The sequence below is a fragment of the Phasianus colchicus genome, chromosome 4 (genome assembly GCF_987193195.1).
Source record: "Phasianus colchicus chromosome 4, bPhaCol1.hap1.1, whole genome shotgun sequence".
NCBI classification, from domain to species: Eukaryota; Metazoa; Chordata; class Aves; order Galliformes; family Phasianidae; genus Phasianus; species Phasianus colchicus.
The window spans coordinates 12,867,599-12,939,687 of NC_143439.1; the positions used below are offsets into that span (position 1 = coordinate 12,867,599).

At 34.2% G+C, this 72,089-nt stretch overlaps 1 protein-coding gene and 1 long non-coding RNA gene across 5 annotated transcripts; both read left to right on the forward strand.

Moving 5' to 3' along the window:
• The first annotated feature begins 9,265 nt into the window (after positions 1 to 9,265).
• Positions 9,266 to 35,593, forward strand: LOC116226162 (uncharacterized). 4 transcript variants are annotated; one of them, XR_016466344.1, is made up of 8 exons: positions 9,266 to 9,365; positions 26,347 to 26,440; positions 27,248 to 27,306; positions 28,501 to 28,624; positions 30,847 to 30,917; positions 32,156 to 32,285; positions 35,022 to 35,110; positions 35,237 to 35,593. XR_016466344.1 is itself a non-coding variant. In XM_090140062.1 (7 exons), the coding sequence occupies exons 4-7, from the start codon at positions 28,589 to 28,591 to the stop codon at positions 35,383 to 35,385; spliced, it is 345 nt and encodes a 114-aa protein (XP_089996188.1). In that variant the 5' UTR covers positions 9,267 to 9,365; positions 26,347 to 26,440; positions 27,248 to 27,306; positions 28,501 to 28,588; the 3' UTR covers positions 35,386 to 35,593. The 4 variants fall into 4 exon arrangements, 2 of the variants coding, with proteins under 2 accessions (XP_089996188.1, XP_089996189.1); XM_090140062.1 differs by lacking the exon at positions 32,156 to 32,285 and having other exon boundaries at positions 9,267 to 9,365; XR_016466345.1 differs by lacking the exons at positions 32,156 to 32,285; positions 35,022 to 35,110; positions 35,237 to 35,593 and adding an exon at positions 32,475 to 32,562 and having other exon boundaries at positions 9,267 to 9,365.
• An 8,613-nt stretch (positions 35,594 to 44,206) lies between these two features.
• On the forward strand, positions 44,207 to 48,964 carry LOC149918063 (uncharacterized). Its single transcript, XR_016466346.1, has 4 exons — positions 44,207 to 44,317; positions 46,223 to 46,310; positions 47,768 to 47,887; positions 48,805 to 48,964. It is a non-coding gene; the product is annotated as an uncharacterized LOC149918063 (long non-coding RNA).
• The last annotated feature ends 23,125 nt before the right edge of the window (positions 48,965 to 72,089 follow it).

A 72,089-nucleotide genomic window follows, 5' to 3' on the forward strand; every position in this document is an offset into this window, starting at 1 on the left:
TGATTTGTTTTTTTTACTTGAATAATCTAAACTCAATTTCTCTACAAATCAAAGTTTAGCCTTTTTTATTTTCCGCAAATATTCACATCCAATTACTCAGAGTATATCTGGCCTACTGGAGAACATTTTACTGCTGATAGTAAAAACTGAAACAGAAAGATGAATATTATTTTTTATGTGCTTAATTCAAATATGTCATTTGTTCAATAATTTAGAATAAAGGTTTATGTAGGGAAAAATGAATATTATTTATCTTTCTCTAACAGTTTTTTACAGCCATCAACCTTATAGTAAGTGGCTGAGCTCCAGAAATCAATATTTATTCACAGCATATTTAAGCTTCTTATATAACTGGAACATTAAGTTTATAGAGCTTTGTAAAATATCTGATTTTAAGACTGTGACAAGTGTTTAGTGTGGTATAAATAAATTCATGGTGTTTATGTTATCCAGTGAGGAATCTATTACATGGGAACAGTTGTGAGGGATTAATCTAACAGTTTCAAGAAAAAAAGAAAAGAAAAGGAAAAAAAAAACCTTGCTTTTCCCTAATTCTCTAATACCCTATCATAGAAAATATCAATGAAAAAAAAACTTCATGAAAATTTCAAAATCTTCTGCACATATTCGTTGGAATCTCAGTTTTACTGTCTAATTTTTGAACTCTAGTTCTAGTAGTTTTTCATTAAGAACTAGAACCTGGATAATAGTTTTGATATAGTTGATATAGTTTTGATAGTTTTGATAGGTTTGATTACTTGGAAGAGCAATTTTAAATCTAACTTCCTCTGGACAAATTATGCTCTTATTTATACTAAGGAATGAATTAGTTCACAGGAAGTTGTTTTCTTAGTCGGCTGAAAACTGAGACACTAAGTCAACAGATTTTACAGGTTTGTGTACAGCCTTCTGTAAGAGTTGAAGATGCAGATGTAGTTTAAACATTAAAGCTGTATTTTCTGAACATTGTCTCACTTTCAGATAATTCCACTTGAAGTAGAAACTGATAGTCAAGCTCTCATTATAACTTCTTTCTCCTGTTATTGATGTCCTCTTTTTTAATTGTGTTCAGAACTGCCATCTCTCCTTCAGTTCTCAGTAGGTTACCATGAAATGTATATTTTATGGATATGATGTGAATGTATAAGACAAGCATGTCATTAGAACTTGACTTTATCTTGTTCAGTACATTCCTTTTGTTCTTACGTTTCCTGACTATATCAAAGCTACATCACATTTCGTTAATGTGTCAAAATGTTGTTCAGGCTCTTGATCCTCATTTCTTTTTCCCTAAAGCTCACAATTTCCAATCTTTCCGGTCTAACTTCTGCCTTTTATCTTGCCTTTTCCCCCATTAAAAAATAACCAAGAAAAACCAGAAATATAGAAGATATAAAAAATATATTACATATTCTTTACACATAATAACTATATTGATTTTAATAATATGGCTAAATCCATTTCAATGTAACTTCTCATCGAGTGAGGTTCTTAGATTTTTTTCTATCCTTTTGATCCTTTTAGAAGTCTCCCACTGTTAGGTACTCTTCCACAGCTTCCTGATTCTACATGTTAAAATATACATCTATTTCTCATAGAACTTATCTTCCAGAATTTATTTTGAAATTAAATATTTCTGTGAATATCCTTTCTCACTATTAATTCAAAACATAAAACAGTTGAAGAACTGTTTGTTTTCTATTTGCTATCCTCACAAATTTTAGTGGATAGGAAGGAAAAAAAAAAAAAAAAAAAAAAAGTAGATTTACTCCCCTCAACTATTTAACTACTCACAACTACTCACTTATTCACACTTATTCAGGTATTCCCAGGAGGATTTAAGTGGAAAAAGGGGAGGGGGGAGAAGGGGGCTAGTGCTTTGTGTGCAGGACTCATCTTTTGTTTTTCCCTGACAATATGAAAAATTCACTTGCCATATTACCAACATACTGATTTTTCTCCAAATGTAGACATATCTAAACTAGTATTTTCTAAACAAGTTATTTTCCTTTTATTTATTTGAATTGGATCTTGTATCAGTTCAAGTCTAAAGACCTTTTAATATCAGTTAAAGGAAGCATGAAAAAAAAAAAAATAAGAAAAGAAAGCAGTTTTTTAGATGTACACATCCCTGAATGAGTGAAATAGAAGGACAGATCTCTCCTAATAAACATTATAGCATAGAGTTATAAGATTAAAAAAATTGTTTAAAAATTAAGAATTCCTGATTGTTCTAAATGTGATTATCACAGATTCTCACATTAGTCTGAATCATGCTGTCAAAGGTGTTCTCTTTCTTCTTCAATATCTCTGAAAAAAAAAAAAAAAAGAAAGAAAAAAAAAAAAGTAGGACTGATGATCCAATTTAATGGGCATCAGCTCTGAGTTAAAGCAGTCGTTGACATGGACTTTACTTTTGAATTACAAAGTGATTTGATAGGAATCTCATTTTTGAAAATAAGTCCTTCAAAGAGGATTCTCAAGCCACCTAAAATCTCCAGGTTTTGCAGAGAAATAATCTATGTGGGTTAAGAAATTACATGTAGATTATGTGTCAATCCCTGCAAAATGGTAAAATTTATAATGATTTTCCCAATATCTTCCTCTAATAGCAATCATTTTTAATAGATTTCCCTTAAAGAAATACTGTGAAAGTAGGGAAGCAATGGTCTTTACAATGAGAAATACTGCCTCAGAGTATTAATAATACTAATAATTTTTGTAGTATTCAAGGTTTATTGTGTGTAAGAGAGATATCAAGAGTATATCATTTAGAGCTGTCTTTCAGGTTTTATACTCTCTTTTTCATTGGTATTAATTAATGCCATAATTAAAGGTAATGTGATTATCATGGGAGCAAAGGATGATATGGTAGTACAAGGATAACTGGAAATTAAATGAAAGCAGCAGGAAAAAATTAAGGTCAATGAAAATAAAACTAAATATTTGATTACCAACAGACAAAATGATTTTGTTCATGCTTTATTTATCAAACATTAACCAGGAATCAACTTAAGCAGCTTAACAACCAGTAACCAATTAATTCTTATAATTCTAGGGGAAAAAAAATGGGAATAGGTGAGACTTCTGTGAGGGTATACAGAATAAAGAGTTGTCTGCTAGTTCTCAAAGTATTTTTAGCTTTAAAAGAGTTTTGAAAAAGAGAGACTCAGATATTATAATAGTGAACGAATAAAGGTATATTATTTTATATGAATTCTTAATTTGAATTAAGAATTAAAAGAAGCAACCAACCACTTAGTTTAACCAAAAAGTCACTGCATAACAGTGGTTGTCAGACACCCATTGATCCCCTGGAATATCTCATTCTAGCAAGCAAATTCCTGGAAGTGTTCTCATTACTGAGAGAAAAATAAGAGCTTTCTTGTGAGCTCATAGGTGTGAAGAGTCCTTGACAGAAGAAGTGGGAGTAATTTAGCTAGTGGTCAAGGGCTTCAAAGATCTTTAAAGAAAGGATTTATACTAGTACCAGCCTAAGGTTGCATTCATCATGAATTGCTTCAAGTAATTGCTTGCGTCTTTTCCTTATTCATGCTTTATTTTTGTTGAAATGTGCTCCCTTGCCCTTTCAACTCATCTTAACAGTAAAAAGAACAGGCAGATTGAAGAAGCAGCCACCTTGCTAAATTTCCTGTTTGCCTCTTGCTAGCTTTATTCTGAGTTAAAATAGTGCCCTACAGTAGATTTTTGGTTTGACACAATTATGAAGGACTGTGTTGGAGGCATCTGCTTTTTTAACAAAGAAATATAATTTTATTTTTTTTCAGTTGGATTTTATTTTTTGAAATTCACATTACAAATGAAGGATGTGAACAAGATTATCAGAAACATAGCTGGTATAACTCTCATTAAAATAATGGGTTACCAGTGGGAACTGACACAAGACCTGCTTTAGTATTTGTAAATGAAGCATTGGATATTACTGAAGCACAGACTCTATGAAAACCATTTCTATGTTTATAGTTATCTTCTATTTAAAATAGATTTTGAGAATTGACTATCATGATGGTACTATATAGAAGCATGTATCTTTCTGATATTAATGAGTGTGCTTACATTGCCATGTATCATGCTGCATAGTACTAGTTTATGCTTCTAAAATACATGTGTTTCATGGTAAAAAACTTCTTTTTAGAGGAATTTCACTCTTTCAGATCACTGCATAAGTGGGGATTGTTCTGAAAAATATTTCTTACATGTATGTTTATTTCTTATTGAGGCGAACTTGGAAGTAATTCAATATTGCTGATTAATTTACAAACTTAATTCTCATATAAATTCTTTGGTCTCAAAGATAACTATAGGAGTTCTTTGGAACCATGAATAATTTGCTAAACTGAAGAAGTTAATGCCGCTTTCATGTGGTAAATAGAAGGGAAAGCAGAGATATATCTGTGACAGTCTTTAAAGACAGTAACTTTCAGGTTGAGATAGACTGGTCTATTAAGATAAATGTTTAAAAGTGAACAGTCAAAATGAAATGTAGTTTCCTGATTCAGATACATGATGCAATGAAATAGAAGGAATGTAGAATAACTACATTCTAGCTATACAACTAAGAATGGTGATCTCCAACAGACAGTTGTTCATCATATATGTTTAAACCCACATTGTCATTCATAATTAAGAATTTATTTCTCTTTAATTCAGCTTTTCAGTTGCATAGAAACATATCACATTGGGTTTAGTTTTATTAATTATTTTGAGATTATTTTATTGCTCAAGTAGAAAAGCAGTCAATCAATGTCCTTTTGAGGATGAAAATAAAAATGACAATGAAAAAAATCTCTCTGCATGCAGAAATTGTAATAGAAATACTGAAATTTAATTAATTGATAGTTAACTTTCAAAATACTTGATAATGTCACTCAGCATATAAAAATATATTGCTTTCTATAAGCAAGTTTTGTAATACAAATGTCATGTGGAGTTAAAAGTAAGATGAAAGGAAAAATATTCTAACTTTTTTTCCTCTTTTCTCTTAGGCATACTCAGTTATAATTGCTGAATTAGTTTCTTCTAGTTTAAGTTTATAACTGTTCTCATTTTGTCTTCCTCCTTTATCCAAGGTTCACCTTTTAAAAAACATTTAGTTTCTTAGTAGGTCTAAAGTAGCTGATCTTAAGTATGCTTACATACCTTCTTAAATAACAATCAGGATATCTATGTTTCCTATAACTTTCTCATTACCCCAACCACTTATTATTTAATAACTTCTCATTTTATTGAGCTTTCCTTTTTTTTTTGTTTATTAATTTTGGAAAAATGTCACTGCAATTAGAAAAGCTCTCTTAGGACACAAAGCAAAGCCTTGCCAATACAGAATTCTAACCCAGAAGATAGTCCCTTGTGCTTTACTCATTTCATTTAAATTGTTTTGAGGAAGGTCTAGCACATTGTGAAATAATCTCAGGAGAAAAATTGGAAATACCCTTTCTGGCATACAGTAAATCATTCTTCAAATTCAGACTACATTGTTCTTTTCTCAATTTGATCTCATTATTTTTAGATATATCCCATTTGTACTCTTAAATAATTACTCTTGCCCCTTGGTGTTTACCTTCTTATTGCTTTTGACAGATATATCTCCTCCCTTTCCACCCACTTAATTGTTGGTTAGTCAAGCTGTAGATATTTAATCTTTTTAAGCTTTTCTTATGTGTCATTCCTTCCAACCCATTAATCCTTTTTTTCCCCCCATTTGCTCTGAGTACCTTTCAGTAAGTCAGTGCACAAAAGCTGGAGCTGATTGTACTTGACAAGTGCTTTCCAGTTCAAATTTGAAATGACAGTCTGATCTTCATTTATCTGAAAAGAAACCACAGATCTATCTCTTGTTCATGTTAAGGTCCAGTTTCTTCACACTGGTAATGCAAAAATGTTCTGTAAACTAGTCTCAGAAATTAAAGTCCTGTTGAGGCTTTATCAACGTAGTTTAAAAACAGTCCAAATTTCTAATATTCACATTTTTGCGAATTTCTTGTGGTGGTGTAGAAATAAGTTGGGAAGAGGAGGGTCATTACCATTAAAGGATCAGCAGAAGTAAATAAATGCATGTTGAAACATGAGAACTGTAACATTTTGCCCCACTTTAAAGGACATTTTGAGACTAAATGCATGGAAATTTATGAAGATAAAGTGTAATGTTTTGTCCAAGAAAGCACTGTTACTCTCTGATCATGCTACACAGATTATGAACAAAATGAAACAAGTGCACCCTTTGACAGAAAAGTTTGAAAATAGTAGAAATATGAAATTGCTTATATTTGCTAACACAATATCCATGACTATTTTGCCTGATACTTTTACAATCAAATTGCCTTTTTAAAAGTGTAAATTAAATTGGTAATGTGATATATACCAACTGAGAAACAAGTGAGTAGCTCTCATTTCTTCTCTGATACATAGTTTTTTTATGAAATATAACTAATTTGCTGAAAATGGCTCTCTGAATGTAAGAAATATATTAACCATTCTTGAAGAAAAACCTGGAAAGAGATGGGGGAGGAACTTTATCACCAAATCAAACAAATAAAACAACAAAAACACACAGAAAGGTAAATGTATTTCAAACTCATATTGCATAAACTAACCACTAAGTTTATCACAATATCATTTTTTTTCCTACATTTATTGGTATGTTTCATTTTCTGAAGAAAAATTATCATAGGCTTACTGGAATGTTTTGATTTCTAAAAGAAAAAAATATACACAAAATTGTACTTTCATATAGATATCTGTGTGTATACATATAAATATTGTTTTAAATTAATATCAGTGAAAATATTTTGAAAATATTTATATCAATACATTGTAAATATATGTATATTTTATATGTTTCCACCTGAATGTCTTGATGAAACATCTACCCAAATATCTGTAAACTCTGCTGCTCCAACACCATAACACTTGAACATATTAAAAAGTCATTGAAAATATTGTATTCACATTTCAACCAACCCTAAATAAATAATCCGTTTAAGTCCAAAATATTTAAGTAATCTGAAGCAATAAAAAATGATAGGGGAAAAAACTAAGAAGAATATTCTATTCAAGATGTTTATGAAATTTTGTTAAAGTGCTCCTTTAAGAAGGAACATGACTGCTGAGTCCTGAACATATGTTCAAATAGTCACATCAGTATTTCAGCTTCTTAGATGTGTTAAATCTGAATTTTTCTTTATTTCTCTTTAAAATTTTACCAGATCTCTAATTTCCATTTGACTCATTGTTCAGTAACTGCTTAAACTTACTACTTCTGACAGATTACAAAGGTATCATTAAATAATGCAAGTTTTCATGTCTTATTAGTAGACAATACTGTTGATCTTCGTCTCCTCATGCTCCATCTTGCACTGAATTTTAATGTTCCCAGACCAATTGTATTTTATGTAGCCTTTTAGATTTTCACTTGTAAAAACAAGGTCAGAAAAATACGAAAGTCTTGATCTCACCTTGGACTTTTGGCTTTCCAAGGCAAGCTAAATGACCATCATTGTTTTTATTCCTATGTTATTTATATTTACATGCTATTATTTTAATGCAAATTAATCATCTTTTTTTAAAAAACTGTGAAGTGTAAAGGTAGCTTGTGGTGTCACGGTCTTTAGCTTATGGTCATGGTTAGTCAGACAGGAGATTTATTTTTAAGTCCCACTATTTTTCTATCTCAGCCTTGCCCTTCTGTGAAAATAATATAGTTGTGTGTATATTAGCCTTTCATATTAATGTTTGATGCTGACATTTCTCTTGTGGGTTTCTTCTCCTATGTAAGACCCACTTTGACCTGCCTTTGATACTCATGATTTGTTTGAACTCCAACGAATAACATGTAAAGCCCTGAAACAAGCAACGCCTATCAATAATACTAAGCATCCTATAGAACAAGTTTGTGTGAAAAACAGGAAGTAAAGTTAGTATCAGTGTGTTTTTTTTCACTAGCTTTGGTGATATTAAGCAAACTTTCCCAAAACACATGTTGTACTACCTTGTAATTTCAAGCCAATTAAAGAAACAAATAATCATCTGTCATGGAAATGAAATACTGCCAGCTATCTCAAAATCTTATCTTTAACCTTCAGTGGGGAAAACTGAAATTAATACTGCTAATATGAAGGAAGGTATGAAACTGTAAAAGCCTAAGCTGTGGGTCTTGATATCACTTAAAAATATAATAGAGGAGAATAGAACTCTTCAGCTCAGTATTTATGTATGTATGAGAAGCTATATATTACAAAGCATGAAGAAAAATGATATTGATATCTCCCTTTTCAATAGAATAATTACTTCCATCCTATCAGTGGAGTTGCCTCTTTTACTCATGTTGGGCCCTTCTGTTACACAGGCAATATAAACTAAATAAAGTGTTTGAATTTCTCAGTTGAAGAAAATTTCCTGTAGTATTTCTTATAATCAGTGAATAGCTGTGAGCTACTAGCAACTCTTTAGTCAATACCAAAAATATTTTCCACTTTTATAGTAGATAGCTTTTGTATTCAAAGATTTTTACAGACATATACCTTCTCTTTGTAGATATCTTTTAAAATCTCATGCTATTTCACAGTATTTCACAATGATCTTATATTATTTTTAAAATGCTTTATGATTTTGCTTTAAGCTTTTAAAATAACATTAAGATAAATTTTCTATACCTGAACTCTTGGGAAAATTGGCTTTGAATCTAACCTAATCTCATTCCTGTAAAGGAAAATTTTCCTTGAAGTGTTCCCTATTTGTTCTAGTTATTTGGAAACAGACATGGAGCTGCTATCTGAGCATGGGCTTATACAGTCTGTAAATATCATCCCTAGGGTTGCTGACAACTATCTGGGGACAGAGGTCCAAATACACAGCAATGGCCTTCTCCCATCAGACTCAAATTGTTTTCTGCGCTACAGAACAAGAAAAGCTCATTTTGCTTTTGTGTGGTATGTATTTTAATAGTATCATCTGTATGACACAGTCAGGTTTTTCTCATAATATTTCAACACATTAAATGTGTAACAAAGATGTCATGCTGAAAATTGTGTTGTAGCTTGGTCAGTACTTTCAAATGAAGAGAAAAGTTTTACAGTGAGGAATGGTTTGAGATGATTTTAATACATTCAGCCTCTCATTCAGAGAGGAGCTGTATGGCAACTGCTGAATCATGGCCTGAACCTCTGATTGACCACCTGAGGCAAGCAATGAGTGAGCCCTGGGAGCACAGGTGGAGGTAATTGCTGCCGGAAGTAGAACCTTGCTCCACCTCTCCCAGACCCCATTTAAGATCTGACTACGATTGGGGAAGGGTCTCTTTTGGAGATCGTTCCTCTTGGAGTCTTCTCAGTAAGCCCAGAATGGGGGTAAGCTTTCCATCTGTCCATTCTTTTTTAGTGTGATAACTTGTTTAGCATAACTTGCTTATATATTTCTTAATTATAACATTCATATATTCATTGATTATGCAAAAGCTGTTTTCTGTTATGTTAATTTTTGACTTAACAAATGAATTCTGTTATGAGGCAGACAAATTCATTGTAAGTATGTTTATCTGAGGTCTGACCTTCTTGGGGTAATTAGATATTGATAGTAGTGGGATACTGATGTTACAGAATAGGTTAATAATGATGTGACACAGGCTTGGATAGCCTTGTTTACTACGGATAACAATAAGAAAAATCACATATTTTTGTTCTATTTCTAGATATATCTTTCGTTAAGAAAAAAAAATCAAGCAATCCAGGTTATTTGAAGTCATCCAAAAACAAACAAAAACAAAGCAAAATATCTGTACCTGATACTAAAGGAATCTATAGCTTTAAAGAGTTTATATTTTTTTTTCTCCAGGTACGAAACTATTTGAACTATTTATTTATTATTATTATTTTGTTGGTTTATTTAATCAAATGACAGTATTAAATGAACTATTGATTTTTGTTGTCTTCAATTTTGTAATTCAACATTGAATTTAACTTAAACCATTTTGACTCATAAATGAAAAATAACCTTTTTTCCTGTTCACAGAAGTGATATATTTTTACTAGGACTTCATGCAGATGATTTTCTCCCAACCATTCTCCTTTAATTGTGCTTTATTTTGTCCATTTTGATATTAATTTTTAAAATTCTTTTTTTTCTGTGCCAGTGAATGTCTGCAGTTAGGTATTGAAGGCATGAGTCCATCCTTGAGACTGTGGAGCATTTATAGATAGAGACCCTATAATAAAGATAACAGGAAGTCAAGTAGGTTCTTTCTTCCCTTTTGGATTATGTGCATCTGCAGCAGGCTCTCTAAACATTTGGCTCTGAACATACAGAATTACTGACGTGAGATGCTGTTTAACTAGCATTAGAAATGATTGAACTCTCTGACAATCTTGTGTAGTTGACTTGTATGGATAATTTTTTTTCTTAACCTCTGGGACACTGAGATTTATAGCTTGGTCCCTATGCAGCTTTGTAGAAAATAAAAATGCAAGAAACTGAAAAATTCTCTTAGCCAACACACCAGCAGTCTCAGTAAATGGAGTGCGATTAAGGATTAGCAGTAAGCTTTCTTTTTTTCTTTTTTTTTAATGCTTTCTTTAGGAAAAAAAAAAAAGGGGGTTGGGGGAGAAACAAGGAATATGTGGTTCTTTGTTATCTCTGGTGGTGAGACCATGGTAATTTATGTCCCTAACATGATAGAAGTATGAGAGTAATGACATTAATTTATTTAACTTTAATGATGAAGAGTGAGAAAAAATAGGACAATGATATTATCAGTAAATTTGATCAGACTGCACTCACATAGTGCTCCCTCACGTTGAATGTCAGGATGAGAAGATGAACCCTAAAAGGAGGTGTTCTCCCTAACTCTCATGTCCATTTTGTCGTGGTGCACAATACAGATTACCTCCTGAGCAGGGTATAATACTGACAGCAATTGTGTTTTCTGCAATATCTCATTGTCTGTAAAGTGGTGATAAGGATAGTTCACATTCATATAACTCTTCAGGTGTATTTGGCACATGGAACAAGGGAGGTCCAGAGGAAAGGAATGATCTCTGGATACTGGGAAATAGACACAAATATAGATGCTTTCAGCATGAGGTGAAAGAGATTTTTCCAAGGGATAAATGAGATTTAATGGAGCTCCTTATTTGTTAAACATATTTATTTGTAAGGAGAAAATAGATGTTGACAGTAACTGTATGTTAATAGGTTACAAAAGTGGTGAATAGTAGAGGAGAAATACCAGGAACCCATGGAGCAGTGAGTAGGCATGCACTGTAGGTTATTTTTCAATCCCCTCACTTCTCCTAAAATATCGGAACGGTTATTGAGATTGCAATTGCTCTATGCCCCAGTAGTTATTCAGAAGGATCAGGATCAACCTAGAAATGACCTGAGGACTTACAAATACAATTCTGAATTGCTAGATGAAAATACGTCAAAATAAATATGTTGTGAATCCTGCACTTCTGTTTTGTTTCATTTTGAGAAGCCTGATTGCTGAATGTTTCTTTCTGAATGATTTTTCTTGTGTTTGTGGCAAGAAAAAAATCAAACAAAATAATTAAAATTTGATCCAGCCCTTATCTATTTTTTTCTGACCGAGCATAGATGACTTCGGTAAGTAAATAATCCTTTCTACCCTTGTAGCTGTTGTAAGTCGTTTTAGATTAATCTTTTTTTAATGTGAAATTGCTGCTTGATTGACAAACTAACACATTTACATCTTCTTTTTTCTTAAAGACATTAATGTGTCTTTCACTTATGAAATGTAATTACATGATCACGTTGGAAACTCCAGGAAAAGTGTCAGCTCAAGAGTTAAGATTGACTGTCAAACAAAATACTAACTTTCAATATCATAACCTCTGAGCAAAAAATAGCATGCTAGTTCCCTGGGCAATCAAAGTATGCACAAAGCACAAAGGATCAGGTTTTCATTGTGACAGATGTGTTATTGTGCAAATGGCTGCTTTTGGCTTCGTGATTATTTGTTCAGATGTTTAATCTTCACACGATAGCCAGCCTTGCAGAAATTAGTTGCAAAGCTGTTTGTACATGCCTGAGCTGATAGCATCATGAGCCTTGTGCTCACTGATCTAAGCACTGAAACAATGGGCAGTTGAATCAATCGCTCTGACAATGAGGCAGAGATATAAGAGGGTCAGGCTATTGAACTTCCTATGCCAAATGGGACAGACCTAATCACAGAGACTGAGGGCATGTTTGCACTACCCAGTGGACCACAGCACAGCAGCTTTACAGTAACTAACTCCGGCTCTGAGCCATGCTCATGCAGCTGTACTGCTTCTAGTCTGGGCACTAGATTAACCACAGCTAGGTCAATGCAGGATGAAAATGCTCCCTGGAAAACTTTGGCTTCAGAATAAGCAGAAGCTCTGAGATGTGCTTCTGAAACCAAATACACCCTCTAACTGCCCTCTGAAAATCAAATATTAGAAAGAATTAAAAACTGCCTGAAAATGTGGAAATGATGGTTTGTGCCTACCAACTTAGTCAGCTGAAGACAATGCCAGTACAAAGAGGACTTGCTAAATCAAATGCTTCATGTGGATTGGAAATAGCTCTATGTTTTCCCAATAGCTGGCAATTTTTGTTGAGTACTGTTAGGTGTTGATTTGATTTGTTGTTGTTTTTTGTTTGTTTGTTTTATTAACCATTTCATCAAATTAGCTCAAATTGTTTCAAGACAAGGAACTTATTTTCATTCATTCTTTGATGTAGCTATGCCTTTAGGTGTAGGTTTTCCCTTTTCAGCTTCTTATTTTACCTAGGGATCACAGTAGAGTAAGTTACCAACTTATTTCCTATGAATAGAGAGATCTTTGGTTTTGGGTCAGGATATTTGAATTGGTTAATTAATCTATTTATTTAATTAATCTATTTATTCATTCTTCTATTTACTCATATATTCTGATAGCTGGGATGTAAATGCCAGGATGGACTTGTCAGCAGAACTAAATTACTGTAGCCCCATCTCAGCATATGCAGGTACGGTGCACTCAGAAAGCAGTTACCAAGTTGCACAGCCTCAGCATCCACAGAGGCAACATTGAGTGCTGTGCTATACTTTTAGCAAAGAAATAAAAAATAGAACTAAAAATGCTTGCTTCAAAATAATATCCACCATTTGCACCATAGGGTTTTATATTTAGACAACTATTTTTTTTCTTGACTATTAATTTAATCCCCTCAATTGTCTAAGGAGATTTAGCAGGTAAACGTGCAAGGATGTAAGGAAATAGTCAAAAGAATCTGTGTGGTCCTACATATCCAAATAAAATATCATTTGCATAAATACAACATGAAATGGGTCAGTCACTTAATGTCTCTAGTACACAGAGGTATCAATACAACATGCGTTGCATAGTATGTAAATTACTTTCTGTTCCTATAGTTCAAATTTAATTCACATCATGCTGTCTTAGTCATTAAATGATAATATTCATAAGCATCAAATAAATTGAAGGAATTGTATGGCTAATCTACAACTTTTAAATTATGTATTTTAAGATTGCCTCCAGTAACTGTATATTCAAAAAATACTGTGGAGTAAAATATGCATCTCAGAGATATGCAATACTTCCACAAATTCCAACAAAGTACTTTCAGATCAGGATTCAAGCTGTGCAAATCACAGCAGTGAGATATGTTTGTGGTAAACACATGAGGTGATGTATGTAATAAATATGTAGACCATTTATATTTTATGTATGTAATTTATTTCCAAGTGATTAAACAACATTGCAAATGTTTCTCAAAATAAATAGCTCCTAAATATTTTATCCTCTATTTATCTTTCAATATGTCTCTGTAACTTTGTACAACATTGGGCTTGATTCTTTACTATGTTTGTGTCCTCTTATCATTTACTTTGCTGTTGTTGCATCTGATCTACTCCAAAATTGGTATCTTGGAGTTGTGGTATGTCTTAAAGACATACTTCAGGTTTCAGAAATACTGTTTCTGGAAGTTATCCACCCTAGATGTAGTAACATACAGTAAGTTGTGACTGCATGTGCTGCTGTGGTTTGGTATCCAAGTTGTTTTATAAAAATTCATGGAGAATTTCTCAGTAGTAAATCTCAGTTTGTAATCTACATTATAAATTTGAACTCAGGACTATTGTAAGTAAGCTGCTTTTTTATGTCGTTGTTTTATTAATTCACATTTCCAAATTGCTAAAACCCATTCTTAAAAATTGTCTGGGTGCCTCAGAGATAGAGGTAATCATTTCTGATGTTTATGGTGCATTAATGTAAAGGCTGTAAAGGACTAAGAATATCTAGATATAAAAGATTAATATCTAATCCCATGAAGGACTGACACTTCGAATTTTTTTTAACTTTTTTCGGGAGAAATGTCTATCAGAAAGCTTTTACATTGATACACAGAAATTGTTTGGATCTCAGAATATTGCTAAACCAGGAAATTACATAGTGGAAACCCACCTGCCTAACAGAAAATAACTGTCCTTTTGTATGAGGGCACATGCCAACAAGCTGGGATTCCAGCCAAGATGACAGATCAGAAAAATGAGGTACCAGATTTGCAGCACCCATAAGGCATCATGGCAGAATACCACAATGCCAAGAAATCCCAAGCTTGGTCTGCATAATTTGTTTCATAGAATGTCATTCTCTTTCCAAGTTAATTGAAAACATGTATTCGAATATAAAGATTATCCATAGACAAATCTCTATTTTTAATGAGACTACAAGCTGGAATATTTCTAGCACTCTCAGTGTTTATTACTTACACTATTGAATGAATATAAATCTATTTTAAATCCAATCACCTGCTAATTTTATGCCAAATTCTATTTTAATAAAATAAGTGCAGGTAATTTAATTAATCACATTTTAAGAAGAAAGGTACTTCTATTTTGCAGACCAACTGTGAATTTTAGGAGGTAACTTATTGTAAAAAATTCTTTATTAAATCACTGAATTGCTCTTTCTGCCTACAGTCTTTTTTTTTTTTCATCCATATCATCAAACAGATGATAGATTTAGGAACTTCTTCAGATCAATATGAACTCTAATGATAGTTGCAAATATAGCAAATAAAGCTATGGAAACAATACAATAAAAGTATGTCTCTTAATTAGATTAATTGTTATTCTGTTTTAGTAATTATCTTTTTCCTCAGTTTAAAACTTTTCACTGCTAATTAATGGCTTTCATCTAATTTCTGTATTTTCCATTCCATATATTGATAATTAATTTCAGTGAACACTGAAGGAATACCTATATCTCAAAAATAAAATTAAAAAATCCTGCCTTGGAAAAAGCTGCTACATATGGATCTAAGAATCACAGTCACGCTGTTTTTCTGTATTTGGATGATTTAAAATAATGTAAGGTTAAAACCTATATGAATCAAAATAAAAACCTGTGAGACTTGTGCTTTCCTTTATTGGTTTGAGAAGCAATAGACTTTTTTTTTCCCCATCTGGTTACTCCATTAGTTGAAGGATTATGGTTTCAAAGGTATAGCCTTCAGAATGTGTATATGTTTTTATTTTTATTTGGGATGTTTTATACTCAAGATACTCAAGACATGTTCATTCCTCATTCCACCGTGTATCCTAGAAGTATGAACAACAATGAGGAAACATCATTAGTTGATTAGATATCTATCCAAGTTGTTTCTAAGTGATAAGTTGGAAGAGCTCTTCTCTGTAAGATCTTGAAGAGTTTCTCCTGCACATTTTTACAATTTCCTTGGAGATGCATTTAAATTAATCTTTGCCATAGCAGCAGTGTTCTGGTCATGACCTGCTATTGTTAAAGTTGCATAACAGCTTTCCTTAGTTGCTCTTTAGTTTCAGAAATCTTTACCATGCAGACTGAAAACTGTTTGGTCTCTACTCAGAGCTGAATTTTAATGGAAAGTTTGAGGAAAATCAGTTGTGCCATTTGTCAGTAAGAGGATAATGAATAAATGTGCAGCTCTCTTTACTGCAAAATTATTGCATTTCACTTAATCTTTTGTTAGAACAGAAATGCAGCAACTTAGACTTCCTTTTGCTACTAATGTGCAGTTATAGTTGAATTTTAAGGTATTGAATTCCATTTGTGAGGGTCATTTCTTGGTTTTCTTCACTTCAGTCCTTTTATAGTGCAAACACGCATTTAGCTGTGAGGAAAAGCACTGGGAGGGTGATAGTCTTGTCAGAAAAGCAATGAAGCAAAACTCAGGATACTTGGATTTAGTTTTTAATGAGGTTATGCATGCCTTGAATGGACAAACTGCTTAAGGACAGCTTTTTCAAAGGCACCTGAAGACTTTCCAAGTGCAACTTGCTTTTTGGAAAACAAAAATAATCATGATATTCTGTCTGCATACTTACAAGGCATTTTGATGCCTTTTGAGCAAGATGGGCATGAAATAAACATTTACGTAAATTCCACTGAAATTTTCTTGCAAAAATTGAGATAATTATTTCTTTTTTTCCTCTATCTTGCTCCATTATGAAAGAAGTTGTCTTTTACTGTATTTCATTAGAACAATGAAGCTGGAATCTGAGCACTGATCTGCTCAGTAGTTACAATACTGTGGGAAAACTTGTACTTCCTACACTACCTATTTTAGAGCTCGAAGGAACTGAACCACAAATGGCAAGTAAGTTGCCCAAAGGCACCAAATGTGAGTAAACTAATAAGTGTCCTAAGATAGCTAAGTATTTCCACAGACCTCTGTAAGAACAGTGATGAAATAAATATAAGGGATTGCATTCATTATGGACTTTAAAACTTCTTCATGAGTTTAAAGGTTCAATTAGAGAAACATTTAAAAATGTACTGAAGTCCCATCACAGGCAGAGCTGCATTGAAGTTCAAATCTTTACTGGGACTGCATCTTGTATTTAACATTAAATATGAATTAAAGGCTGCTTTTTGTATAAAATGTTCAACCTCCAAAAATAAAACTTAGCTAATTTAAGGGTGGCTGAAAGCAATTTGATGTGTGTGTAATTTTATGTGGTTTTAACTTAGTAGTCCTTATCGCTTCTGCACGTGTGAAAATACTATCAATAGTACTGTACTGCAGATACCAAAAACAAAATCCAGGTGAGTTTCTCCACAGTTATTTAGAGCAGAGTATCTGTTATTTTTATTGAAAGTGAAAAATGATTAACAGTTGATTTATTTATTTTCCACGTACCGGGAATGTGAAATTAATTCTGATTAGTTCTGACTTTGCCTGATAATGTTAGGTCTGTAGGTCTTGGATCTTGTTCTGTATCCTTATCTTTTGCAATCTGTTTCCCTTTCATATATGCTTTATTTCATACTTTGTTCAGGAATTTTCAGAGACATTTTCAAACATATACATGAGCAAAAGCTATCCAGTGTTAGCTGAGTATCATCTGGCTTTGAACTTCTTCAGTGAAACAAATACCTCTGATATCTTTGCATCTACTGTCAGTGGATTCAGATGGAAGTGGTTATATTGCTGACAGGAAGGTATCAGAAATTTCCTAAATTTATCTTGCAATACTGTTCCAAACAGATGATTAAAACAACTGTAGCGATTTGTGCATGTAGACCACAGTCATTTTTCTCAGGCAATTTAAGCAAGTAGGTATTATATGTCTCATGCTGTTACTTTCATTTTTGCATTTGCTGTGAACAGTCTTAACATTATTTAGGTTTAAGAAAACAGTTGATTAGTATATAGAAAACACTAATTTAAAATTTGTGACATGCTGCTTCTCCTTCTGGTTCAACCTTTCAGATTCAGAGGGGGGAAAGAATATCTTTGGAAAAATTATTGCCAGAGCATTATTGCTTGTATGCTGAAATGTCTGCTTGAAATGCTGTAACAAAATTCTATGCAAAGCACTGCTAGCCCTCCATTTCTTCAGGCCTCTGGTAAATCTGTGATGGGACTTGAAGAGGTCCTGTTCTGCAAGAGGCGAGTATAGAGCTGGAGGCGTTTGGATTCCTGGTCTTGACCAGGGATGGTGTTCTTAGTAACACTATGTGAAGACCATCACATCACAGGATGCCAAGCTCTTTGAACTGTATCTTATAACAGCTGTTTCAGAAACAAACCGAAGAGGTATCTAGGACTGACTTCTTCAGCCAGCTGACTTTTTAAGAAATCACATTTTATTCAGAGAGATCACTGTAAGATTTATTTAATCATAGGCTAGAGAAATCAAACTTTATAAAAATCAGACTTTTGGCACATCCATGATTGGAACTGGAGCCGCCCAGATGGATTTATATAACAGAATTTTAACAACTATCGTTCTTGTCCCTCGTCAATTCACAAGGTAAACTATAATCTTTGTGAAGTGACTGTTCTAGAGCAGTTGCTAGTATTTCCTAACTTCAGGAAAGTTCTATGTGTCCCTGTGACTACTGCCTCTCCTTGTAAAAGGTAGTTAGTGAGATAAATTTTTAAGCTCTCTTAGTCATTCAAATGTCTTATTTCTCCTTCTGAGCAGAATAATAGGAGATTTTACGAAACCAGTTTCTGGTGTGTGCAAGAATCCTTGCTGTCATTTGATCACCCTGATTTATAACAATGAAGCGAATAAGGTTCAAACTAATGTTTTAAAGCATATATATCCTCTGCTATGTTTCATTTGCATATGTTGAAATTATATATCCTTTATAATAGTTCCAAGTGATGCTTACAACGTAGAATTAAGATAAAATAGATACTTTTTAATACGATTTCTCTGCTTGGGTATAAACAAACCTATTATTTTTGTCCTGTAAATGATTCCTAAGTATATATAAAAAACAAAAAAAAAAAAAACAAAACAACTGGATTCTTAAAAAAACCATAGTTCTTGTTTGCTTTCAGAGTAGTTTTGTTTTTGCTTGTCTGTGTGGTTTGTTTTATTTTTGAATAATTTTCTGCACCTCTAAGTCATTCTTTATTGTAATGGAGTATTTCCTCACTGTCATTGTAAGTTATAATGCAAATCCAGCTGAGTCCTCAGGAATGAGTGTAAATTTAGTATTAAAGTTTCTTGGGACTGTAGAACTTAATGAATAGGAAATTTATAAATGATTGTATTCTACTAAGCAGTATGCTTGTAAGCTCTTTGTTCTAAATACCATCCCTTGAGCACAACCTCAAGAAATCTTCTGGGGCTGATGAGTAAAACACCAGAGTGAACAGAAGCTAGATCTGGAGAGAAGTCAATGTATCTGATCACTTTGGAAAGAGACAAAGTCATTATACTAAGTGAATGCCAAAGAAATCTATGAGGTGGAAATTGCAAGATAAAACTGAGGGTTTTGCTTTAAATCCTTCATCCACATACTTTAGCTCCTTTAGGAAGATGGAGCTAGTTTTACAGAATATTGTATTTTAAATAAATAAATTAATAGAAGATATTAAAAAATCACTCTGGCTTTAGGTGATGTTTTTAATGTTCAGCTCTATTTGACACATCTGTCTGGAGCCATGGGAAAATTGCAAATTAAAAAGATCCATAAGATACGCACACCCCAGTGTCTGGGAGAGACAAGTCATTTGGGTAGAGTTTTACTTTTTTTTTTTCTCCTAACATGCTTTGACCCAAATAGCTTATTTTTCCCCTTTGGTTTAGAAGACAGTAGAAGTTATTTGCTATTTGCAAATCAGGTTATATGGGTCAAAGCATCAGGGTAGGCTTAAAGTATCTACATGACCTAAGTCAGGATTTTTTTTTGTTTTTTGAGTGGTGGGAAAAGGGGAGGAGATGGACTGGAATTGTTTCTGTTATACTTCATTTCTATTCCACATGACAGCATCAGCAATATGGCCCAGATGCGTGATCCCAGCACGGCCAACCCCCATCACATTCTTAATACAGGTGGAATGTGTTCGTGTGTGTGTGTGTGTTCATGTCAGGCACTTCACTTTTCAAACAATTAAAAATTAGTTGCTTAAGAATACATGTGGTCTTTAATATGCTATTTGATTCAGCATTTCCAAAGTGAAAACATTATTCAAAAATTATCTTGTATGAGGTCTCTGCCAGTAGGCAATCACAAGTAAGGGTTAATGATCAAAAAATCTTCACCTAGCTGCAGGACTCATTGCTTAGTCCAGGTATCCTTAACATCTGCAGAAGAGCAAGAACAGCGTATTACTATATTGAAGGGGTTAGTTGGTGGGGAATTATTGAAAACACCATAAAATAGAGAATTTTAATGGGAAAAGATATTACCTATTAGTTAGAGAATTATGAAGCAAGGGTAATGTGGGTAAAATGTTAGTGACAGACTTCAGAGGAGAAACAATATATAGATAAGTTGGGCCTCTGCATATCAGTGATGTAGATAAAAGTTATTTGGGCTTCATATATATAGACATCATAAAGTAGGAAAGAAAGAAATTATAGTGAGAGAGCAAATACAATGCATATGTACTATCCAAGTTTACTCTGGATCAGGAATATGATGACTTTTCTTGTAACTCAACAAGGAATTACTGAAGAAGACATCTCTTGGAAAGGACCTCTGCATTGGATTTGGTCACTGAAGTAGGTGCAATTTTTCACTCTAGCAAAACATAGTTATATATGCCTCAGCAAGTGTCTTGTAGCTCCCTTACTGCTTTCCTTTTCTTTACTGTTTTCATTGCTGTCCCACTAGTAACATCCAAATAGATGATTTAGACCTGCTGCTCATCCTTTACAATTACGTTCCTCATAGGCTAAGTAAATCTGGGAATTTACTTGGAAATGCTGTTTATCTGCTATTTAAAAATATGAAGAGTAGCTGTGAAGTGACACCACTGCTGCATCTCTGGTAACTTTAGGGTTTCTGAATTTACACTGAAGTCAATTTCCTTGTCTATTCACTTCTTATTAAGGTTATGAGTAAACACAGCAATTGTGTATATGATTTTTCATAGCACCTGCACTCCGCAGAATATACAGGCTGTGTTAGCTTTGCTTTTGAAGTAAAAAAGGAAGAGGACTTTTGTAGTAAGATGCAGCATTTCCATTAATTAAATTGTCATGGTTTTATGATTTTTAATTATCAGTATTCCACATCATAACATCATGTAGTGCACTGGGATTTAAAGTGTTAATGCTCAAGTTCTGGGCACCTGTCTGGAAGAGAAGAAAAACTACATTCCCCAGGGGCCTTTGTGGTCAGAGAGGTGATATAACCCCTGGCAAGGTCATTTGACATGTTCATCTCTCTCCCTGCTGCTGAACCAGACTGCGCATCTCGCCTCAGTGTTATGGTGAGGCCTATCCATCTTTCGGATGCTCTCTCATTATATTTGATTTATTATCTTCAATTCTAATTATATTTTATTATAGTGTGTTATCTTGCATTCCGATACTATATTTAGTAAATTAGTGGCAACAATTTGAGGATCAAGAGTTTTTAATTATTTTGGGGTCCCCTGTTTCCCTTTTCTGGAGGCACAGATTTTGCAGAATCCCTCTGCCCTGCTAGTCATGGAACTGGGCCAAACCAGCCCATGAAACGTTGACAGTAAGTGAAGGCTTTTATCATCTCCTCTTAGGTACTCCCCTTCCTTCCTAGCCCAGAAATTCCCAATGGCATATAGGAATGTTCTTCTCTCTTATCCACTGTGTTTGGATATTGGCAAAATGAGTAGCTGTTTTGCCAGCCTTTGTCCCATAGATCTCAATGTGTTCTTTTGGATTCCTTTGCTCTTTTTCATATCTTTAAATACCTGAATTAGGGCCTTGTTAATTTACCAGTAGAGCAGCATGTATAATAGAGAATACACTGGTTTCAATTGCAGTGTTTTGGTATCAGGCACAGAGCAATGAGCAGGAAAGGGCTGCACCTAAAATGAACAATGTCAGATAATGCTTTCAAAGAATTCTTAGATGCATTTAAGCTTTAGAGAGCAATTGTTGAACAGCATGCATACTGCTGCATAACCATTAGAAACATCATGGATTTAGAGGAAAAATAAGCTTTTGTCAGAAACCAAGGCAGTTTTGCTTGTATAAAAGCCCAATGGTGTCATTTGGCATTCACTTTTCAGGAGATATAGATGTTTAAAAATTTAGTTTTATAACTAAACATGCAAAATATGTGCATTTAAACTACAACTCATCCATGTAATATTGTTAATTTTGCTCAGTTTTGACAATATAGGGTGTCAAAATCAAAGATAAATATTGCAAGAAAGAAAGAAGAGTAAGAAAATGCACAACAAATCCCTATTGCTATCAGTAGATTGAAATATGATTAAGGAAATGGCCCCATAAAATCAAAGGATTTTTTACACAGACTGTTGCATTGTTGCTTTAACATCCCAAATGAATCCTCCTTGCCATATAAAGGTTTACTCTGTGATTCAGTAAGTGATTATATTAGCTTCAGTGATATTTTTCAGAGCCAGCTGTTTCACATGCATTTCCGTTAGAAAGAACAAAGTGTTCAGGATTAAGATAAGAGTGCTCTTTAGTGGCCTCAATAGCTGGCTCAATCAACTCTTCAAACTGTCAGTATGACAGATATTTCTATGTAGTGTTCCCATTAAATATTTTAATCAAGAGAACTACTGTAATAGCACCAAATTGGGCATATAATTAAAACAGGAAAATTTCATATTTCTCTTTCATGTAACTGTACTAATTCTCTAATAAATTTCATAAAGTTGACTCATAATTCTTCTTTGGCATTCTGACAAAAGAACAGAATTGTTTGCAAGTGTTTGCCTAATTTCCATTATTCAAACCTAATTTCAATTTTTATTGCATAATTTTGAATATACTGATTAAAGTAATGCTAAGTCTTGCAAAGCTTTGCCAAAGAAAATGAAAGAAATTATGTATATTTAATTGGTTACAGTTCTTATTTAGGAACAACTTGTTCTTTTTTCTTTTAAGGTTGATTTTTTAAAAAATCAACTCTACATCATTCATTAGCTAACTCTGTGAAAAATAGGGGGTATGGGATTGTAAAAATATATATATACACATATATTTTTGAATTTAAATCTTAATAAATTAATATCTATAATTTAAAGAAAAAAACATTTTTTTAAAAAAAGCTCTCTGTGCACCTCAAATCTCCACATGATCTATATTTAGATCTTGTACTAGTTAAGTATTAGCTTCAATATTGCTAATTATAGGTGACAGACTTCTAGAGAAATGAAGAATGAAACGTGACAGCATAAGAAATATGTTAATAAAAACAATTAGTAGAATTTAACTTCTGAAATTTCTGATCATTAAGTTCAGCTTAAATTATATTTTTCAACACACTTTCTATTAACCTGTTTTTAGCTTTTTTTGTTGACATGTTTTCTGTCTTTATAGATCCTTTGATACGCTTAATGTTAGGTACATAACTTGTTTTCTTCCTTATTTAAGTATTTTTATTTTCATGGTTAAATGTTTTGTTGAAGTGAGAGGTGTCCAGCATTTTCACAAGTAAGTCTTAGATGACCAAATTGCATTAAACTGAATGTTGTGAGTCATATTACATCATTAATGGTGAACAATAATTTGATTAATTAAAAAAAATGATGAAAACAATATTCAGTTGAAAACTAAAAGAAGTTTCTGCTACTGTAATCAGAGAGGAAAAGATGTAAAACTTACACATCCTCACAGATCTAAGGGCATAAATTTGTTAAACAATTGTCTATAGAAACTACTTAAGATTGAAAGAGGTAATTCCTAAACAATGAAATTGTAAGGTTCTTTTTTATATCTTTCTCTTAACTCTATGAAGAAGAATACAAAATTGAAAGTACTCTATTTCCCCCAGATCTGATAAACTTTTTCTGCATTTGAGCAGAGATATCTCAATTTGCACAATATGGAACACTGGCTAAGGATTCCACTTGTATGTCTTAATATTTTATTCTTAGAGGACACTGAATAATTGGGTTTTATGGAAAGCATGGACAGTGGTGGCACGTGGCACTACTATATAGTTATTTCATCTACTTTCCAGAATACTATTCTCAATTCTTCATTTTTTTTTATTGAAAATATTCAATGCTTCTCATGCATATGTATATAACTACTGTACTAGCTAGGAAAGTAGGATGCATCCTTTTCTGTTTTCTTTGTGTATGTACGCTTTTGAGATCAAATACTACAGTTCTTGTTTCCCTGATTATTGTGTCAAAGTTTGTAGGAGAGCAAGAACTGGAATCATGACTCTTTATTTAACGGGGGTACCCATAGCCCTTGGCTAAGAAATAGCTCTCAAGTTTAGTCTTTTTTTGGTGCACTGAATATTTAATTAGTTATTGCAAAATGGAACAGCTCTCAGGCTGAAGTGGGAGAAGGAAAATATTTTTCTCTCTCATGAATATCTTATGGGATATTCTCCTGGAAGGTAAGAATTCTGGTCTTCTCAAACAGAGAAGAGTGAACCCAGGTCTCTTACATTTCAGCTCAGGGCACAGACTTGAAACTAAATTAACTGGAAAGATGCCTAGGTCTAAATGGGTCAGCCCCATACAGTGAGTAAAAATATTCCAAGCAAGTTAAGTTACCTTACTTTTGCTGAAATGGTCAATAGAAGGACCTGGGTGTTCTAGTGGACAACAGGTTGCCGTGAACCGGTAGCATGCCTTGTGGCCAAGAAGACCAATGATATCCTGAGGTGCATCAAAAAAATCATGGCCAGCAAGTCAAGGGAGGTGTTCCTCCCCTTCTACTCTACCTTGGTGAGGCCACATCTCATCTGGAGTACTGTATCCAGTTCTGGATTCTGCAATTCAATATAGATATGGAACTTCTAGAGAGAGAGGAGTGTCACAGAGCTATCTGGAGCATCTCCCTTACAAGGAAATGTTGAGAAACCTGAGGCTGTTCAGCCTGCAAAAGAGAAGACAGAGGAGATTTCACCACTGTTTATAAATCTAAAGGGCAGCAGCGAAGTCAGCGGAGACGGACTCTTTTTGGTGGTGTGTGGCAACAGAAAAAGGAGCAATGGACGGAAAGTTAAACACAGGAAGTTCTATACATACAAAAGGACAAATTTCTTTATAGTGAGAGAGGCAGAGCACTGGAACAAGCTGCCCAGAGAGATTGTGGAGTCTCCTTATCTGAAGATATTCAAAACTTGTCTGAATGCTTTTCCTGTGCAAACTACTCTAGGGTACCTGCATTAGTAGGGGGTTGGACTAGCTGATCTCTAGAGGTCCTTTTCAACCTCTTAAGATGCCTGATGGAAAGGGACCTCAGTGTACTGATGGACAGTCGACTGAATATGAGCCAGCGGTGTGCCCTGGTGGCCAAGAAGGCCAATGGCGTCCTGGCTCGTTTCAGGAAAGGTATGGTGAGCAAGACTAGGGAAGTGATCCTGCCCCTGTACTCGGCCCTGGTGAGGCCTCACCTTGAGTATTGTGTTCAGTTTTGGGCACCTCAGTACAGAAAGGACATTGAGGAGTTGGAGCAGGTCCAAAGAAGGGCAACAAGGCTTATGAAGGGCTTGGAAAATATGCCCTACAAAAAGCAATAAAGGAACTGGGGCTGTTTATTCTGGGGGAAGAGGAGGCTGAGGGGAGATGTTATGGCTCTCTTCAAATACCTGAAAGGATAATTAGAGCAAGAATGGGGCTGGTCTCTTCTCAGTGGTGACAGGATGAGGGGAAATGGCCTCAAGTTGTGACAGGGTAAGTTTAGGTTGGATATCAGGAAAGACTTCTTTACAGAAAGGGTTGTTAAGCACTGGAATAGGCTCCTCGGGGAGGTGGTTGAGTCACTATCCCTGAATGTGTTTAAAAACGGTTTGAATTTGGTGGTCAGGGACATGATTTAGTGGAGGGTTGTTAGAGTTAGGGTAGTATGGTTAGGTCATGGTTGGACTTGATGATCTTTAAGGTCTTTTCCAACACAAGCAATTCCATGATTCTGCGATTTTTCCTTGTGAACCCTATCTAGAGGAAGGACTCCCTGACAGAGTTATCTGAGGCAATTTTGCACCATCAGGATTTCTAATTGTTTCCATCAGCATGAATGCTGAATTTTTATCCTACTGTTAGAGATGTAGCACTTCCCCTATAATGTATAATAAACCTCTTAACCAAAGGAAAGGTGTAGACTCCACTAGGTTGCTACATCCCAGAATACTGGCTAAATTTGGTCTCATTTCTGCAAGTATACACAAAACCTGACAAGTTTTATTTTGGATGTACAAAACATACAAAAAGTGGTAGTAAATTTTCAGAAAGGAAAGCCAAGTCAATATCTCAATGTGAGTAAATCAGTCTGAGATTTTATGGCTCACTATACATTTTAAGAGCAACATAAATGATGCTATCACCAATGTGATGAGCAAAGGTTCATCTTAAGAGAAAAATTTGTTAATGAATGTTGAGTTCGTAATGCACTTTCTTCCCCAAAAGGTCAGAAATATGCAAAGCCACATACTGATGCTACACTTATAGGATAAAAGCCACGAAAGAAGAATTTGGAGTTAACCATTTGGAATACAACTTGGTAAGTCATCTATTCTATTCTCCTACCAAAAAATAGGATCAGCAAGCATGTCTGTATGGACAGATGTTTGTTTAATCTGTTTTAAAATGGCTCAAGATAGAAAGACATTCTGTGGCCTCCTTCATTACAATCCTTGGCTGTTTTAATAGTATGAAAGATTTACCTATCCTAATTTCTTTCACACTGTAGGAAGATATAAACACCAGTTTTATACCTTCAAAACTTTAAAGCACAGGATGCAGACAGCAACATCCTATATGGCATTTATTTACAGTAATGTGCACTACAGTAACTCACTCCAGAACATGAAAGTAAAGCTTGGGTCTGAATATGTAATATGACTCTATATTTCTGAGAAAGTCCTCAAGTTAGTTTTCAAAGAATATCTGGAGTTGCGATAAGTGTTGTCTTTTATCTATTACTAACTGTTAAATAGTGACTAAATGAAGAGAAAGCTAAAAAAAAAAAAAAAAAAAACCTCATCCATTTTATGAGGTATAAGAACTATGGCAGGAGATCATATAAAAATGCTTAAATTTTACACTAAGAATATTTCATTACTCTCAGGCTTTTGTTAGAGTAAGAAAGGTTCAAGTAAACCAACTGATGCACCTGAAGTCAATAAATCAAGTTCATAGTACAAAATAAATTAAAAAAAAAAAAAAAATTGGGCCGAGTGATCTGTTTCAAGATTTTTTTCAAGGTAGTTTAAGGCAAAACTCACTTTTTCAGTCATATCAAATTCTACAGAATGAAGATAAGCTATCTTTCTAAGCCATTTGTGTAATCAATCTGTGTTGTTAATAGCTCATCTGGGAGATGATATGTCTGCATCATCAAGCCCTTTGATGGACAGCTTTTTATCAGTAAGTTGCAGAAGAGTATAGCAATGAATTCTAAACTTTATATATATATATATATATATATATATATATATATATATATATATATATATATATATATATATATATATATAACAAAAACGTGTTTATGCAGTTATGCACCAGAAATTTTAAGAAGTATTTATATTTCCTTCATATAAACCCCACTTAAACACATTTGTCAAGCTCTCACTGTTACTATAGTTCCTAGTGACCGTAATTATTATATTCTAATGAGTTTTCTCTCTTCACTCCACCTCTCTCTTTCTCCTTTACTCTCTTCATCACCACCTTCTAAGTAAGCTCAGCAATCTGGTTCAGAACTTTGAGGGTCATTGAATACAATAGAATGCATCTTCTCAGAAGTGTAATAATTGTATTACATCTTAGAATTGTCTTGGAGAAACAGGACAACCTAAACAAAAAATCTAGATTCTTTTTCTAGAATCTAGGAAAAAAAAAATCCTTTTGTCTCATTTATTTTACTAAAAAAATTTTGGAATAGATCAGCAGCTAGTGGCATTGGCTATATCTGTAGTGCCTTGAAAATTCCATGCTTTTCTAACAAAATTTATTCTCCAGCTGGATACAAAAGCAGTTTTAAGCCTTAACTTCTGGTTATGGCTAAATTTTCTACTACAAGAACTCATCAGAAATTCTATCCTGAGCAAGCCACGTTTCTGTTAGATACTTAGTGGATGAAACAGTAGCTTCACTCATCTATGGAAAAAAAAAAAATACGTTTAGAAAACTTACAAATTTTGCTGTCAAGAAGGAAAGCATGGGGAAATTAAACTAGACATATTTTTGCTGATTTTATGTATCATATTTTTATCTGAAAGAAAATTGGTAACAGAAAGAAGTTGCGGAGAATCAAAAATCATTCTTGCTATGAGATTGTGAACGGGGGAAATGGGATAGCAGGTAAGAAATTTCAGAAGATTTTTCTCAGTCTTATGAGCAAAGGAGAGATGCAGGGACTAACAGCTCCCTTTTAAAAGTAACAGATTGTAATCTTAAAATAGTTCAGTTTGGATTTGCATAAGTCATAGTTTGTGCATTTTTCATCTTAATTACCCCTGTTTTTGCAAATTTTCATCAAGTAGCTTGCGGCATCTGTATCACCCTCCTAACTGCTGCCTATGTGCCTGAGACTTTTCCATTTCTTCCCTACCTCAGGGTGCTTCAAATGGTGCATCAAAGTCTGACAGTAACAAGGTCTCCTGAAGAGCTGTGGGGATAAAATTTCAGAGGTCCTGTTGCTTCTATGGCTGCTGCAGCTGGCAAGGAGTGGAGTAGCTTGGTAAGTGGAGGAAAGAAATGGAGCAGCAAAGTGATATTACCTAACACTGAAGTGATGGAATCTGTATTAACATCCTGTGGTCAGAGGGGGAACTGGAAAGCTCAGCCCAGTGCCCCACATAGCACAGATCTGTCCTGCATACCTGAATATCAGCATGAGGGAGCAATCTGTCCTGCTGCTTTTGCTCCAAACTTGACATCCAAATACTACCACAATCTCAGTAAGATATCTCAAGAAAGCATTTAATAAGAGATGAGCCACATTAACTTGCATTATTATATACTCACATGTATAAGTTCAGGCAAGAAAATCAGGAACAATGTAATCATTTTCTATGATTACTCTATGAATGCTAAAAATATTTTGAAATATAAGCTATCTTTTTTTTTAGCTAGTAGGTAGTAATTGCTTACCAGCCAATTACAGTTATAGTTTTGTTATTTACCAGAAGTACAATTAGAGTTGGAGCTGCATCCAGTAATTTAGTGAGAGATCTGGTAGACTTTGGTTCACTGTGAACTTAATTATTTTATCTGACAGTTCAAGTAAACACTGGATCATACTGACTTTTTTTATTGCTCATCTTGAAGATGATAAATACAGTATTATGCCACAACAAACACCTGATAAACTGTATATGAAATTTCAAATTTGCTGACTTTTTGTGACCTATCCAACCTCCAAGTGGTCTGATACGGTGAAAATATTTAAAAAACTTTTAGCATGACATTTTCTTTTGTAACAGAGGTTAAAATCTAGTTCCAAATTCAGAGATACAATTCAACTGTGATACTCACTTCTTATGACTATGTGTTCATTTGTCATAAGGGTGTTATTACACTGGAGTCTGAAGACACAAAGAAATTTTTTCATTGCCAGTTACCAGATGCGTGTTGAAAGAGTTCTTTTAATGTGTTATAAAGTTTTCCGTATCATAGTTTTTTAGGTACTTCAAGTATTCCAATTAAACTAAATATTATAGTATAAGTATTATTTGATCTTTGCAATGTCGCTTTAAAAAATTATTTGGTCACACATATTGTAGAATTTTCAAAGGAGTTCATAAAGAGGAAAAAACATTGATTTTCTGCTATTTATTTTTTAATTGATTAAATAATTTTTAAAAGGATAAATGATAAAGACATAACGAAGGTATTGAAATTGAATTGAGCTAGAGGGTGAGAAGCAGTAGTAGTAATATGAAATTTACTTTAGTTATAAAAAAGAGCTGACTTCTTAATGGCTGGTGACAACTCAACTCTTTCAAGGCAGAAGGAGGAAAGTGAAAATAACTTTTTTGTTGTCTGTAGTAACTGTATACACCTAAGAAAATGTATATTGTGTAGAGCGTGACTGAGTACTGAAATTTAGAAATCTTTATTTGTTCTATTTACTCTCTCCTTAATGCTAAATAAGAAACAACTTTATATTTATTATTGAGAATTATACAACCAAAGTTTTCTGTAGAAATGTCTATTTAGTGACAATATAATGAAAAAATACATCTCTGGGGTTTACTGAAATTGTTATTGTTATGCATTCTGTAACTGATTCTGTTATATATTATGTCAAAAAGTGTACTGTAGAAATGTCTCATACTAAGTGTTATTTTTAGTAGCCATTTCCAAATAGCTTTTGTCTGTTTGTGTGTATATACCATCTTCAATAACAAGTTTTGTTTGAGTTTGCTAAAATTTGTTTTCAGAGAGACTTTCAAATGCACCACTTGTGTGCATGTTGAAAATGTAAGCAATGCCAATGATCGCATTTGGCTTTTTGCAGTTTTCAAACACTTTCTAAGGTCATATGGGTATTGCTGGCCAACCATCAGTAGTTTATTCGTTGCTTGATTATAAGTGGAATTGTAAATGGAATGAAATAAAATGGATATGGAGGATTACCAACTGCTGTTGGCTTACAACTGCATGCTTAAAGATGTCTTCATTCATTAACAGATTATTCTGGCCTGCCAAGGTTGAAAATGAAACGCAAGTCACAGCTTGTACATTTATCACTGTAAGGAAAGCATCCTGCCAGTACTAGTTAGGCAGGGCATGCTTGTAGCCATTAGTAGTCCAGTCTGATTATTGGGCTCAATCTGTTTCTAATGGCAACCTTCGCAGTGACAGCATTGTCTCCATCTGTGCTCACATAAGAGATTTAAAATCTTATCATTTAAAGTTCTGAAATAACCCTACAGACACAATTATTTACTTTCTTAGGGACTGTTCCAGCTGGTGTGTGGCAACCTGGAATACCTGCAACAAGCAAGCTGGCCCTTACCTTCTGCTTGGTAAGCCAAATAGCAGACAGTATTGCCTGTAATTATGACACGTGCTGTGACTTGATTTCTTAGGTTTATTCTCTTGAACTATCTACAATTTTCCTACCCAGCATCATAGTGAATGATCTAATTTCTTCACCTTTCAGAGAGAGAGCTGTTAAGTGTAAAGTGCAAACTGCTCAAGGGAGTTACTATATATGTCAGGAGAAAAGTAAAGTGGGGGTAGGTGTAGAGAGGTAAGGCAGTAGGGGGAGAAAAAGAAATATAAAGAGGGCAGTGGTGAGAGCATGCTGGATAATCCTAGAAAAAATATCAGGCAATATACATGACAAAGGCATATAGCCTATGTTTTTCCTGAATCTGACATATTATGTTATTCGGAAAAAATAAAAATTAAAGAAAAGAACAAGGACCTCTGCCAATGAATGTTAATCTTAACCAGTTTAGAATCCTGAATACATATCTTTATCTGAATTACATAAATGATTAATACACTGGAAAAGTGGACAGAAGCTTTTGATATGGAGATTTAAATTATCTGAGAATTGGGTTCTTTAAATGAAAATCCCTTGAAGAAATGCTTGATTATCTGGCTATCCAAAATCTCCTAAGTTGTTATTGTGCACATTTGGTTCCTAGTGATTTAGTGGAAGCTCATTCTACAAAACAAAATTCAGTTTCCAAGGCTGGAATTGAGAGAAAATATGGGAAGAAGAAAATCATTTTATCTCCCAGAATTTAGAGAAGAGCAAGAGAAATTCATGTAAAATGGACTCATTCTCTGTAAGATGCTAAATTATTAATATTTTTCAGGATATTAAGGTTGCTCTTAACAAATTTAATAAGATTTCTTAATGACTCATCAAAAAGGAAAAAAAACACTCTTTCACACAACTAGAAGTGAAAATGGAATTACTATAATTTCATTTTATCTTAATTCTGTTGCAAACAATCTGAATGTCTGAAAAATGAGAAGATATTAACTCTGATTAGTGACCAGTTCCAATAATCAAGCTGCAATAAACAAGAAGCTAGGTCAAAAGGCTGTTATACAACAGTAGGTTAAGTTTTAGGATGTCAAGTGTTAATATTATATGGGAAACAATTAAGATTTTATGAAGCTCTACTGAAACTGAGACATCAGCAATGTTTAGGGAAGCTGGAAGAGATACAGGAAGAATCTGAAATGTGAAGTGCATATATAGAGCAATTAATTAATTTAAAAAAATCTCTTTGTATTTGTCAAGGTAAAATTTGAAATAACATTTTGCTGATTCCTCCATCTTCTGTCTCAAAGCCAGTTATTTGAATTGATATTTTAATAAAATTATGAAGGAGAGAAAGAACACAGAGTACAGATCATCTGGCTGATTTCAGGTACGTATTTTAAGACTTGATTAAGACCTTATCTTAAATGTGATTTTCCTCATTTTGTTTACTCATAAGAGAAGTTTAGTGGACTAACTGAAATAAAGTAACATGTATGGCAATTCTTTCTGTTCAAATATTGTTTTCTGTGCCTCTTTTATGTATTGACATGTAAAAGATCAAAAAATATTATTTCAGTATATAGTGTCACCACTGAAGACCAGTCAGAAAGATTGGAAGAGTGTTGTCAACCATTACTATCTCTGGACTGAAGACACCTCATTCTATGAGATAATTCTCTCAGCAATACATGTTTACATTTGAAAATAGATATAAACAGCCAAGTCAGTTATACAATACTTGGAATTCAGTTGGTAACAAAATTATTTCAAATTTATATGAAATATTTTGTTTTATATTCCCTTCTCTTACAACAATAGTTGATTAACGTTTTCCTCTTCATTAAGATAACCCAGTAGGGGAAAAGAATAAAACAAACCGCATTCTGAATTAATGTAATATGAGCTTTGGCACACCTATTGAATGATGCAGAAATCAAACAATAACACAATATCAAATAACAGAAAAAAGAAAAAGTACGCTCACATCTATTTGGTATACTTGCACCAACATTACAAATATGCTCAAAAAAATGTATGTAAAGATGGCTAAAGTGTCTACATAAACTCAGCTATATTAAATTAATTTGAAACCCTGGAATAATCATTGTTGAAAATTATGCCATTAAAAAATTCAATTAAGATTTGTGACTCACTTCAGTTTTGATTTTATCCCTTCTGCTCTAGAAAATTATGAACTGCATATCAAGAGCCCAGTGGGGCTCGGGAGGCAATGACTAACAACCATTTCAACACACATCTTTTGGATTAAGACACCACTGACTCTATGAAAAAAATGATTAAGATACCTCACACAATTTCTTACGTTTTGTAACAGCATTGCAGTTGACCTATTTTTCTTCAAAATACTATGTTTTACAAGGTTTTGAGAAAGAAATGTTATTGATTGTTTTTCAGGAACTCAGTGTTTTGGGATTTCATATTTATTATACGTTTTGAGGTGTTTGTTTGTTTTCTAAATATCAGCAGCATGTTTCTAACTTTCATTAGCAATTCCTTAATTTTACCAATGGGACACTCAGTTATTTCACAATCAAATGAGGATTTTTCAAAGTCAAGATCTTTTCTCACTTGTTACATGTTAAGAGATAAAGCTTTCTAAATTTTATATAACAAATTCTACTGCTTGTATGGAATTGTATCTTCCAACAAATGCTTTTGGGATATAATATATTCCAAGTAATCTTCTTTTTGTAATGAATATTAACTTCATCTTGATAATGTATTAACATTTCTGTCCCACAAATATGAATTACAAATTGTACAGTATGTTCTGTTGTGTGTGTACATGAATTTGTATTTACATTTGAATGTAATTGATCAGAGTTAAGTGTTTGCAAAGATGTGCAAGTAATACTGTGAAAAATAATAGTAATTTAAAAACTTGAATACTCTGATAAAAGAAACTAAAAGAGCTACAAATGAGCAAACATATTTATGTAATTATAATTATTTAGACTATATTTTAGATTTTTCCCCAGTTTCTTAGAATATGATCAACCATATCAGTGTTGGATTATTCAAAAATTGCATCTATAATTTGCGTTTTCTGAATCACTATTAAGACAGTTCTGAATGGGTCTCTTTCTTCCAAGAGCCCATATAACATTAAGATTCTGCTTTTATGGAGAAACACTGCCTTTATAATCAATAACATATGGAAACAATAGTTGAATGGAAAGAATTCTGGATTCAACTTTTTTTTTTTTCCCTAAAAATCAAATAGAAATGCAATCTGTGTCTCTTTGCACCAGAAAAGAGGCAGCTAGCCTAGTACTGACCTTATTCATATTTGCTTTATGCTAGAATGCCAATTAAGATACTATCCTGTTACTATGGAACCAGTAAGAAGAAAATTAGGCCAATTTCTGCACATAGGCAGCAATTAAGAAACTATTTGGTAATACCACATCTGAAATTAACATATCTATGTCACATGTGGACCTTTCAAACTGAGCTCATATAAGCTATGTGTATGACACCAGAATCTGACTTCCTGATACCAGTTTAAAAAAAAAAGTCACATCAGGCTTGTGAGGGCAAACTCTATAAGGAGTTTGAATCCATTTCATGATTGTGGTACTGACAAATGACTTCCACATGCTAACTATGGGAGGAAAATAATTTTTCTATATGGGACCTGCATAGATGAAGATCAGTTTCTGTACGTGGAAAGGGAAGAATAGAATCACAAATAAGAATGATATGAAAGAGAGAAGTATTTTGTTCCTAAGGATCTAGGAAAAAAAAAAAAAAAGAGTCTGATTTATAGGTATGAGAAACTACATGAAGATATTACTCAGCTTCTACATGACTATTAAGAAAAAGGGAAAAGATTCATAATGATCTTGTCACTTTGCAGTTTATTTGTAATGTAGCTAATCTAAGCAAGACAAGCTATTTAGGCTTCATTATAGTCAGTAGACAATGATATGCCTGGAGAAGGCATTTTCATCTCACCCACATTAGAAAACAGAAAATTGTAGTGGAGAAGTGGAGTAAAATAGGAGGATGCAATCCTGATAAGAAAGTGAAACAACCAGACACAGGAAGAATGCACAGAAAAAGGTTGTATTATGATAATGGTTCTATATTGATTTTACAGCATCCTGCTAAGGAATCTTGGAAAGATTTTGACAAGAAGGTTGTCACATGCTCCCCCTTCAGCACTAATTGTATCATCACTTTTGAAAGGTAACCTCATGAAGTACTAAGTATAACTCTTTGTATAATTCTGAACATAATGGCAATACAAATTTTGCTGGAAAATTAATGCAGATGTAATTAAATCACTAAAGAAAATCTTTCTTTCTATGTTAGTCCCAGGCAATTTTAGAGGTACCAGCTGCCTTACAGGAGCAAAACTGGATACTATTCAGCATGACTGTTTTAATTTATCAATACTGATGTATAAAGAGTACTGTTTGTTGTGGGGATTAGCTGTTGTCCCATTTCACCTTGTGTTCTGAATGATAAATGGTTATGCAAGCTGCCTTCAATATAATTTGTCATACAAACTCTATATAATTATTAAGATAAGATAATATGTGACAATATTTATGGAATAATATCCTCCCAATCATTCAGCTGCTTCTAAATGCTAAGGGCTAATTAGATGATTTTTGCCTCTGAGATCTGGTAATCATTTGTTGACAGATATTAAATGATTCAACTGTTTTCTCCCATGAAAGATATGCTATTTTTGGTTTTCCTTTTTTTTTTTTCTTCTTCTTTTTTTTTTTTTTCCTGTTAATATGGATGCAGTAGTTAATTAAAGCTCAAGACGTTTACAACATCCAGCATTTGAATTGCACTACACTTCGCTTCAAAACTATGAGCAATTAACGCATAGGGCCTTTTAAAATTAATTGCAAGCTTTACTAACAATATAGTATTTTACTTCATTAAAACAAGATTTTGCTATCCAGCTGCTTTGATCTGCAGCCAGTGCTGCAGTCTGGTCCACAAAGAAGCGCACACATAACAGAAAAGACCTTCCAAGACATTTACTGAGGCATATGTCTTTTATTGGAAACTTGTAGTGCTATGTAGTGTAGCATTTCCCTAACAGCTCATCACCTATACTCCTTCCCTGTGGCCAGTTGCAGATCATTCCTATGGCAGGAAAAGGGATTATGGCTGAAGAAAAAGAGTGGTGGCCTGTGTCACCCGTTCCAGTTTCAGTGTGTCTAATAACTAACGAAACCAACAGAAACTTTTGGGCCCTTCTGACTAGGAATGAACATGGGACAGAAGGTGGTTGGGAGAATAAAGCTCATCTTTGTAATGCTTAGTCTATGATTTGTACAGCTGGCCCAAGGTATGAGGTGAAGGATGTATACCTGAATGTCAGATAATTTGGTGTAAGTCAATAATAATCATATTTCATTTTCCTTGCCACATCAAATCTTACAGAATTTACCTTAAAGTAATTTTGCAGCTGAGAAACTTCAGCATTCATTGTTCCCTATTTATTTAGGTTTTTAATCAGGATTTTACTCAGTTTTTATTATCTACTACTGCCTATAAAAATAGAGTAAACTGTATACCTCTGATAGCTTAACACATAAAATTTGCATTTCAGGTTCATTTCGGTTTTTGTCACATATTTGTGTGACCAAATGACAATACTTGCTATGTTCATAAAATCAATATAGCCTCATAAAGGAGAGATTTTTTTCATTTACAACAGAAGCTGTTACTGTTTATTATACAAAGGAATTAAAAATGAATTGCTTTTCCTTACTGCTGTTTTTTTCCTTACATTTTTCTTTTTTATTTCTCCACCAAAATTCCCTTCAACAGAAGACAGAGGACATATGTAAGATATCTAAAACATTGCTAGTAAAGCAAGAAATTTTACTTTTTCTGCTTTCTGCGATAGGATCTGATCCATCAGCCTCTAAATACTAGGCAGTGATTCTGAACACTACTGATGGATTTCACGTGTTGTTAAAAGGGCTTTTTCTGCCAAGTCTACCTATTGGTTTGCTTGCCATCAAAATTCAACTGAGGGTGTGGAGATCCTTCTCCATCTAAATAAAAGGATTAAAGAAGTCATGTTAGCAAAAGCTCAAGTGATTACAAGTGTAAGAATTGTACCCACCATAATCTGAGGCAGTGATTTGACCTTAAAGTATTGTATCCAACTAGGTTTGAGACTGATGGAATACTGAATGTTCATCATCTATAGGAAGGTTCACCAACATCTGCTTCTGGCATTGTGGGCCAACATAATTAACTATGAAATATTATTTTTGGAGCAGTTTTCTTATATCCTCAGACAATTTATAACTTTTTTTTTTTCCCTCAGTTTCTAATGAGAACAAAACAGTAACATTCTGAAAGTTCCAACAAAACAGATCAGTCTGTCTCACGACACATGCTGATGGGCTGAGTTAAGAGTTGCCATTAACTTCAGCTAACAGAAATGTAGTGTGGCAAGCACCAGCCACATAACCTGCTCAATTTTGTTCCAGACCTCCCACAAGCTTTTCAGCTCTGCTTCTAACATATGCTATCTTTCCACTGACAAACACAAAGTATCTCCTTGGTTTTGAGCTAGAGTGCTACCAGCCATCCAACTTTTACAAATTCAGATACATTGTCTGACAAAATGTATGTAAGAGAAGTTGTGTGTGAGAGTTAATTACTCCTAGAAAATATAATGTGGCATTTGACAAGACAAGGCAAAGAAACTTCCTGTTCCTAATGATGTATTTTTGAGTCTACTTTTCATATGATCAGAAGGGATTCAAGTTACTAAGGCATCATGATGACATGAGAGAGAATTAAGTACTGTTTGTAAGCTGTGCTATTCGGACTATTTCAAGTTTGAGATTTATTTCTTTGTGGGATGTATAGTTTTTATTTTTAAGTGCTATTTTTTTTTTCAGAATCAAGCAAAGCATAAGATTAGATAAAGATCCAAGAAAATATATCTTTCAGATAGATAGGGATTTTTTTTTTGTTATCAATACTTTTTTTTTTTTTTTTTTTTTCCTGCTGGATACAAGCTGAATATTTTCAAGCTATTGATTTATATATATATGTACATACTGATGTAATTTGTACATTTCTATGTATTGAAATATATATAAATGTATACATGTGACTACAGACCTAGTTTAAATTGTTTTCTACTTGCTAAGTATTGTTCAATTCCTCTAGAAGTTAATTAGCAAATATATTAAAAAAGATCATGCAAAAAAAGATAATGTATAAACTCCTTTTGCCGGTTTTTTAGTTTTCATAATACATATTCATTTTTCAGTTTACATTTATACTTGATCTGTCCTTCATTGTTGTCTGACTTACTGTTTTATACTATAATGCTAACAGCAGCAAAACTTTACCTGTTTAAAAATAATGTGAGGGGGAAAAAAAGCAAAAACTTTCTTGCAAATACAAACATATCATATTATTGTTCTCAGTTTACATTGACACCCACTGAGAAACTGGAGGTGAATTTAAGTCATCACTAGTTTTTCACACATGTTTTTACTGATTCTTTTAACTTTCCCTGTTTAGACACAGCTATTTGAGATGCCTCCCACATTTGCTGTAGAAAGCACACTGTTAACTAACTTCTTGTTTAAATGAAAGGCTATGCTGACAATTAAATGTGGGATCATGCATGCTTCAGTGCTATACCTTATTATAATCAACGTGAGTAGAAGCAGAGTGCTGAAATTATGGGTTTTAGTCTGCATCTGCATGGCATTATTATGCTTATCAAGGTGAAAATGTCGACACTGAAGAATATAATTGTGTACCTTAAGCTGCAGCAATATTTAAACTGAATTCCTGCCTCCACTATTAATGCATCAGAGCACAACTCTTAAGAGACGCTATAACTGAAAGCAGAGCTTTCAGTTCATGAATTTATTTCATTTCTTGCTTTTTTTTTTTTTTTTTAAGATTTTCCTATATAAAGTTTTTTGTTTGTATATTAATTCAATATAGATTTTCTGGTGCATTTTTTTTTTTTTCCCCTTTTAACAATGTCAGAGACCAGAGAGAATAGTGTACATTTCTATATAGCTCCACTGCCCTCCAGAAGGTCAAGTGTGAAATGAGTTTAGAGACACATTGACAGTCCATGCGTGAGCTGAAACAAGTTAAGCTAGTTATCAGTAATTTGGAGCTGTGGCTGTAGTCTTCATTCTTATTATATGAAATCAAATAAAATAATAAAATAACTCAGTAAATTAGCTATGCTTAGTATATTATAATTTTCATCTGAACGTTGTCTCATACAAATTATGCGTGTTTTATTTGTTGATTCTAATGTTCAACCATCTTGAACATTTTTATCTGTTATTCATTTATATCACAAAACAAATACAGCTTACTTAATACAGTATATTGCTTTTTTGATTTTCATATACATGCATTGCTTGTAAGCAAGTCACTTTAAAATTATTTGTTTAGATGGAATATAACATTTCTCTTTACTCAAAGAAGGAGAAAATATTTTGCCCTCTGGAACCACAGTGACTCTCTTGAGCAAATTAGAATATGTATAACCCATAGCAATGCAACACTATCTTAACAATATATCCAAATCCAGACCCCTGCTTGAACATAAGTTTAAATTTCTTAAGTAATATTACTGCAAACCCTGTTATCCTTCTCCTCCCCACCACTCTCCTTTTCTTCTCAACTCTTCCTTCTTATCACAATTTCCTTTTATAAAAGAGTTTTGGTAAGAAGTCAGTAGGTATTCTAAGTGAATACAACAAACGGTTAATTTTGAGAATTTTTCTGTTTCAATTTCTTGAAAAAAAAAAAAAAGAATTTGCACAGGTTTCAGTACTATGAATGATTATCTTAAACTTACTTACTTAGTTCTAAACTACTCTTTGGCTATTCTCAATCTGATTTTGCCATGAAGAGAAAAACAAAGGCCACTTAAGTTCTTATTATATATATGATGAAAATTACCTTTTCTATTCCTTTGTTTAAGAAGGAAAATAAAAGCTCAAAAACACATGTGGTGTAGTGGAACTACTATGTCACATCTTGGACCGCAATTGAGCACCTAGTGAGAAGGCAGGACTAACCCAGGGGAGCTCAGGTGCATGCAATGTACCTCAGTGACCAGAAGAGGTGGAGCCAGGACCCACACCTTCCCGACCTCATTTAAGGGTTGGCAGTGGAGGCAAAGGTGTCTCTGCAGATTCTTGTGTAATTCAGGTCTCTTGAAGGTAAGTAGTTTTCTTTTGTTTCTGTGCCTATTGCTGTTATATTTCAGCAAATCCTCACTTGCAGTGTTTGGGGATCTTGTTGCTCTGCTGTCATAGTTGCATTTTCTATCATGTTACAATCTGTCTCGAGAAAGCTTCAGTTTTTATGACGGATGCTGGTAAAATTGATCATAGCTATAGAGAACTTTTCACTTACTCATGTTTATATGTTTCTTAATTTAAGTGAAAAAGCAGCCCAGTTGTGCATTTGTGTAGCTTTAATGCGCAGCACTAACTGTAGTAGTGAAGGAAGACTACAGTTGCACATTCTGCATAGGCAGAGATCAAGAAAATTAATGATTCCAGATCTACTCTGGCATAAATTGTGGAAGTGAGAAGTTACTTGTACTGCTCAAAATAATTAAGAAAAATTATTTTCCTTTGAAGCATTGAATTCTGATGTGCTTGTTAATTGCAAAGACCCAAGTTTATACTTAATGTATGTACTTAATGTATAAATTCATGCATACACAAATAAAGCATGGTGAAACTTCAATATACTATCTGTTTCCATCTTATGGCTGTTTCTGACTGTAATTTTATGTTATAGAGACTACTTAAAGATCCTTGTCTTTGTATGTGTTGAAGTCCATTGACAAAAAAAAAAAAAAATGGCTACTCACTGACACTCTTATAGTGGGCTACTTAGGTCTGGACTCACAAATTTCAACTGTTGGCATGTTCATTCTGCAGGGAGGAAACAACCTGTAAGGCTAAGTGAGAGGGTCAGATTTATGTTAAATGCTATACTAATAAAAGTCATAAAAACATATTAACTGTTATTTCATGGAAAACATGTACTGTGAGTTCAGGAGATTTGTAAGAGTAATGGGTCAGTTTAAGCATCGCTGTTTTCTTAGTTATAAACATAAAAGATGCTGGTTGAGTTCATTTCTAGTCTTTCTTATGTTGATATAAATGTAAGAGTTCTGTGAAACTGATGAAGCAAAACTAATATGAATCAGTATTTTAAAATGGGACTGGCTCTTTTTACATATTAGTATCAGAATTGTGTATCTCCACAGATTTTATTAGTTATATATCAAGGTCAGATTTAAAAAAAAAAAAATCACTGTAAGATCAACCCTTTTGCTGCAATGGCAGGTTAATCCTTTCTATTGCATACGCAGAAATATGTGGGAACTTCTTATGAGTTCTGCAGTTACGGGTTTGTGTTTCTTATTTTTTCTTATTTATTCCCTATATAGGGTTAGACTTCTGTATGCAAGTCAAAGCCCATATTCCTGTACAGGCAAATCTTATTACTGCCCACCAGGAATATTAAGCTATTTGGGACCAACTCACAGAATGGTATAGACTTTAAAGAATCTCAGGAGACCAGCCAGGCCAATCCCCTGTAATAAAGCAGGGAAACCACATCCAGATAATTTTGGAGTATCTTCAAGGAAGGAGACTCCACAACTTCTCTGCACACCCTCTCTCTTTGTCGTAGTGAGATTTTACCATGCGCACAAAATCATATTGCACAAAGTACAGATACATCCACAAAATTATTCTGACAAAGTTCCCGCATGTATGAGCTGGGGTCCATTATAGCAACTACTCGCAGTAAGGACCCTCGTTTTCACCAGGATGGAATGTCCTCAAAGATATTGACTGTCCCCTCCAACCAGTCATATGTAAAATGTTTTGGAGTGTAAGTTGCCTATGTTGTAATGCAGAGTGAAGAATTTCAGTGTCACGTAGCTAGAGGGGAATTTTGTGCAGCATATTCCTGTGTGTCTGTGTGAAGGAAGCAAGAGAGGGGAATGGGCTGTGACAGTGACATTGCTTTGAAGCTCTTATCAAGTGCAAATAAGGCTCATACTAAATAAGGCCCTGCTAGGAGCTGTCAATTGTTATTTGTAGTGTTTAGCTTACAGCCAAAAAATCTGTTTTGGTTCAACTCTTGCAGCCATCATAAAAGCATCAAAGCGATGATTAACTTTGGTACAGGAAAAATAAGTTTGCATAATTTTCAATTTAACTTTGTTTGGTTTGATTATCTATAGCTATGTTTTTAAACTATGGAGCTTTTTTCTGCCAAAGGATAGGACCTCATAATTTTTTATCTAAAGCCTTTCTTCATGTATGTAACCCCTCGCTGCCTTTCCTGCTCCTATTTTGATAATGAAGTACTGACAAGACGTGTTCGATTGTCTTGTGGAGGAGAGAAGATCAAACATATACCGAGTATTAAAAAGAATTAAGAATGTCCTTAGGGAGAAAAACTGAGCAGATCATGAATTCACTTGTACTGGTGAACAGACTGTCAGTCACTATGAAAAACATTTTGGGGGTGTCCTGCTGCTAGAAAGGAACAAGGCTTCTAATGCTGCTGCGGAGGAAACTCTTCTGGGAGGTTTCAGAACTAGCTCTTCTGAGAAGTGAGAGGAGTTGAGTGTGGTGTAAAGGAAGGGAGGAATACTACTTGCAAACATCTTATAGCCTGTTTTTATGCTTTGCCTTCTCACATGCAGAGAGAAAAACTTCCTTCTTGAGCTACAGCAAAAGTGTGGAGCCAGTACTCTTATTTTTCTCCAAAAGTGCTCTCTTTCTCTCTGCCTCCTGATTGTTTATTCTTCTTTCATGCAATTTGACTGTACCATTGTATCTTATTTTATTCTAGTTAAGGCTACGCTCCAGAAAATGAAAGAAACCAAAATGAATTGTCAGGCCTGTGAGATATTATGAAAACAAATTTGGGAATTAGGTCTACATAAGTGATGACTGAGAAAGCAGGTAAGGGACTTGGTTTACAAAGAGTCTGGCAGAGACAGTTGTAGAATTACTAAGAGATGTGCAAAGCATTCTTGCAATACTTGTGTGTTATGTGCAACTCCATATAGAGAAGGTTGAGCATCAGAGGGGTGAACTGAGCTATCAATTAAAACATAGATTTGGTCAATATATAACTAGAAAGGACTTTCTTTTCTCAGAAAATAATACTTATTTGTATGAATTCTATCAAAATGCTTGTATTTACTGTTCTACACAGCTATAAATTGAAAAATCTTCCAGAAAATTTTCTGTCTGAAGCAAGACTTCACTGGAAATTTTGAGTTTGGTCTCTCTCCTTTGTCTTATCCATGTTATTTTACATTATGAAAATGTTCATTCACTCCTCTATTCCCACACTCAACTAGAACTATTCTGTAGTTGACAGAACAAAGCAAATGTAGACTTAAAGGAAATAAAAATGGATGTAATGAAAGTAAAGGTTTTCTTGTGAAAAAGAACAAGAAAAAGAGGTCAATAGTCTTGAATTATTCACAGAGGGTCAAACTATGGTTCATTTAGCACAGTATATAAGTGGTCTGTTTATTCTGATAATGCAATTGCTTTGAGTGTGTGTGTGTATGTATATACATATATGCACACCAAATGAAATATTCAGAAAGCTTAGAAAGAAAACTTTACATCCTCAAAGATGAACACTGATCTTGAACTTGGGGGGGGGGAGGGGGGGAATACCTTTAAAAGTTAATGTTCTCACTTCACTGTTTGCATCAATACCTCCCGAGTCAGAACTTTCTCATTTTCATCAGGAGATAATCTACATACATATTAAAAAATAAAAAGTATGCCAACCTTAATCTTTCCAAGCTGAGTAAGGCAGCATTTTCTTCTAAAATGAATGAAACTCTGACTTATGCTTGACTTGAGCTTAATTTGAAACAAAAATTCTCTGGCATCTTGCAAGGAATGTAACTTCCCTACTGCTGTCTTGACCTAGCTGACAGGTAAATCAGGTGTAGCTTTGTTCCTTCAAGGTTATCCTTTCCGGGGTAAGCTTTCTATTTGGTATGCATGCTTACAAAACCACCCTTTGAAGATGCCTTGTTGTCTTGTTTCTGCAAGATCTTAAGCTTTCTTTAAACTGTAATGAAGTTTGGGTAAAAGAGATCTAATCACCAAAGAATGCCTTTAAAGTCTTGACGTTTTCAGTTGTTAGATCACCTTGTAAAATCTGCAGTAGAGAATTAAAGCTCTTGTCCAGTGCTGTATAAATCTTGGTTATGCTTACAGGTCTCAAGGTGACAATAAAAGACATCTGAGGTTGGACTGTGACTTGTCCTTGTGTCAGTCAACACAGCAAAGTCTAGTGTTCTTCAGCTTGCAAACTCATCTGTTACTGATAGACCAAAGCAAAGTAAGGAAACATTTTATTATGCATAAGTTTCTTATTATAGTAGAATAATGCATCCAGAAATGCTCAGGAATATAGCAAATATTTGCAAGTTCGGCTAACGTTTGCCTTCATATCTGGCAGAATTGGTCTTGGTAAATATTCATTTTGTGGACCAAAATTATTACTCCCTTCTGACAAGCAAGTCTCATAAACATGTAGCCTCTCCTTGTCAGATTTCTAAAGAAAAGCAGTTGATACAAAATACAATGTCTGAGCAAGTTAATTGAAAATATGTTAGAAGGAAAAGTAAGGTTTCAGATGAAAAGAATGAAAACAAACAAAAAACACCATCAATTTTTTTTCAGTCCTCTCTTCTGGAACTCTACTTGTTTGTCGCATCACTTTAATAAATATGATATTAGCATTTCATTGCTAGCGTCTTAGCAGGTATTTTTTTAAAAACCTTCAATGTAGAAATACCAAAGTTTGGTGAATGTATTTGATATCTGAACCAAAAGGAATTTTAAAATAATTTCACAAGTCACTAACATTTTTGCTCAGTTCACTCAAGTTTGCTTTATCTTATGCTGTCATTTGCATCTCTGTAAAGAAGGTATTAAAAGCTGGGGTGGAATGTTAGAAGGTTAGATGATTCTTTTTCTATGGACATTGTACTTAACATAGTTGTCTTAGTATGTTATGAGTTACCATGCTTGTTCATCAAAACACCTGCAAATGAATGGCAGAGAATATGAATGATGTGGAATGTTTCTTACATATACCAAGGACAATTTCAAATATTCTCCAGCTACTCAAGTTGTTTGCATTATGAGGCATGACCTGAGTAAACTAAGATTATGCTCTGTGGATCAGTAATATAAAAGTTTAGAAATCAGTATTGATTTTGTTTTAGACTATAGCACCATTGACTGTTAAGCATTCTTGGGTTGGAAAATTATTCTGCCTTGATTTGGCTTGTCTCCCCCCAGCTGTTTGTGTTAGGGCAGCAGAACTTGTGTGTGAGGCGCAGGGAGAAGCATCTTAGTAAACTTACATTGTGGATGTTAGCCTGAAACTTAAGAATGCTTCTAGTCAAACGTTGATAGAATTATTCCATTTCCCAAGCCAGGAAACTGTGGAGAACATAATCTATTTTACTGATGGAGTGGGAAGTCACTTAATAATCACGTAAGTCGAATAAGGTCATCTATTCCAGATGATTTGCCATGAACAAAGCACTTCAGTGAATCCCATATGAAGACAAACCATTATTCAATTTAGGGGAAAGCTATACAAAAATTTTATCTTGCTAGTATAATGCAATAATACTTTTTTTAGGAACTTGCTTGTAAACAATTTATTGAATCAGCTTTGTAGTTAAAACCCTTTATTTTCCACACCAAACTTCAAAGGATTGTAAGGAACAGCTTTCTTAACCTTCACTACTAGCTTCAATTAATTTGTTTGACCACACAGTGAAATAAAGCAGCAATGCTCATTAAGTAGGCAGATGCTTTAAGAAATTTATTTCAGCTGCGTTGCTGTGGTGGTGTAAGGGGGATTTGCTCCTCCTAATTCATCCAGTAGGAGACACGTAGCTGCATTATGAGAATCTTGGTCCAGTTCCTCATCTGAGAACTGCTGTTTACATTAAGCTCTGTAAGAATTATCATCTATACGGTGATACATAGTACACTGTCACAATGACAGTGCATCTTTATGCTTCCTAAGATGGTGGCATTACCAGTGATGAGGTTTTATGATCATCTTTAAGCTGATCTAACAGTGGGTGTCACCTTAAAGAAATGTTTCTCTCTCCCTGGTAGACACATCCATTACTACAGTTTCTCAGCATTAGCAGCATGTGCCCTTACCTTGAGGTTGAACAGGACCATGCTTAAACAAAATGTATTTTGTTCCCCACAGTTATAAATCAGCCCTGCAGTCTGTCTCTTCATGTAATCCTGCCAGCGCGACTCTGAGTACAGCCAAGGATGAAGAATGCAAGAGGCAGGTGAAGGAATGCCCTCGTATACTTTGTCTCAATTCTTTGTTACCTCCAATGTCTTGGGCTGCAGTGCTAACTATACTATCTTTAAAATCTGCTTTTCATCGGCAAGACCGGATGGGGGGGGGGGGGTGGGGGAAGATTACAGCGCAGCCGAAAGCTTAGAAAAACATTTGAAAGTATAATTAGCTAAGCAATTCACAAGTCTTTTGTCTTGCTGTATTCAGTAATTATCACTTAGATACAAAACAAACAACGTTGTATATGTGCCTTAAGGTGGGCTTTTGAGCAAAAAATACAGGCCAATTAACGTCAAGCATTTTTATCAGGCTTACTGATTTCACTGACATAGCACGTGCTTGAACTTAGCATAAGTTGGAGCACTACTGGAAAAGAAGATATAACATTGCACCAGGAATGAGTTTTAACAAAGAAAGGCTACTTTTATGGGTGTACGATTATATGAATAATTGATGAGCTAAAGGAAAGAGATGCAATAACATTGAAGAAAGGACAGAAAAAAAATGTGCTAATACTAAAGTCAAGAGGATAAAGGAAGGTAAGAAAGTGAGATGAAGTGAGAAAGAGGAAAAATAAAAATAGGTAAGTTAAGCAGGTGGATTGTAACTTTGTGATGTTGTATAATGGAGTAAAAATGGAAAGAAAAAGGAAATTTTTAACAGTCTGAATTTAAAGCCACATCTATAAATTCTCTTATTATGAGAAGGGCAAACAATTGCGGAACTTTATATTTTAGTAAATGATGCTACGTAAAATCAAAATTCCTTTGTAATTTTACTGACTTTTTGAATAAAATTATTTTGGATTTCTCTGATGGTATTCAAATATTTACCACATATCTAATTGTGGCTAAAACAGCAGCTAAGAATTCATAATTTTTCTTATGTTTTATTGTATGCATAATACAATATGCAGTGATTGCATTTCTTGACAACTGTTGCTGAAATCTGAGTAAACAAATAATTATGGACTTTCAAACATTTTTTTTTATTCATTTATAGTCAAACATTAAGACCTGATGTGGTAATCTTAAAGTAATATCTTAGAAAACCTTTCAACTTGCAGACGATTAGAGCTATTGTGGGGTCAATGAGGGTTAACAATTTGTTCCTCAAGTGAGTGGCAGCTTTGTCATTTAACAGGACCAGTAAAGAACGTTTTGCTTTTTGCTTTTTATTTTTTTTTTTTTATTATTTTTTTTTTTACTTAGTTCATATGAACAGTGCATTATATTCACAGAATAGTCAATCTTAATGGAAATTTAGCTCTGGAATAGTAAAGCTAAGAAATAGATACGCTTACACTGGGATCTGGTCTTTCTGTACCCAGATGTACTATCATTATAAGAATGTTTGAGGTCTCTGTTTTAACCCAGTATAAACATATGGCTGAATCCAATAAAAGAAAGCAGATTGGTAAACAACAAATTGCTTCTGGTTCAGGTTCTGGCAGAAGTAATATTCCACATTTCCACTGCAAGTACTTTCTAAGACTTCCAGCTAAGGAGTCAAATGCATCCAAGTCACTTCTAATTGTTAGCAGTGTCATCTGTTTCTACAAGGGTAAGCACATGCATACAACATTCATTAAATAATATTGAGGTACGTGTTTATTAGTAGTGACCCCCCAAGTCCTTCTCTGCAAGGCTGCTCTCAAGGAGCAGTTTGTATAAATACAGGGGATTGTCCCAGTCTGAGTGCAGCACCCTGTGCTTGGCATTATTAAACCTCATTAGGTTTTCATGGGCCCACTTCTCCGGCCTGTCCTGGTGCCTGGCTTCCCTTCCCTTCAGTGTATTGACTGCACCATTCAGCTTGGTGTCATCTGCAAACTTGCTGAGAGTGCACTCAATGCCATCATCTATGTCATTGATAAAGATGTTGAAGAGCACTGGTCCCAAGACTGACCCCTGAGGGACACTGCTTGTGGCCAGCCTCCACCCTGACACAGAATCATTAATCACAACCCTTTGGCTGTTCAGTCAACCAGTTCTTAAGCCATCAAACAAGCCTTCAGAAGTATGGATCCTTCTCCAATTTAGAGAAAAAGATATGGTGAAGGACCATGTCAAAGGCCTTGCAGAAGTCCAGGAAGATGACATCCATTGCCCTTCTTATCATAATTTATATCTGGGCAGAAGTATGCTTTTTGGGGTTCTGCTTTTGTACTATCCTACAATCCAGTGCAATTGCCAAAAAGAACAATTGGATAGATAGTTTCACAATTTTATTACATAAACAATAATCCAACCTGAATTTTAAAAGCTATCTTGTTTACTTTCATATTTTCATGATTTTAACTTATTTTACTGTACAATAGCATAGTGGAATATGTAATTAATATATATCTGTCCTGGTTTCAGCTGAGATAGGGTTAAATTCCTTTCTAGTAGCTGGTATGGTGTCATGGTTTGGGTTTAGAGTGAGAATAATGTTCATAATGCACCAATGTTTTAGTTGTGTTAACAATGCTTACACAGAGCCAAGGATGCATCAACTCCTCACACTACCCTGCCAGGGAGGAGCTGGGCAGCACAAGGAGCTCAGGGAGGCGACACAAGTAGGACAGCTGACCCAAACGTGCTACAGGGATACCCTGTAATGTATTGTGTCATGAAGAACTATAAAACTGGAGAAGCAGGTCAGGGAGACTTTTGTTGTTTGGTGATTGGTTACTCAGTGTGTGCTGAGAAATGTCATTGTGCATTGCTTTCTTTGTATATTTCATTATTTATTATTTTCCTGTCCTATTAAACTCTTGTTATCTCAACCCATAAACTTTCCTTTCATTCTGATTATTTTACCTCAATCTACTGTAGGGGTGGGGTTGAGGTAATGCCTGTGTGGTATATAGGTGCCTGCAGGGTTAAAGAACAACAACATTAAAACATGCAATTACTGCATGCTATGGTATAATTTACAGAATTGATGAAAATGATGAGAAGTGTTCTGAGGATGCATAGGAATATTCATTTATTTAGTGTAGAACGTGATAAGTAACATATGAAGTTATCAGGCAGTATGATGGAAAAGCATCTTGTTTTCTCAGAATCTTATGTTGTGTATCTGGAAGTCCATCTAAGGAATGATATGGAATAACTAACATGTTATACTTCCTTACTTGCTTCTGCATAACTTCAGGGACAAGCCCTTAGGCTAAGCAGGTAAGTATATGTTTGCTGCAGCCTAACTTCCTACTGAAGGTAAAGTGTCACAAAAATAAATGTTAAACGTAAACAGGAATGGAGTCAACTACTTAAGACAGATAAGTTTGTTTGTTTGTTTTAGAAAATAGAAACTTTAATAGGAAAAAAAAAAAAAGGCAGACAAAAACAAGGTTGATTTCTGATTGTAAATACGCTGAATGCCTCAGTGTGGTATTTAATTGAAGAATATATAAGATGGATGGGGAATGCCTCTACAGTCTCAGCTTCCAATGAGAGGTGCTTGCAGGTATGGACTTGCTGGCAATCAGATATTTTGTATCTAGAGTTGTAGGATGCCAGAGCCCATCCTCCATCCCAACCAGGGAAAGAGTAGCTCTTGGGACGAGGGGAGATCATGTTGCTATTATTGTCAAAGCCCTCACAGAATATTCCAGAGAGGGCCTTACCCTTGCTTGAATCTCCAGGCCTTCCTTTGGAAGGCTTTGGAGGAAATAACAGTTTCAACTTTGTCACGCTTCAAGGCAAAGTAAGTCCTAAAGGGCAGGATTTCAGGAGAACACAATGTGTCCTTTAGCAAGACCATGTGTTAATCTGTACTTGGACACTTCAAAACAGAATTTGCAGGTGTCCACACACTTCTGAAAGGCTAACTTCTTTGGAAAACGTTGCCTTTAATAGAGATACTTACCCTGAAGTTATATGAGGTGTCTGATACTACACTGGATTCTAGTTTATCGTAGACTCGGAGAAAGATTTAGGTTGTCCACAGCATGTATGTTCAATGAAATGTAGACTGCCTTGCCAAGTCTATGCCAAGTCCCTGCATTATCTGCTAGCTGTAGCTAAAACTGGTGATGTTGCTAACATAATTTTATTGTTTCGATAACCTAGCTCCATCTTTCCAACCCACTTTTTCTAATAGGGAATTTCTGTTTTGATCTCAGTCATTCCATTAAGTGGTAATGCTAATGCGGTAAAATTAGCATATCTATCAATTCACTATCTGATCCGATATCAGTATCAGTACAGCTAAAGTCTCAATTTGATATGCATAACTGATAGCAGAGTTTCATTGTTCTAATACAATGGACTTGTGATAGTCCAATTAAAATGAAAGGGATTTCCTTTAAAAGGTATGGAAAATGATTCTGGGACTGTCTCTCTGCGTGTTCAAATCAGCATAAATGATAAAAAGCAGGTCCCACTTACTACCAATGCTCAAAGTCCAGACTCCGTGGGTATCTCACCTCTTTAGTTCTCATTCTCAAATCTGTTCCTTCGGGGGTTAAAGAACATTTGTAATGTTAATTGCTTTCTTGAGAGGGATCCTTAGAATTTGTTCTTGCACAGTTAACCACTCTATAAAAGCAATTTATCTACTATTCGTCTCCACTGAAGCGTAACTTACCTGTGAAAGTTCTTCAGTGTTATGCATGAGTGCATGGTTAGGCTAGGGCTACCTCAAAAAAGTACTGATTTGCAAATGAAAGGTGATGGAAAACCTTTCACAGTCTACCTGCTGAAAAATGTTCTGGTTTTTCAAAGTGTTGAACACAATCGTATTTAGATAAGATTTAACCTTTACCATTATAAGTTACTGACTTCAGACAACTATGATAAAGATCTTTTCAAGATTATATTAATAAACAACAACAACAACAAAAAAAAAAGACAATCTAGCAGTGTGAGTAATTTTCAAACTGATTTGAAATTACTTACAATATCAATTTTTGCTGTGTTTAAAAAACAATACTAATGTTTTTTTTTAAAAAAAGTGAATAGTGCATTGCTTTTATAAATAGTATTGCAAAATGGTTATTTTGAAAAGTAGATAGAAATGATTGTGTAGTGCTCAGTCTCGAATATTCTCTACTTAGCCTTCATCTCTTCTCAGATTAAGATATTCGGTAGATTTCTTAGTTCTGTTTAGCCTGTATTTTGAGTCCCTTACTTTTACTAATTACAGCTTATTGATCTTTTTTTTTTTTTTTTCAAAACGTTTTTGCTTTCCAAATTTAGCATTAGACTTATTTTTTTTTCTTTTTATTCAGCATCTTTTCTTCTGAACAATGCAACAAATAAATACTTTTCTATGTCTGTACAATACTATATTCACTAATAAACGTTAACCTATCCTCTTTTGTTGGAGAGCATGAGAAAAAAACATTATTGGAAAAAAAAAAAAATCTCAAAAACCCACTTCACAGCATTGGATTGAACTGGGGACAAGTACTATGTGTGTCTGAAGAGTTTTTTTATCAGAGAAAGTGAGAGTAGGCTCCTGTGCAAAGCCTTCAACTTCTCAAATGACTTAGGTAAAATAAAAGGTAGGGACTGAAACAGAAAGTCAGCTGTAATCAGCTTCAGTGGTCCCTTGAACTGAAATTTTGTGGAAAATGTTTCTTGAACAGTTTAACTTTGTTTTCCATTGGATACTAGGATCCCTACTGCACAGAATGGAGAAAAGAATCTTATGAAGAAAAGCCAACTTTTGTCCCAGTTTTGGTGAGTTGATGATATTTTTTATGTCAGACTCCATCAAGGATAATCTGCTCAGAATATGAAATAAAATAGTAAACTATGAATTTCTCTTTCCTATTTTTGCTTTATAACTCACAGTTGATACTTTTCCAAGTTAAAATATTGTTGTTCAGTTGTCTTATGGGATAATTTTAATGTTATTTTTTGTTTTTAAATAGAAGAGTTTAACTGTTTTTTCTTTTTGCTGCATCTATAGAAGATCTTTAGAATCTTTAGAAGTCAGTACAGTATCTACTTGTCTGAGCATGTAAACGGGAAGAACTATCTGGGGAATGTAATGATGGCAATAGGTCATGTTTGCCTTTTATTTGAAATACTTTTAGACTGTCAAGTGGTTTAGAAGTCACTCGATCAATAGTAGAAGTCAAGGAAAACAGTTTGTTTTATCAACATTAATGCATTTTGAGTTTTCTAAGGCTAAACATTATTTCCCTTGGCATTTTAATTGAGCCAGAAACTGAGAATTCAACTTTATCTCGAGTATTTTGGGTTGAGAGATGAATATAAAATTACTGGAAGATTTTTTTTTTTTTTTGTCTTTCCTTTTCCTGGACTATCTGATAATATTTTAATTTTTAGGCTTTAATTCATATATGTCATGGATTAGTTTCTTTATTACGCTATTTTAAGAACAATTTTCTCACTCAGTTTCATTGACATAAAAGGGACATTTGAGTGTGCATGGCAAGACAATAAAAGCCCTTCTGCACATTTATGTCTGTTTAACAACAGTTTCTTATAAAATCAAGATAACAAGTGTATCTGAGATTGTGAATTATATGTTTTGAGATTATTTTACCGTATAGTCCATCAGAATAATTTATTTTAAAGATAATTCAAGCAATTAAAAAAATAAAAATAAATAAATCTGATGCTGTCTGCAATTCTCTACCAAAGCCAACATTCTTTTCGTTTAAGAAAATATATCATGTTTACAACTCCCAGAAAACAGAAATTCACCTACATCTTAAAATTCCTGAAAAGAAAAAGAGATACTTTTTAAAGGATTGAAGGATCATACCACATAAAGTTGTGTAGCCCTGGACTAGTTATTAAAATAGCATGGATTTTGGTAAATACCCTGTATCTTTCTAATTTTATAACTGAATATTGGCAATGATATTATGAAATGGGAGAGTAATGTGTCTTGAAAATATAGAAGCAGAAAGAGTTCACAAGGACAAGTGTTAATATGGGCTACCAGAGCTTGTGAACCATGAAGGGTTATCTGAGTGAATTATGGATGCAGGATGTAAGGATAAAATTAATATAGAGAGAAGGACTAGCAGAGTACAGAAAGCTGCCTATGTATTTCCAAGGCCATGGCTGCCTCTGTTGTGCTCTTTGTTACTGTGTTTTGGTTCAGCCTATATTTCTTAAATCAGACAACCTGAATCAGTAGGTGGAAACTGGAGTGAAGAAATGAGTGTGTGCTTTTGAAGGGACTGGGGCACCCATCAGCCAGATTCATTGTTAGGTAAATTATGAGTCTAGGACATTTATTTACATTTGAGCCCTATCTCATGGGTTACTTAGAAGTAGGATTTCAATACATCCTAAAATCAACAAGTTTAATTACTTTATGAACCCCAACCATAATTAAAACCCAGTTCTTCCATTTTACTTTGGCAATATTTTTATTATTATTTATTATATATTATTTATAATATTAAAAAAAATAGGTATTAAAATATCTGTTATGTCATGCTATGAAATATGTGCATTAAAGAGAAAAACAACTTTGAATGAATGTAAATGCTCAGTCTTTGAGAGCATTTTCTAAAATAGTCATTGCCTTAAAATTGGAATGAAGAATGAAGAGCCAAAATAGCTTATTAATGGACTGAGACTCCTTAAACTTTTACATACTGGGAGTCAGATGTATAGAATATTCTGAAAGACCTCACTAAGTACCTATCTGCAGCAGCTTTGGGCACTTAAATGCCTTTAAAAACTGGTTCCCTATTGTATTTTTGTCAACAAATTTCAATTAGGGTATTGGTATTGGAAAATATTCTCATTTCTTCACGGATATAAGAACAGCACTCATAAAATACAATTTTTTCTCAAAGCCACTTTAAGGCATACATGAATTTAACTTCTAGTGATTATCACATCAACTGGAAAGATCCCATATATTGCATGTATATTTTGTTATGTCACTTATCTGATTTCACTAGCATCCCTGAGAATTTGAAACCAGACCCTGAGCCCTGCTCCTTGCCAACTTAGTTGTTTTGGGATACTGAAAATGTCCTTCAAATTTATCTAGAGCCCTGAGCAAAAAAAATCAATTATTTGAGCAACTGCAAAAAATATTCCCAAATCCTTCCATCTACATGTAGTACAAAGTATAATCACATGTAGGGGTGGAGTGTGCCTAGACATAGAGACAGAGAACGCCAGGCATATGATGATGCTCCTAGAATTTTGTATTCAGTTTTTAAGTGAGAGGAGTTCAATTTCACAAATAGATATGGGACAAAGGACAAATCAGGTAAGGAGCATGTGGTATGCTCCAGACATTAATTATATTCAGTACTAAAGAGTTAGCTGGCAAAACCAATGAGGGTAGGGAAGAAAAAGATGGTTCCTTCCCCTTCCAAAGGTGTAGCACAGACTATGTACCAGGGCAGGACTTATTATTCCTGCATATCCTCAGCACAGAATTTGAATCTCAAGGATTCTCAGTACCTAAGGAATAACTCCATTCCCTTCCAACTCTGTGAAAGTTACTATTAGGAATAGGCTTGATCTCAGTACATTATACGGGAATTTTACTTATACTTTCTCTCTTTCTTCCTTTCTTTCTCAAAATCTCAATTCTACTGCTATTTAATGTTTTATATTTCAGCACCTTGTAATTGTAAACAATAAGTAGCTTTTCATTTCTCTTATTTCCTAAAAGTGAAACACTGAAAGCTACTCCAAAGACATAATTAACATACAGTTGTTCTCTTTCTCTAGTAAAACCTTTTCTACAGTAGTATTTCTATCACAAACTGAAAAGATGCATATAAATTTTTATAATGCTAAGTGAATTATACTAACAGCACTCACTTTTATTTAATGAAAGTTTGCATCAAAGGGAAAAGGAACAGAAAATGTAATATCAAATTTTCACTTTTATGGTGTGGTAAAGCTGACAACATAGTAGGAAGACTAATCAAGACATAAAAGATTCATTTGCCAGCAATTAATTCCAACAGCAAACTGAGCATATTAAAGGTTCTCGGTCAAATCCTAAGAGCCTTACAAAAATTTAACTTAATCTTTGCCTTCCACTGAGAGATTGCTAGGATGTAGGCCTTCATCAGATGGGGGAATATAAAATCCCTTTGCATTGTTTTCTATCACTTATGAAGCATACACTAGAATCCTGGGGAGAGAGAAGGGGGGAAATAAGGAAAAATAAAAGCAATCCTTCACATTTTCTTTCTTTGTAGATGGTGCATCTGCTGCTCTTGCCACCAGATTTATTTTAACTATCTTAGCTCCACTTTCTGGGGGATGTTCTGTTAGATATTGGTAAGGTCAGTATTCCAATCCTCACTTTAAATTTGTCATAGCAGCACATTTGCAGCTAGATGACTTTCTTTTTTTTTCTTTTATCTTTTAATCAGAAACACTTATGGTTAATTTTCAGCAGGGTAATTTTACAGACCAAGCAAAGGGCATAACTGCATGATACCAATAACACACAGCATTTCTCACTGAATTAGCATTTCCATCTGGTTTCAATGGTAATTGTAGAAATTCAACAATCTTTTCTTCAAGAGGATTTTTTTATGAAGGCAAATTACTTCATCATTGATGGTAAATAGAGTTTTAATTCTAATTTGTGGGAATAAAACTTAAGCTACTTAATTAGACCACTTCGTACTGGACATTGGAATGCAAGGTTCTGGTGGAGAATATCTTTTACTGGCCACATAACAGCTAGAAATAATTGCAGACCTTTAAAGAATCAGAAAGGTTGTAAGGAACCTCTGGAGATCATCTAGTCTAAAACCCTGCTAAAACAGATTTCCTTGTGTAGACTACATTGGAAAGCGTCTAGATGGGTTTGAATATCTCCAGTGAAGGAAATGCTACAACTTCTCAGGGCAGCCTCTTCCACTACTCATGCATTTCTATGGAATTTGCTACGTGCCAGTTTGTGCCCATTGCCTGTTCTACATAATCAATAGTTTTCCCAGAATTCCAATACATATTGATAAGAGCCTGGTCCCATCCACTTAACTCACAGTCATTTGATGTTTATAAACACAGATAAGATCCTCGCATTCAATCCTCTCCAGGTTTCTCCTAGGTCTCTCAGTCTTTCTTCACGGGTGAGATGCTCCAGGCCTCCAGTCAGTTTGTGGCCCTCTGATGGACTCTCTCTAGAAGTTTCCTGTTTGTCTTGAATTGTGGAACCTAGGACTGGACACATTATTCCAGATGTAGTCTCACCAGGGCAGATTAGAGGGGGAAGATCACCTCCTTCATCCTGTTGACTACTCTGTAATGTACCCCAGAATATCATTGGCTTCCTTAGTCTCAGGGGCACACTGATGGCTCATGGCTGTCTTGTTGTCCACCAGGACACATTGATCCTTCTCTGCAGAACTCCTTTTGGGCAGGTCAGACCCTATCTTGTACTGAAGTATATGATTATTACCCCCTTTGAAAGGTGAGAAGGGCCCCATAAGTGAAAGTAAAAAAAGCAAGAAGGCTTCACAGTGACTGAGAATAAGGAGGGTGAAGGGGAATAGTTAGAGATAGTTTAGAACCAAGAATGTAGAGCTTGTTAGAAAAATAAGGGATGGCAGACTGTGACTGGGGTAGTGAGGGGGATGAAGGCCATGAAGATAAGGGTTTGAGAACAGCCCGAGGACATTTGGCAGGGAGGTGATTAGATGTCCACAGGGCAAGACAAAACTGGTTGAGGGGGATGGCCCTCCAAAAGGACAAAAGTTTACAGTGAAAAAGGTCAGAAGCCTTTGCGAGGAAGATGACATATCTTCATCCCATGACCCCCTATGCACGGGCAAGAGGGGAGGGTCTGCATGCTAATGAACTCTCAGGAGTGTAATGAATATGTATCCGAATTCCAGGAAAACTATTGATTATGTATTAGTTCAGCCTATATCTGTAGCACGATTTTTCCTGATGGTGTGCAAGTTAGATGGATCTATCCCCCTTGCACCCAGTGTCTGCGCAGCACTGAATAAACCGTACCTGCTCTGTAATCTTATTTGGCTTACAGAGTTTGATTCCGCATGTTACCTTGTCAAACCTCTCCGCTCAACTCTCCAGGCTGTCTATCTCTCATTGAATGGCATCATAGCTTTCTGGTGTGTCAGCCGCTCCTCACAACTTTGTATCATCAGCAAACTTGCTAAGTCTGCATTGTATCCCTTCATGCAGGCCATCAGTGAATATATTGAACAAGACTGAAGCCAGTACCAACAGCTGGGGAACGTCACTCTCTCTAGGCCTCTAACTGGACTCTACACTGCTGATCAAAACCCACAGCCTCAACTTGCTGGACTGTCTTTGTAAAAAGTATGTATGGCCATCCATGACAGAACTACTGTCAAAGTAAACTGTCTCACAGCATCTCCACAATTGCAATGAAACCATGGCCCTGTAACTGCACATAGATCTCTGATTATTCCTCTTTATTTCCCGTGCTGTGTGCATAGGTATACAGGCATTTCAGAGAAGAAAAGGGAACAGAGGATGCAGGTATCCCTAGAGGTATGCAAGAGGATCCCTTATAGCTATACAGACCTTTGAGGTGGCTGGACTTATGGCTCATGTCATAGGGGGAATCTGAGGAGTGCCTCCCCCAAGATCCCCCATGAGGACCTTCAGTTTAAAGCTCTCCTCACTGGGGTGCATTCTTTTAGCCTGCTGCTAAAGACTGCTCTTCCTCTTCTAGACAGGTGGATCCAATCCATTCCTAACAGGTTATAATCTTCATAGCGTGAGAGGTAGAGTATGTTTTTGCAATGGAAATTTCCAGTATTTCCTGTATGTAGCATAGTATAAGTTGCCTTTCTCAAAGAAAGTTCCTGAACAGAGTAAAGTTGAGACTGGGGTGTTCTGACCTGGGTAGAATTGTCACAGGCACTAGATAAGGTAATTATATAGGGTAGGGGAGAGTCTGATACAGCACAGAATGAGTGTGCTAATTTTTGAGAATATTGTCCTCTTGTCACCATAAAAAATATGGAACACACCTAAAAACAATGGGTTGATAACAGACATTGTATGCAAATGAAAGGTAGCAACAGCGTTGGATGATTGTGAGCCTGAGACCCTTAAGCAATGAGTGCCAGCAGAGGCATTACCTACATCAGACCCAGGGTATATAACGGATTGGATTTCATTGGCTAATTGCACAATTTCTCCTTTGTCAGTAAGGGGTGCACGCTCATTATTGCAATAATGAATAAACTGCTCTTCACAGAGATCTTTGTCTTATAAATTTTTATCTTGAGTGTGTTTCTCACAATAGAAAATCCTGTTGTCATAAAAAACTAAAACCCTAATTCTGGCACCGAACATGTAATGAGGAGTTAATATTCAGTTTACATCTATTTCTAGCTTTCCTCTTTCTTCCAGCTGGCAGAATTGAAGAGAAGATAGCTGGAGAACCAGTGTTATTCACTTGTGCTCTCAAGACTTTATAGTCTTCTTTGATTCTGCTCGTAGCTTAAAAGAATGTAGTAGTGTCTCCATCTCAGTTTCTTTAAGTTTATGTGATCATCCAACAATGCAAAAATAAAAAGTCTCTAGTGAACTCATAAATGCTGCTGCCCATCTGTTGCTACTTTCCCTGCTTGCTCTCCAAATCCATCATTTGCTTGTTTCCTCACCAACTGTTGAGTTGTCTGCTCAGGAGTATTTATGGTCATGAAATATTGCCACTTGAATCACTTGACTTTTCTCTAGAAGTAGTTCATCCCAAAGCTCAAAGGGACATTAAATATAGTATACCATCTCTCACTGAAATAACTGAAAGGGAATTCCGTGAATAATCCAGACAGTATTAATTTTATTCAAAGCAGGATTAGAACATGGAATGAACAATTAGATGAGAAATTAATACACCAACTATTAAGATATTGGGAGGCACATGACTGAAATTCTTAGTTATTACAATGATATCTTAAATGTAATTTTATACTTCCTTTTAGTTGCCTCTTAGGAGGCAAAAGGAGAGAAGGCTTTTTGATTTTTTTTGTTTGTTCATTTGTTTGTTTTTCCCCTCTGAATGGTGTGTCAATTGACTGCAGATTTTGGTGTGGCCATACTGCTAAAAGCAAAAAATCTTCAGTCACAGAATTTCTTGTGACTGCCCCCAACATCCTTGATTTATCCAGTCTTACCTTGCAGAGCCTTCTGGTTCTGATGATTCTTTCTTTTCACCTATACCATAAGTTCTTTTCAGTTAACCTATATTATTCCAGTTTTCCGAAGTGGACTGGCAGTATAATGCCAGGTCCTGAAACTCTCCTAGAACCCTGGGGATAAAGCTTGTGATGCCCAGCAAATCTAACTTGAATTTTCTCTGCCATTTAGTTCTAATTACAACCTCAAGGCCTTTTGTCTTAAAATCCACAGTCATTGCACGAACTACATACTCTTTTAAGTGGGAACTAAAGGTTAAACAATTATTTTTTGTTGGAATTTCTTTCCAATAGCTCTTAGAAGGGGTGCTCTAACATTTTCTTTCATTTCCTTCTGATGACAATATACAATGTTTGTTGTTAACCTTGGTGTCTCTTGCAAATTGTATTTCATGTTGTCTTTGTATTTCTTATTAGTTTATAATCTTTATATTTTATGTAAAAAATATATATATTTTTTCTGTGTAGTCCATATTTTCTATGCATTTTCTTATACTTGGGAATTGTGGATGAAATGATTTATCAGGCAAGCATGTAGAGAAAAATCTATGAGAAATATTTGATTCAAGAAAATAAATAAAAATCAGTTCTCTCTTTTTCTCTTGATCTGACAGCAAAATGCTATATGCATTATTGTATTAGTAATTTAACATATTTTTAAACATATAAATGGATTCCAAGCATTTTAGTTTTTGTTAACTTTGGGATATATATATATATGAAAAACAGAGTAGTTCACCAAATTTCTCTATAACTTGATTTTTAGTAGAGAGATGAATCCAGTGAAATGTTACAAAATCACTGTAAGTTATTTTTCTATGTTACTGTCACTTTATTATTGAGGGATTTCTTGTTCTTTCAAGTTTTCTTAAAAAAGATGATTCATATTACTAATAAGTTAAAAGATAGCTCTATAGAAATATGTGACTTGAGTCATAAAATTGAATTATGTGTGAATAAATGAAGACAGATATTCAATCCAAAGTTTAGCTATAAGGAAAATTAGAAGAAAAAGTCTTAAGAGTATAAGAGATTTGACAAAAGCTTTTTATTTTTTTTTTTAAACAGCAAGCAAATCTCTAGTCATCAGACTGAAATGTGTTTGAAGACTGTGCTTTTAGCCACACAAGAGCAACAGCAGCACCAAAGATACCGAGCTTTTTTAGTGTTATTTCTAATGCAGACTGTGGATGTTCCATCTCTGGAGGCACTCTGGGCCAGACTGGATGTGGCTCTGGGCAGCCTGGTCTAGTGTTGGTGTCCCTGCACATAGCAGGGGGGTTCTTTACTGCAGAGAATTATAAAAGTAAGTACAATATTTGTTATTTGAGGATAATAATATTTTTTATTATTATTATTATTTTTTTATCAGAACCTTTCTTATGGGTTAAGGTATTTCTATCCACATGTTAATATATATAATCCCTTTGGAACTGTATAGTGGTTGCTCAGAAGGTATATAGAATTATTTCAGTTTCTTTGAGACAAATCTGTTCTCTTAAAGGCCCTTTTACTAATGTAAGCTTGTGCAATGGTAATAAAAAGGAACAAAAGAATAAAAAGGTGGAGCACTGATATTTTATAACTTTCAGCACGGGACTTGTGCTTCTTGACACTTTATTTTTTCTGAAAACACAGAGTTGATAATAAGCTACTTTTATGTCTGAAATCAAAAGGATAAATAAATGATGTATATTGAAAACCATGTAAAACAATCTGATACTGCAAATGACTAATCACATGTTTCAGCAGGAGGTTAGGAATGTAAATAGGAATTAAGAACCCCTGCTGAACTTGAAGCATGTTTAACATTATATACTTGAGCAATATTTATATTAATGGTAACTCAATATGACATTAAGAAATCTCATGGAATAAGGCTGAGACTATTAATGACTAGGTGAGTCACTAAGAAGATTTTATATTCTTTTATTTTTATATACTTTTATTTTTATATCATTTAAATTCACGGTTTGATTTTCTTTCTAATTTGCAGAACTAAGTAAATGTTTTGTTTATGATATTTTGTGAATAATAAAGTCCGCTAGAACTTTCTCATCACTCATAAAATATTATTGAGCTCCATTTTTACTCAGCACAAAAGAAGACATTTGAATTCTGAGTTGTTAAATGAAAGACTGTATTGATATGTATAAGTGATGAGATCATTTAATAGTATAATTCACCTATAATAAATATTCAACACATCAGACTATTATTTTTACAGTAGCATATATATATCTTATTTCTAAATATTTATCTTCATCACTTGGCTTCACCAAGGACAAATCCTGTTTGACCAGCCTGGCCTTTCATGTTTGTGTCACTGCATTAATGGACGAGGGAAGACATGCTGATGTCATCTATCTTGACTTCAGAAAGGCCTTTGGTATGGTCTCCCACCATATCATTCTCTCCAAATTGGAAAGTTATGGATTTGATGGTTAGGCTGTTCAATGGACAAAAACTGGCTGCAGGATTGTGTCTAGAGAGTGGTGGTCAATGGCTCTGTGTCTGGATGGAGATCGGTGACAAGTGCTGTCCCCCAGTGGTCAGTGCTGGGACAGATGCTCTTTAATATCTTCATCAGATATATTGATAATGGGGTCAAGTGCACCCTCAGCAAGTTAGAGGATGACACACCAGAGGAATGGGATGCCATCCAGAGGGTCCTAAACAGGCTTAAGCATGGTGAGCCCAGGTGAATGTCATGAGGCTTAACAAATCCAAATACAAGACCTTAACCTTGCACCTGGGCCTGAGATAACCCTCACTACCAATACAAGCTGGGGGATGAAAGGATTGAACATATTCCTGCTGAAAAGGACTTGGGGGTAGTGGTGGATGGAAGCTGTGTTCTTTGCTCCAAATCCTGAAAGTAAGTCAAGACATTCAGATATCGAGGTTTGAAGTTGGCTTTTTCTAGGCCGACATAATTCCTGTATGCTGTTTTTTAAATTAAATAATTTCCAGTACCTAAGAAATGTCTCCAGTATATTATAAGAAGTTTATTTGGGGCTAATGTAATCTGAAAATTTTGTTATCCTTACCACAGTAGAGCTTATATAGATTTGTTATGAAGAGTCATAGAAAAATAACCGAAGCCACAAGAGAGCCTCTTTAAATCATCATCAGAAGTAAAAAAATCATCTGACTTATTTGTCACTGGTAAGTGTTCTTCTCTCCTATCAGTATGTGCTTTTGTAAGTTTGCGACCAAATTTGCTTTGTTGTTTCCTGTATAACACTTAGATGTGTGACGAATCAGTGTTTCACAAGTGTCTGTGGGCAAATGAAAAAATAAAACACAATTAGGTGGCTCAGTCGTAGGACGGCACATTCAATTATCTTTCAACTTACAGCTTTCAATTTTACATTGAAATTAAAAATAAAAAGTGAAAGCATAGTCTCATATCAAAAGATGCAGTGGGTAGTCAGATTATAACTGCAAATTATATTCCAGATGTAAAGTTCCAACAGCAAATATAAATAAAATTCTTCAATAGTTCATAACATTTTGATAACATTTAGTTTGGGCCAACTTGCAGTCATCAAAATTTATCTTTTCCTGAGAAAAACATCCTCTTAGTCAACCACAAAGTAACTGTCATTTTTAATCACTTTAAATCTTTAAAAATCTTATACTGAAACTTATAATACAGACAATTCTTGAGAAGTAATACAGAAGCTAACACGCTGTTTTTCCAAGTGAGAAAGCATTCACTTGCAGAGAAAGTTTTAGACTTCCCTTAATAATGTCATACATAAATGAGAGAAATCATTTTAGGCTGTACTAAAATGTTAATGATTTAATGTAGCAGAAGGTTATTACTCATTATGGAGGTTGTTCTAGGTATCAAGTGCACCATTCAGAAACATCTACATTTGTATTTAAATCTGAATCTGAAGTATGGAATAACTTATCTAAAGTTAATTAAGACAGTAGCATCATGACCTTTTAGCCTTTGCTATATCTGATAGTGGAGACTGAAAAGAAAAAATTTTACTAAGCCTCAAGTTATCAAGAGACTCGAAAATTTGAGGTTGGAAAGATCAGAGACTTCTTTTTACAGACTTTAGGTATAAAATAAAAGTAGCTTTATGCATTTTTTTTACCAGTTTCAAACAGCAAACATCATTGGTTCAGGAAGAGCTAACCACGACAGATTTATAGTGTTAAAAGTCTGAGAATGGTTGCTCAGTGATCCAGCTTTTATTTAGCACACTGCTACTGATTCCTTACGTGACTTAAGCAGCGGCACCAACTCAATTGCAGATTAATTCTCAGCAGATTTAAATTGCCATTGAGGGTTTTAATCTGGTACCCAATCAGTTCAGAAACATGTAAGAAATGTCTGGTATCAGTTTTGCATTATCCAGTCATAACCTCAGATGTCATAACTAGTTAGGACTAAAAGAGTACTGTTATCTCCACTGATCATATTTTTGCCTTTTTAAAGCTGTCTGGGACAAAGAGAAAAAAACTATTAAGTCTTCCACAACAATATGACCAATTATTAAGGAAACTAAAGTGCTCAAATATACTTAAAAAGTTGTTAGCCATCAGAACTAAATAAGAAATGTGTGGAGTTTATCTGAAGATAATATACAGTATCCAAGAGTGGATAATTAGTTTCTCTAATATGTCGTTCAAAAGCATTAAATTTATTTCACGAACATGACTCCTCTTTCTTTTATTATGAAGTTCTGACTGAATGCAATGTTCAAGTTTTCCTGTTCTTTGATTAGTTAAGTAAAGTACGTAGATAATGTCTGTTTTCTTAGAGAAAAATCCACTAGTCATTACAGGAGGATGTGACTTGGGCCTAGGAAGGACCAAATGTAGTCTTGAGGAATCTTTTCAGTATCAGTCTACTTTTGTTCTGCTGGGTAGAAAGGACCACATGGAACTGCTCTCGGGCTAGAGATAGGTTATCCTATCTTTCTCTATTACATCAGGGAAAAATCTTCTGTAATTTTTATACAGATACAATGCATTTTCTATTACAAATTCCTACACCTATTACAAATTCCTGCATGCAATTTTGTTTACAAACATTAAATCAGTAAAAACCCATTGTAGAAACTGTAACAGAGAAGATGAGCAAGAAAAATCTCAGTATTGACAAAGGAGATTTATTTTTGGCATACATGCAAAAATACGTAAAATCAAATAAAGCAAAAAACATATATGAAGGAATTATCTCACACCAATCTGATACACAAGCTTATTTATCCAATAAAATAATAAACCATAAATAATATTTCCCTAAATAATTCCCCCAGAGTTTCCCCCCACAGAATTTCATAACCTTGAATCAGATTATCAGTTATGTCTTACCACATCTCTTTTTTTTTTTTTTTCTTTATTACAATTACAATCTTAGGGTGTTTTTTTTTGTTTGTTTGTTTTCTTTCTTTTTTTTTTTTTTTAATCTTTTGGTTTGGGATATTTTATTTTTGAATCAAGGAAGTGCTACATGATATGGAATCTTGCCAGCTGCTGATTAACAATAAAAATGTTAAGAGTATTGGACTGTAATATAATGATAAGATTAAACTGTGAAATAAGTTTTATAAAGGAGTTGGTCTGAAAAATTGTAATCCCAATGTAAAATACTATATATCATGGCTCCAGAGGAATAATAAACTATCTTATGCATATACTAAAAGTTAAAATATTCAATTATATTTTAAAAGGCATTCTTATCAGTAAAACACACTTGCTCTACCAAAATAAAAGTTGCATAATTGAAAATGTAAAAGTTATAGTTGTGTCCTTTAACTTTTTCCAAGGCTTCTGTTGATTCTTCTATGGAAGAATACTTGAGATGACCTTATTTTCTTGGGGTTGAGATGAGAGGGTACAAACCTTCCATTTTGTAATGTCCATCTTAACTGAGATATTCTATTCCTGTAAACCTACTGTTCTCATAGTATTTCAAGACAAATATTTAAATTAATAAACCGTGGGTTTATGTACAATTTTTATTCATTTTGCATGGAAAAAAAAAATACGGAACATTACGTTTCCATACACAATATAGTACTTTGATTTGAGTACGCTTTTGGTAAAATGTGCTTTCAGGAATTACAACTGGTTTATTCAAGCTTTTACAGAGACATTGCTACCTCCTAAATCAGTTTCTCACAGAAACACAATGTGTTAGCTTCTGCAGCGTGCTCAAATACATAGGCTGTTTGAGTTGGATAAAATCAAAACGTTAAATTTGCTGAGCAGTACAAATATTTGACTGACAATTTGCTCATCTCCGATTAACAACAGGTTTTGTAAGAGCTTTCTTCAAACCTAGAATAAACTATAGAACTTAATCCCACTAATCCTCCAAAGCTGAAAAACCTAAAAAACACCAAGTTACTTTTGTAGCGTGTCTTTTTGGGTAGGTCATCAGATTTGCATCCTAGAAAAGAAAGCAGTAGGTCAACCAGTCCAACTGAAAGTACAGCTGCATTTTTCTAGATCCCAGAATCGTGCTAGGTAACTTCATGATTCGTGTATCCAAATTTTGTAGCACAGCTCTAAATGCTTTATTTCTCCTCTTGTGATTTAAACAGTGTGGAGTTGAAAAACAAATAAAGATATGTGAAAGCTCTTCAGGGGATTTCAAACATCCAAGAATGAATGGCACTGACGAAATTGTGGTGAGCACAGTGATGACTGTTTTGCTTACATTCCCATACCTCTAGAGACTGCTGCCTTACCTGGTATTGCATTAAGTAATCGGCTTTCACCAAAGCTTCTTAATTTTTCCATTACATCTATGTCCTTTCATAGCTTTATGTTCAAGGCAGAAGTTCTGTTCATTAGGAACATAAAAACAGTCTTGGTTCAGGAATACCAAGTTTTTGTTAACAAGTTAAAAACTTTTAAGTTCCTTAAAGGGAAAATAAGGTTAGAATTTTTATTTTTCAGTTGACAACTTTATTCAAAAGATCAGTGCAAGGAAATGGAGGAAAGGGGATACAAAGAATGAAAATAAAGCAAGACAAAATTAGCCATAACTAGCCAAAAAAGGCAAATAATTTATGCCCAATAGCTATGTACTTCTGTTTTTTTTTTTTTTGTTTGTTTGTTTGTTTGTTTTTTTCCTCAGTAAAAAATAAATGGATGATGGATGTAGTGCTATCCTTCTTCAGATCATGAGAACACACCACTTATTGCTGTGGACTAATATCTAATGTCACTTCTATTAAAAGAAAGAGCATGAAATTTTTTTTCACTCCACCATAAGCAGTTTAGGTGTTACCATAAGAAAAGCCACAAAGTTAATGAAAAACATTTAAATGTATAGTTCGTGACTTCCTTAGTCATCAGGATTTCAAAACAGTATTCTTTTTTCTACTCTAATTCTATATAAGATATTGGTTTGAGGTTTTTCATTTAGATAATGCATGTACCTTCATTTTTTAAATAAAAATACTTAGAGAATTTCTGGATTACCAGGGAAAAAGATTATATGTATGCTGGTACATTGCTAACCTTTTGTAAATGTATAAGCTGCAATCACTACGTTTCTTTTCTATTACTTTTTTTCTTCACCTGAGATGAGGGATTCTTTGGATTTTTTTCCATGAAGTGTAGTACTGAATAGTCTACTTTTCAGATTATTTCAAATTTTCTTTTCTTAACATTTATCATGCAATAACAAAGATATCATTCCAGTTATCTTTCCCAAAGGACAATATTTACTCTTCTTGTTCAGAAACACTTTCCATACAATGTTTATATTGTTTTTGTTGTTATTTCTGTTTTTACTATTAAGAAAGAAAGCAGAAGGTAAATAAACTTTAATGTTATTTTTGAGAAGGCAGAACAGGCCGTGTTTGACACTATTTCTGCATGCTGGTTGGCCTTGATTATACCATTTCACACTGATTAAAAAAGACAGTTAATATTTGTTAAAAAATAAGGACAGTAAAAGTTCAGTAAACTTTAGCTCTGGAGGAAAGCACATCTTCATAAATATTTACTTGCATAATATCATGGTTAATTGAAAATATGCTAGTCAACATTTTCACAGGTTATTGTTACAAAGTTTGCATAAGTCTAAATCTATTCCAAATGTCAACAAAAACACTAAGAATATCTCCAGACTATGAAAAGAAAAACCCGCTAAGTTTGATCATATCTCATTATATTTCATTTCATCAGACTTCAATCAAACCCACAAAATATAAATTTAACATTCACATGTAAAAATATATTTGTATTATCAACTGTTTTCCAAATTGTATATTACTTTTCAGTATGTTGTCACCTTTTAAAAACACCATGATCTATTCCATTTATTTGCAATGCTGTCATGCAGTATTAGCAAAATAAACCAAGCACACATCATCTTTCCAGACCAACTGTCTGGATAATATATATGTATTTGTTGTACCCTAATTAAAAGTCTCTTTTTCTTCTTATTCAGTCTCAACACTAGCTGCAGCCAGTGCACTTGTGTAAATGTGCTTCTCAGCAACTCTCACAGTAACAGTTTTGCTCCATATCCTAGAAGAAGAGTCTTGCAGAACGTGTAACTTTTGATGTATATGAATGCTAATAGAGTTATTTTCACCATGTGTGTATGCTGGAAATAAGAGCCTGGGCAGTGCATTTTAAATTTGGCAATCTTTCTGCTCAATTGAGATTAGCAGACTGGTGAGCGTGCATAGGTCAGTACGCTTTATTGTTCTTACATTCTTGTTTAAAACAATTCATCATTGCCCTTTCTATCTGAAGAAGTTTTAGGTTTTGAGAGTTAATCATCAAACAAAGTTTGATTCAATAGGCCCTGAACTTTCTGCTTGCAAGTGAATTGGCATTATATTTTTTCTATTCTTTTTAATCATCAAAATCATGGTTGATTTCCCCATAATGAATAGTAAATAAAGTAAACTGTTCTGCTGAATGAATTAGAAAGAAAATAGTATCAGTATAATAGAATATAATTTTTCCTTTACATATGGGGTAGAGAAATGCAATTCTGAAGGAAGAATATGAGTAGATGAATAAATATTCAACTCTCACACACCAGTAGTTGCTATCTGGAGACATCCAGCCACATTTCACTGCAGGGCAGACTGTTTCTTATTTCATTTAATACCAAGTTGCATCCATTGAAGCCAGACTACTGTATTCTATCACATTTCTGTTAGCTATGTACAAATCAAAAATGACCAGAGTTTGTTAGAAGTGAACATTCAAAACCAGAATTAGAAGAGAACCAAATACTTGACATACTGAACCTCATTCATTCCTTCACTTTTAAAACTTACTTTCCTTAGAAAATTCCATAAAAATTAGAAAGTGACTCAAAGAGTATGAGACTACAGGAAAGAGCTGTAAAAGAACATTTAGCATTTTAGGCAATGAGCTTACTTTTTCTATATTAGCTTGTTATGTATTGTCTTCTGACAATAGAAAATACTCCAGATATGTTTCTACTTGTCCCCCAGAGGATCTGCTGAATTCCCGTTTTCTCTAAAAACCCTGTGTAATATTTTTATAGGAGAACATTTTCATACTCAAAAATGATTTAGATGCTTGTTTCTTATGCAAATGTGGAGGTTGAATTAAAATAGAAGTAACAAAGTCAATTTTTACATCAAAGATAGAAGATGTTGTAGTGGAAATGCTTTCATGACTTGATCCAGTGATGAAGCATCTGGTGGGAAGGCAGGGCTAACTCAGGGGAGCTCAGCTGCATGAAGTACACCTGAGTGACTGAAAGGGGTGGAGTGAGGATCCACCCTTTCCCAGACCTCATTTAAGGGTTGGCAGTGGAGGTGAGGGTATTTCATCTAAGAGTCTTATAGGCCTTCTGAAGGTAAGTAGGTTTGTTTGGTTTGTGATCACTGCTGTTGTGTCTGAGCACATCCTCACTCGCTGCTTATTACATGAGCTTTCCCTGAGGTAACTGAAGTAACTTCACCTCATACTCACAATGATATATTCGACACTTACATATCACTGTATAACCCAGAATCTAGATTTTCTTGGCTTTATATCTGACTTAGAAAATGTAGAACTTGGTGGTTGTTGTTGTTGTTTGATTGTTTTTTGTTTTGCAACAGTAATGATGCTCTACTTGTGATATAATGAATATGGTGTTTTTTTATATAAGAAAATGTAAGGAAAAATTGCACATTATTCATTTCAAAGTATATGTGAGAAACTTTGATTGGAAGAGAAGACCTTTAAAAAGCCCATTCTTCACTAAAATCACATTGCTAAAAATAAAAGCTCGTATTTCAATAGGTTTTTCTAGTATTTGCTTTTGAGTTCTGAGATCGCAGGGCTTCTGATGATCTTCTTTCTTAAGTGAGGAAGTAAACAGTTTTCATATGTGAAATCTGAAATAAGAGTGCTTATATAGTTCTAATTTAACTGCAAACATAGTAGTATTTTCAATTCAAACTCATGCTATGCTAGGTTAAAAGCTAAATATCTCAGCATGTGTCAGGAATATCTTCAAGAAAAAATATGTATTGTTGTAAAGGCACAGTTGTTATAATAGGCAACAACAGGAAAGCATGTTTATAAAAAAAGAATAAAGGTATGAAAGAGCTCATCCTTTGTCCCTGCAATCCAGTTACTGAGGTATATCATTACCCTTCAAGGGTTTTGTACAACAAAAGTTCGTCAAAAGAGGAAGATAAGTCATTCCAAGAAACACTTTCTCTACAAAACTAAGAGTTCTCTAGGAAATAAAACTTGTTCAAGAACTTCTTTTGTTCTCAAGTGTACTGAATAAAAAAGAGAAAACATCATAGTATTGAATGAATAGAGTTATATTAATGTAAATTTTAATTATATTAATGGGTATTTCCACCCCCTTCTGCATGCCAAAATTCATAGTTAGACTACAATTTTCTCCTGGTTTTCCTTCAGTGATAACTTCACAATGACAATGTATGACTAGAGTTCAAGCATCAGAAAAGACCCTTATGGCCTATTGAGGGCAATGAGAACATGTTTTAAAAATTGCTTTGTTTACTTCAAGTTGAGTGTATATCTGTTCTCCCATCTATTTTCCAAGTATTTCTGAAGATATCAGCAACAATAAACTTGGAGTTTTCTGGAATACTTTATGTAAATGAGATAGATATATTTAGCTTTACAATGTCAATAGGTAGTAATACAGTATTTTCAGTCCATATTTAAATGCAATGGAACTTTTTTTTTTTTTTTTTTTTAATGTACTCCTTCACCCATCCTCAGTTCATCTGTAATGCAATTTTTACCAAAGCAGCTATGTCCTTAAGTGCAGAAAATCATTCCAACTTTATTATTATAGTAAGGCAAACACTTACTTATCTCATAGTTATCTACTTAATGTCATACTTCAGAAAACAAACGAAGAAATAACATGTGAATTGTCTTGATAATACTTCAGCAACGCAGATCTGATGTCTTTTTCACTTAAAATTATTTCTTCCAAAAAGACACATACTATGGATTTAAATTCACTATGTGGAGGAAGCAGTAAGTTGTCATTACTGTTGGAATGCGAAGTGTAGGATTTGTCAGTGTTGAAGTGTAACAAATAGCCTTTTATAACACTAGGCATTATTGAGATTGCTAAATACACACAGAAACATGAAGCCTGCAGGTACAGAGGTGCTATATACTGGATATACTGTAAGTAAGCTGTTCAGGACATCTAAGTCTGGAATGGAGTTGCTTGTGTTCCTAAAAGCTGTGAAATTCAATAGGGATCATGAATCAGAGTTATCAGTTGTGGTACTATGTAGATCAATACATTAACACAGACTAAAATCAATGATGTTCCGCATAAATATGCTGGGTTTTAAATTGCAGCACCTTAGGACCAGACTCGCTGTTCTTCAGCCAGTTTCAGGACTTGTAAATGCCACTCAATGAATGTGATGGACAGTTAAGGGTGATGACCTCTTAAATTGTCCTAGTCTGAATCAGTAGAGTTTATGAAACAGAACTGATTAAGAACTCCTTTCCTCCCGATGCAAAGGAAATATCTAGACCTTTCCCACTACCTTCTTTCAACTCTGCTGCTTATAGAATTTATGAGTACTTAGTACCTGCAAAACCTTCCTTTTCCTTGTCCCCTTTATCTTTTTATCTTCCTCAGTTAAACCAAGAATAAAGAGGTAATAACTTTCCTTGTCTGTTATTCTAGCTTTCTTGTTTAGATAATCAAAGCACTAATATACCTTGCTTTCTGTACGAAATGAGTCTGCTCTTTTCTTTACAGAATCCAAACTTATAAAAGTATATAGTGAAAAAACTTCACTTGTTCAGTTTTCAGCTGAACAATTTTTACCAGAGGAAACTTATAATATCATTTTTGGTCATGGTAATGATTAGACATTACTTTTGTTTCAGAAGCATAACTTGTGACTTTGAAAAGTAGATCTAAGTTGATATAAATAGCTAGAAGTTTTATTTTGTTTGAGTGCCTGTGAGATTCTCCCACTTACGCATAAATTGCATCATACTATTCATTTCATACATAGAATATCTATTAACTTAATGCAAGACAACAGGACAGATACATAGGTAACTCATCTGTCATATAGTTGCATTAGATAATTATAGAAGCCTCCGCTTGGGCTACTGAGAAACATGAGGGTTTTGCTTGTTTTTTGGCTCATTTTATCATACTTT

Coding starts and splice junctions, on each gene's coding strand:
- LOC116226162 (XM_090140062.1), top strand. CDS start 28,589: ATGGCTGCTGCAGCTGGCAAGGAGTGGAGTAGCTTG. Junction 28,625..30,846: donor GCAAGGAGTGGAGTAGCTTG/GTAAGTGGAGGA, acceptor TTACTTTCTTAG/GGACTGTTCCAGCTGGTGTG. Junction 35,111..35,236: donor TGTATCATCACTTTTGAAAG/GTAACCTCATGA, acceptor TTTCTATGTTAG/TCCCAGGCAATTTTAGAGGT.